Source organism: Streptopelia decaocto, assembly GCF_964273445.1.
Source record: "Streptopelia decaocto genome assembly, chromosome: 3".
Lineage (NCBI taxonomy): Eukaryota > Metazoa > Chordata > Aves > Columbiformes > Columbidae > Streptopelia > Streptopelia decaocto.
This window is the reverse complement of record NC_138656.1, coordinates 16,257,110-16,317,117: the sequence shown is the minus strand read 5'-3', so window position 1 is coordinate 16,317,117 and position 60,008 is coordinate 16,257,110. Positions and strand designations below refer to the sequence as shown.

Genomic DNA, 60,008 nt, shown 5'->3' with positions numbered 1-60,008 from the left:
ATTTATTTGGAAATAAATTTGGGTGTCCCTTTCACCAATCAGCAGTAAACATGCTCAGGAAGAGGCAATTCTGATCACTCAAACTGCCTTCAGGTTTTCAAGGAAATGTTTTCAAGTAATTTCCAGGCAATTGTAAGCCATCAATACATTAAAATAGAATCTTGAAAAAAAATTAAACCCGTATTTTGGATACTGTTCTAGTAACATTGTGAAGGGGCAAAGTATGTTCCATCTAACTCAGTGGCATTAGAAACTGGAACAAGTGGAAAGGCCCAACCAGCTTGTGCTTAATCTGCTAACCAGGTGGTTCTGAATCAGTTTCTGAATATTTCAAGTGCTCTTAAATATCTAAACTTACTGAGCAGTGCTACACTACAAAAAAGCTGAAAGCTGTCTTCAACATTGCAGTGAAGAATTCATCTTTTAGACAAAGTCTTCCAGAAGGAAGAATTTGAACTACTTTGTCTATATGAAGTGTTTTCTGCAGACTAATATGGAATGCACAAAATCTGTGCAAAGAAATTGTACTGTTTCTGGAATTATTGTTTGAAAATTCACAGTGTGGATGCTCGACTTAGTTGATTAATCAGGATGCTAATGGCAAACTGTAAGTTAGGAAAATCTTCAGAACAATAGAGTGTAAAACCAGGATTAAAGAAAAATCGTAATGCTAGTTACTTTTTTTAATGGGCAGTTCTTTCTGACACACAAGTTTTTAAAGTGTTTTTAGAGGGTTTCATTCATTTCTCCATAATGCTGGGCACCTCATGAATAATCTCATCCTGATCAATAACTGATCAATTCAGATAACAGCACTATTTGCTATTAATGGTGTTAATAACTGGGTCTTCAAAAATTCTTTCTGAACTTTGCTTTAAACCCATCCTAAGGCTTTCAGAGATTGCAAAATGTTTAGCTATCCTAGATTTCTGAAGCTACATCTCCAGTAACCATTTTGTGTCTTCGAAATAAATATTTGCTATAACCAAGAATGAATTTAACTTCAAGACTCTTAGGAACTACTGCTGCATGAGTTTTGAAAGTACCGAAGAAGCATCAAAGATCTTGACTATTTTAAAAAGCCTTAAGGTCTTATAGGTCAGAGGTTTCCCTGCCTGAAATATTAACTTTCTAAACAGGAGTCATGGGCTCACATTGTCATAAGCTGCACAAGGATGTTATCTCATTGCTGTTTAAAAAATGTGATTATTTTAAATTGTTACATACATAACTGTACAACTGTGATTTAAATACTGATCATTGACTTAAAAATGGTGGTGTTTGTGATGTCTTTTGCTAATTCCTTTGGATTAAATCTTAACTGGCTCAACATTTCAGCATCAAAGCAGCATCAGTATCAAGCTGAAACACTTTGCTTTCCCATCTTTGTTGAAATGCATTGGCTATTTATACAGGGTATTTTCCCTTTTTACCAAGCCAGCTTCATTTCTAACTTGTAATCCTGTTGCCCTTTCTATTTTACCTTCCATCACTGACAGATGAGTTGAATTTTTGGTGGGAAAGGCCTTTGGCACAGCCTCTTTACTCGATGCTGACCCTGTCACTTCAACAGTGCTCACTACAACCCCAAAGAACAGATTTGCTCAGACTTGGCATCAGTTGCAAACAGGAAAGGAAATAAACTTTTTATCCACATATCATTAGACTGGAGAAGTTATTTACTGGCTTGGGTGAGCAATGTGAATGGTTTTTTAAAAAATATAAATCCAGCGTTATATTAAACTTTGGAGAACAAATTGGCCCTATAAACTGGGCAAACCTGTTGTTCTTACATACATACTGTATTAAAGGTAATTTGAGAGCACTGTCTTAGCAACAGTGGGGCCATAATAAAAATAAAGCTTAGTGCAGTAAAAAATGGTAATTGCTACCAGAGGTCTGATTACTTGCTCCCACAAAGGCTAGATGCCACTCTATTAAGGATGTTTGTTCTGTCTTATTCTGCATTTTCTGCTTCTGTTACTACTTCCAGCATTACTCAGCAGTGAATTAAAAACATGTTTGTTTAGAAGGGGCCATGTTTGCCCTAATTCCTGAATGTTTCCTTTAATCAGAGAGTTAGGAACTTGCTTTGTTGTGTCTGCAGAACTGCTGACTTGGTTACAGATGTGGGCAGAAGAGCTTTTGGGGACCTTTATAAACCAAGGCCTGACTGGGGCCATGAAATCCACTCCATGGAAACTTGCCTGGGGGCAGCTCTCATTGTCTGGCTCCACTGTTTGCTTCGGCAGCTTCGACATGTCAGTGCTAATTCAGAATCGCTTGACTTCTTACGGAAGCTTCCAGTGCAAACGCTTGTATCGCTGCGGTACCCAGGTTGCGCAGCTGAGCCGCAAAATAAGAAGCGCATGATTCCCGTTGGGCTTAATTTGCACGGCAAGCGACTGTGCTAAGAGCCCTGTAAGGATTCTACTTTCAGACTTTTTATGCATGAAGCTGTAGAGACAACAGTAGAAATCGTACCTTTTCTGTACTGATTTTAATTCTAATTTCGAACTCTGAAACTTTATAAACCAATGAGGTCTTAACTAATGAAGTAGCCTTTGAAATGCAAGCCTGGTGTGAAAATTATATTTATGGTCTCCCGTAAGCAACACAGCTTGGTCCTGAGAAGAGTTAAAACCACAGAATTACAGAGTCCAGGCAGGTAATTTCCAGTCACTTTCAGCACTATGGATTTTTGATGAGTTGACTTGGAAGGTAGTCTGTGGTGGCACGTAGCTTCTTGCAGACCTTCTCTGTATAAAGTTCATTGCTTCCAAAATGAGTATGAGTGGACCTTAAATCTCTGCATACCCTCCTACCTGCTACAGAAAAAGTCTTCATCCTTGTCTGCCTTCCCACTAAAGCTTCCAGTTTCCTTCCCCTCGGACTTGGAAGGCCTCAACATGTGCTTGAATAGTAAATGCAGAACACTTTATTCAAGAAAGATTATTTTAATTAAGTTATAAGCTTGAAAAAGCCTGAACTGATAACTTCAGTGCAGTTTCCTTAAATGCAGCCTCTGGCCTAAGGAGCTGTAATACTGGAATTGGTGCTGCACCCCTTAGGTGCCTTCTGCTTACTGACTCTCAAATGGCATTTAGCATATGTGATGCTGGACACAGCAAATGTTGGCCTTGGGACAGGGGCAGTCAATTTTGCCAAAAGCTGCTTTTGACATGTGGAAAGTCTGGTTTATTTGCAGTCCAAACAAGCTGACAAGGACAAGTTTCTTCTAGAGTACCAATCTAGCCCAGGAGGTCAAGACAATTTGAAGCCAGCAAGCACTCAATCTCTCACAAAAAGAGCATGAGTGTGCTAAATTTCTATAATCAGTTTATATGTGGTGAATGTACAGTACTTAAATAGCGAATATACTTAATTTGTGAGGGTTTTTTTTTTGTTAACGGTGATAGTACTGAGTGCAAAAATGAATTTACTAAATGAGAGGGAGAGAAGAATTTGACTCTTGCATTTGGGTTTGAATTCTCAGTTAAGACTGACTTTTGCAGAAATTTTTCGCTAAAATAAAAGGTAAAGTAGTAAAGAGTTAAAATAGTTCTGAAAATGAGTGCTCCTCTGTCTCCAATGAAGAATATTTGTTTATAGTGAGATATGAACTGACAAGTTTAACTTTTGACAAAATACTCATAAACAGTCAACATTTTATAAGAAGGGTAATATACTGCAAATCATATTGAGATCAGCATAGTCAGCAATGTAAACTGACTTTGTTAGCATTGTAATATGTTGAATGAGCTTAATAATTGCCTGTAGCAATAAATAATACTGTATGTAAAATATTCTTCAAACTGTATTTACAGTAGAAATAATTTTAATAGTTCTAATTTGTCCTGCATATCCTATTCATTAAAGTCAAATTATATTAAGGGCTTTTAAATTTCAGTATCACCTTTTCAATCTTTTTTCTCTGCTGCTAGAGTTTCTATTGCACTGAATTATTTTGGAGGAAAAGTATAGCAGAGTTTACTGGAGAAGAAGAGTCTTCTTTTGAAAATGTATATACATTTGTCTCAGCAAAGGAAAAATCTGATCGAGTTTTAGACAAACGCTGACCTTGATAAGGAGAGAAATTAATACCTCTCCCACTTGAAAACCATTAGACAGGGCTAATGTGGAAGCTAACAGGGAAAAGACTTGTGGAATGTTGTGCAGGAGTACATCAGAGTCTGAAGGACTCATTTTGGAGTATATAGAAAATATTAGAAATTGGAAAGTATTTCTAATTTCCTGGTATTTTGACAAAACAGAAGGTATTGATCCTCTGGCCCCCTCTGCTAAGCGGTTGAGTGTGTCCTGGGAGAAGGCACAGGACTCCCTAGGATGGAATTCCAGAGGGAAGAGGTTGGGATCAGGTTCTGGTACCTCATGGAGCTCCCGACCCCCCTGCTGCCAGTGCTGTGGCTCGGCCATCCCGGCCTGCAGGCCTCAGGGTGGCAGTACTGAAGAAACACATTTAAAGAAAGAAAAATGGAAATTTAACGATTCACTGGCTTGAAAGTTACAGAATAAATGATGGTGACAAAATTCTGGGCTATCAGAAGAAAAGGCTGCTATCCTTTCTTTCCCCTTTCCTGCCTGTGTAGGAGATCCACAGATCCTTCATGTGTGAGCTGTTGCTGTCCCTTATGTCACATTGAAAAGGAAATGTGAACAACAGCAGCATTCTGTCAGAAGCTGGTAGGTAGCCCTCAGGTTAAATGTGTTATCAATGTAAAATTCATTGGGAGCATAATTTAAACAATCAGTATCTTGCCTGGTTTGAAATGATAAACACTCATGAACAAAGACCTGGATAAGTATATTAGGCACTGGATTTTTTCTTTTAATTAAGATGATACAAATTGAATCGTTTAAACTAAGAATTACTATTTTTTTTTCCTAGTGCAATTCTTATAATGGCATTAAGCTTACAGAGGAATTTATTTCTGGGAAACCTCTACTTAACATTTCTATTGCAAATGCAGACAGACATAGCCTGAATAATATTTCCCATGCATAGGGCAAAGAAGCAGGATTGCTTCATTTTCAGAGAAAAGGTGAGAAAACATTTCAGAGATGATAAGTAGGACAAAAGAAAGCAATTTATGAAAGCACATCCCTTCTTATGCTCTTTAAAATACCAGGGAAAGTTCAACATCACAGAAAAGCAGTGGAGCTAAAATGGACCGGGTGCTTTATGAAGGATTTTGGAGGTGTTAGACAAGAAATGGGAGCTCACCACTCAAAGTGAGCTGTCACCACTATCAATTGCTTCTCATACGGGTAACTAGAGTATCTACAGTCCCTGGTGGCTCTGGTTCATGCCCCTGGGAACACTCTGGAGGGTCTGGTAGGTGGTTTTGCCCTCTTCATCCTACCCATACCATCTGCGTGTTCTGTCCTTTCGGGAGCAGACTTTGTGCGTGGTCCTTACCGCCTCTTGGAGGTGCACTCTAGTGTAACAGATAAGAAGGAATTTCTGTTACTTAAGATAATGTGACTGTGTTGTCCTGTTGGTAATTAAGCCATTTCCCAAGCCTTGTGCTGTATTTATTTTAAGGAAATCCTCTCGCCAGAGGAACTCTGAGGCAGGAGATAACCTGTCCTGTCTTGGAGCTGGGAGGTGTTTGCTCTGAGAGGGCTCTGCAGAGGGTGAACAGAGGGTGAGACCTGACCTGGACTTGGTCATCTCACATTGCAGCTTGGTCTGTCCATAGATCTGCTGTTTTTTTTAGGAAGCCTTGGCGATTTTGATGGCCTACCTTGAAGAAAAATAAGTGATGCTTTAAAGAGATCTGTAGGGTGTTGTTGGAAATGCTGTTCTTCAGCGCTGACAGAAATCTTTGCTGTCTTGTGCTTTTCAGGGCCACTGCTGATCCCACCTTACACCACTGAATTTGCTGGAGCCTGCCTCTACTCAATTTCCAGAAAAGCCTGTCTGCTTTGTCATGACTTTCTGACAGCATAAGAACTTGTAAAACAGTCTCATCAGCTTCTCACCCCGTAAAAAATCAGCCTTGGCTCACCTTGGTCATGTGGCAGTGTCTTGTATCCTCACTGGAGGATGCCCACATGCTTCTTCCAAGCGTGTTACCCAAGAGGTCCCCATCTCCACTAAACAGTGGTGGTTTGCCTATAGGTGTCCTAGTCCTTCAGTAGGTTGCCCTTCTTCACCCCTCTGTGCCTGCACTTCATATTCTCTTACTCTTGAGGACAACAGTAACAGATTTTTCTGGCTGGTCTTCTACCCATAGACTTCTTTCCCAGGGGCTGAGTCTCATCTTCATTAAGGCATGGGTACTTTTTTTTTCTTTGAAATGTCCCTTTCCTGGCTTAAGATTTTCAAAGAAAACAGCAGCTTTATATGTCTGATATAAACTAAATGGCTGTGAAGCTCTACTCAGGCTTTCCAGTCAGCACAGTGCTACCAGAGAGACACCTAGGAAGGGTGCACAACTGAAGAGAGATGTTGGAGTCCTTGTCCTCATTAGAGTTGTGAGGCTTCTCCAGAGGAAACTTTTGAAGGAGGAGTCAGCTTAGGAAGGAATGAACTGAAGTTTTTCCCAGGAAGAGTTGTCCTTTGAGCTCTGTGCCCATCTGTCATTGTCAATTGCTGCTTTTGTCCATGCTGGTTTGTTCAGCCCGGAGAAGAGGAGCCTAAGAGGAGACCTCATGGTGGCTACAGCTTCCTCATGAGGGGAGGAGGAGGGGCAGGCACTGATCTCTTCTGTTTAGTGACCAATGACAGAACCCAAGGGAATGTCAGGAAGATGTGCCAGGGGAGGTTCAGGTTGGACATCAGGAAAAGGTTCTTCACCCAGAGGTGCTGGAGCACTGGAACAGGCTCCCCAGGGAGGTGTCACGGCCCCAAGCCTGACAGTGTTCAAGAAGAGACTGGACAACACCCTCAGACACATGGTGTGAACTGTGGGGTTGTCATATGTGGGGACAGGAGCTGGACTCGACGATCCTTGTGGGTCCCTGCCAACCCACGACATTCTATGATTTTTGTTTCCGCACCTCTTGGCTGGTTGAGGGATGAGCTCTGCCCTTTCCTGACCTGTGGAAGGGCAGGACAGGCCTGTTGGTTCCCTATGGTCCTAGTTACAACCACATTCACACACAAAGCAGCCTTAACTCTAAGTACGAGTAAGAAGCTCTGCTGCTGTAGCTCCCGTTACCGCCACATGAAATCCACCCCTTTGCCGCCTGGATGCCACAGCGGCACGGCAGGGGGCGGGGCTTAATTCCCACCCCGGCAGCGCCCCCTGGCGGGCCGGCGGCGGGCGGTGCTGATGGCGGCGCCGCGGCGGTGACTCGCCGGTAAGGAGCGGCCCGGGAGGGTCCGGGCCGGGCGGGGGGCGGCGGGCCGGGCCGGCTGTGCCCCGGGGGAGGCCGCTCCCGGGGTCCGGAGCGGTGAGCGGGTCCCCGGGGCGCGGGGGGGGCTCGGTCAAAAGTGGAATTTTCCCGGTAGTTGGGGCGCAGACAGAAGTCCGGGAGTGAAATGGGCCGGTGGATGGGGCTGCTTTGTTTTGATTAAGAAAGGGTTTCTAAAAAATATATATTTAGCTCTTTTTTTTTTTCCTGTTTTTTTTTTTTCCTCTTTCCCCCTTTCCCCTTCTTGCTCCTCTTGTACTTTTTTTTTTTCTTCTTTTTTTAATAATTAAATTTGAAGTAGAAGTGGTGAAAAGGGATGGTTTTGCATGGGATACCCGGAGCTCTGAACCGCTGTGGAAACCGGTGGGGTCTGGGTGCCGGGCATCCCGCAGGATCCAGCTCCCCGGTCTTTTGCCTTGTTAGGGAGGAGACCGAGGCGAGCGAGAAGTTTTTGCATTTAGTACTTGAAGTGAAATGAATTCCTGGAGCCTTTCTCATATTTTCTAGTGGTTCAGCTTATGTTAAAGTGTGTGTGTAGGCTCACGGTGTTTGCAACGATCGCTGCAGAAATCCCTCCTGTACATACAGCGGGGCGCAGGGCTTTGGGAAAACAACTGGAGCGGATGCAGAAGGATGTGCTGAAATGATTAGATCACACTTAACCACATATACCCTTAGCGCAAACTCTAGAGATGTTTTTGTCAAGCATACTGTAGGCAAGAAAGAATGCCAAAAGTTTTCACTTTCTGGTTTTCAGTGTCTGGTTTTAAGCAAGTACTCATTGAAGGAATGACTTTCCGTGAGTGTGGTGTGTGTGGGATTTTTTTTTAAGGTGTAGGTGTTTTGGTATTTCTGGCAAATAAGAGCACTGCTGAAATGCGCCTGGAAAAATGCTGACCAGGGTGTTTTGTAGGAATCCAGCAAAATTCAAGTTGCAGAAGTCTACACTTACCTTCCCCAGCAGGGATGTTTTTCCTCCGAGGTGGAGCACACCAGAAACTCTCGCTGATTTCTCTGCAAACTGGACATGGCTTTTTTTGGGCGAGTGCTAATGACTGTCTCGGGAGGAGGGAACAGAAGTTTCAGAGCCTGAGGCTTTTAATTACGAACTATTCATTTTGCTGTTAACTCACTTTTCCCTGTGTGGAAGCTGAGGCTTTTCTATGTGTGTAAAAGAAGAGGAAAATAAGGTAGCTGAAGACAAAACATTGCTCTGCGTGGCTTAGTGTTACGAGGAAAGATGAGCTGCCTTCCTGGGGATGTGTGTGAGCAGAGGAGAGCTCAGCACTGCTCTGTAACAAGGGGTAGCTGAGCACCAATGAAGTTTGTGCCACAGAGAGTGTGGCTGGAGGCCAGAGCTGTAGATCACACCACTGGGAAATGCTGCCCGAAGGCAGGTACGAGGTCCTTGTTTCACGCTCAGATTTCATTATTCTCCTTCTCCCCATCTCCTCCTGCACAAAGAAAGTTATTTTCCCTCACTTTAAAAATTATTGGGATTTGTAACCTTAATGGCCCAGCTTTTTGATATCGCTGCCCAAATCCAGATCTCTAAATAGCAAATGACTTTTAAGATTTTCTGTGTGTGAATGTTAACTCCAACATGAAATGTACCCAACTACATTAATAGTGATGCAGTATCATAGACAGTGTCGTACTTCATGTTTTGGTAAACAAAGTTCCTCTAGTCCAGCACTCCTTATGTTTTTGATTGGTGTAAATATGAGCTGGAGTGTCTTGCTTCAGAAAGCCAGGCTGCCCACATGTTTGTCTTAAAAAGCCTTTGGAGAAGAACTCAAGTGAGGCTTTTTTTGGGCATTATGAGTTATACTTTCTGATGCAACTGTTGTCAGTTGCTATTAAAAATACCTCACTACAAATAAACAAGGAGGATGAATAGTGACCCTCCTTCTCTTTAGTGCTGGTATTCTTATAAGGCTTTAAGGCAGGGAGAAGGGGAGTATCTGCAGTTGAGACAGTTGGTCTGTCAGAAAACATTGCTAATAGCTGTCAGGCAGACTTCACATGTTCAGAAGAGCTTTGCAAATTTTACATTGCGTGTTAGTCTCCGGGAAGGTACTAGTGATGTTTACTGGGCACTGAGGCATGAGACGGATTTAAATGAGGATTTAAAAACCGTTTCCGAACAACAAAAAAAGTGTATTGTGTTGTGCAGTGAAAATTCTAAAGATCCTGTTTCCATTAGCTTCCCTACTTTTTATTATTCACTCCTGAGATTCGTGGCAAGAGTTTCTGAAATGTACTTTTGCGTTGTGTGTTCTTTGTGGCATTTCATCCATCGTTCTCCTTGGACACTGCAAGCACACGCAGAGGACCAGGTTTAAATTCATTTCTGACCATGACCGGTGTAGTATTTTGGCATGATCCGTGTTCCAAAACCATCAGGCCTTTTTTCTTTTCTTTTTTTTTTTTTTTTTTTTTTATCCAGAGGGCTGCTTAATCAAAAAAAACAATAAAAAGGCTGTTGATTTGTACAGAGGTGGAACAGCCACCCGTAACTGCATTTCTGCTGCTTGGTGGCATAAATCTCTGCCTCTGCTCAGGGGGAGGGGAGAAGGAGGGGGTTGGGATGTTAAACTCCTTGCCAGAGCCCTCTGCAGCGCTGCTGCGACCAGAGGACTTTTGTGGGATGTTTGTGCATTCCTAATAATAACATGTTTCCTAAACATAGTTTAAAGTTGATTCAGTAGATGCACTAACGTTCCATTAACTTAGTGACCTGCAGAAGTACTTTAAATAAAAATAGATTTATTTTCCTGTCTCTTCCAGGCCAAAGCACTATGCTGAGGGCTTGTTGTTTGGTTTTTGTTTTGTTTTGTTTGTTTTAATTAAAAAAAAAACCCCAAACCTTCTGTACAGTAAAATGCCAGCTAGTGTCAATAGTTTACACGCGACTCTTCTGTGACTGTGCATTGGGTCTCCGAAACCTGCCTGCAGACCATGAGTTATGCAGTCACTATGGTGATGCTGAAGAGGAGCGCGGCTCGGGATAAAGCGGGACTGGCCGAGCGAACTGAATGGCACCAGGAGCAGAAGCACATTTCGGGGTGCACCCATGCTGTTCCCCACAGCAACCTCCTCGTCGCCCGTCCATCTGCTGACTGGGGGTTTCATTTGCAGGAGAAGGGCCTCTGGAGAGGTGTGTTGTTTGCATGAGAGAAACACGCATATGCATGGAGAAGTGAATTAAAAATGATTTCTACAAACCATTGAAGGATCGCAAGCTTGCAACCAGCACTTTGTAACATCCAAAAAAAAAAAGAAAAATATTTTCCCAATCCACAGCTACATGTAACTATTTTGTTTTGAGAAGATGAAATCACATCTTGCACACAAGTGGTGTGTCTGAAAAGGCACTGTGATATCCAGGAAGACAGAAAACAAAATACCACATAGTTAATATTGATTTGATAATGTTTTTTATTATTTCTTCCAAGCAAAGCGCGTTTACTTCTGTTAAAGGTGTTCGGTATAACATTTTGTGGTTTAATTTGAGCTAGTAGAAATGCTTGTACTGCCTCTGACAGCAGATTCAGTGCTCTCAAGGTTTTTCCTGACCATACCATGTGCCAGCAAATAGAGCACAATGATGGGTACAGCCCGTCCTGCGGGCTCAGTCACCAGCCCGGCATCCAGAGGTGCGCAGGAGCACGTGCTACCAGACATACGTTACTTAGACCTGGCACAGCCTGTCACCTTCCAAGACAGAAAATCCACCTGTGGACAGGAAAATGCTGGACATCTGAGATGAGACTCTTCCAGAGGAACTGACTGAGGAGTTAGAATTGATGGATGCAAGAAACATGGTTAGACTTGTGTTGAGTACTGGTGTTTGCCATTCTTGTGGTTAGGCCTGGTGATATACCAGAGATAAGCACATTTTGTTGTCACTTTTGTTACATTTAAAAACAAAAAAAACCACCCCAACCATAACAGGTTATAAGTGTACCTGTTTCTGGTACCAGCATAATTATCTAGAGTTGGTGATGTGATTGCATCTTCTTGAAACAAAACAGTTACATGTAGCTGTGGATTGGGAAAACTTTATATATATATATATTAGAAAGTGTGCATTTCAAGCCTGTGATCCTTAGATGGTTTGTAGCTGGAGACTGGCTTTTGATTGACTTCTCCGTGCTGTTGCCCTCATTGATTCATGTGCTTTGTAATGTGCCTGCATAGTGACTATGTCACAGCAAGTACTATAGGAATTGCTGCAAGTAACTTTATAATTCCCCTCAGGTGAGCAAGGTGGCCTCAGGGTAAGAAGACTACTATTGTTTTTTGCAGCTCAGTGCTCGGCTGTGTGCACTGATGGAGAGACTCTTAAATAACTTTCAAGAGCAGCTTCTTGTCTCCATTCCAGTATCTTTCCCAACGACACTTAAATTAGCTGTCTATATGCTTATTTCATCTCATTCTGAAAGTTCCATTTATGATAATGATCTCTGCAAAAAAGCCTGGAAAGGAGTGGTGTTGCAGATCCCAGGTGACTGTGTTGCAGTGATTTATGAAAATCTCTTAGTTCCCGTAGAAAGCATCTTTGGCGTGTCCCTGTAAGATCCTACAGGCACTTCCAGTAAAATGTTGTCACTAGGCTTTACTGCCTTGATTTCTGTTCCCAGCTAAGAAAACACTGAAGGAGCAGGCTGGACTGACTCACCCGTGGTGCTGTGAATGCTGGAGCAGGGCGAGGGAGGGTGTGGGAATGAGGGCTTGCAGTACATGGGGAGATGGGTTGAAGCTGATTGTGTTACACACAAGACCGGTCATGCATGCAGTTTTGTTGTCTTTTTGAGGCAGCTTTGAAATGACCTCACATCTGAGTAACGTTGGGGAAGGTCTCCTAGAAAGGATCTAGACATGAAAAGGAGTTTAATTACAGTGCATAGCAGCTGAGGTTTGGGTGATTATTCCATGGCAAAAATGGGAATTTTTTTGAAAAGCCATGCTAAATTTTCATATAAATTGGAAGGTGCTCACTGTCTAACCTCCTTCTGTTGTGAATAAGGAGACGAGCTACTTCTTTGGAGAATACCCACTTCAACCACAGCCCAGCAGGCTAGAATAGTCATCAGAGATGTGAATCTGGCAGCACTGCTGCTTTTATTTTCTTTTGAGACCTTCCTGTAGGTTTTTCCTCCTGTGTGAATCTCCCATCTGCTGCAGCCTTTAAAGCATGAGAAGTGTCTCTGAGAGGCAGAGGAGCTGGCGTTTCTTCAGACCTCCTTGGTCAGGCGCCTCTGTGTAGCATCCTTCTGGTGCTGCGTGCTGAGAGCACCGCTGCTGTGGCCCTGTGGTTGGGAGTCCCCACGTCCCAAACTGTGTGACACCATCCTCTCCAGAGGCTCTTTCAGCTGTTTCAGCTTCTGCCGTATCCTTTTCCCCAGAGAGGAAAGGAAACGCTTCCTCTGCTTGGGAACATATTGTGAAGTGTTTTGTTGGTGCCCTTAAAAGTGTTAGTTTTTTTCATGCTTGTGCATGCAAGTACCAACCAGCTTATTTGTAAACTCCCCTTTGATTCAAGGCAGACTCGAGTAATAGCGAGAGGTGTTTGCATGAGTTACGTCTGCCTTTGCTCTGGGGACGTGCATGCTGTCAAAAGCTCAGAGCTTTTAATTCCTCCAGCTCTTGGGGCCAGAAGTAAGGAATTCCAAATTAAACAGATCAGCTGCGAGCTCTGAACTTCTCCCAGCTGTGCCTATGTCCCAGAGAGCATGCAATGTAAATATAAGTTCACGTTACACTTTGAAGTCAGTGTATATTTTTGACTGTTACACCAGTTCCTTATTTTCTAAAAGTAATGAAATGAGTAATGCAGTGGGAGAATTAATCTCTGTATATATCCCCAATAAAAGCGAAAGCCAAGAAATTCCTGTTTCCTGACAGTTGTGCCTTTTGCTTGTGTTTATTTCAAGGGTATAGGTTGGAGAACATTATTTTTTGGTCTAGGAGACATCAAGTAGAGTTAAACAAAAGTGCAGCCATATGTAGTCTTAAAATAAAATTTGAGGCAAATCAACATAAATCAAGCAGTATTTTACGTATAAGGTATTCTTCAAGTTTTTGCGTAGTTAAGTAATAAAAAAAGAATATGGCTGTTAAATACAGAGATAAATCTACCATATTTTACTTGGATATCTCAAGGGCTCACAAATGTTTAGAGTATTTTATATACCATATGTGCTTTATTGCTTAAACTGTAGAGAATTTGTGCTTTCCTGTGAGACTGTTGCACTTTATGGCAAAATGCTTCAAGAACTGTCTACATAGTTGTACAAGAAACAGTAATAACTCATATGGTATAGTTAGAGGACAGCTTCACTGCAACATTTATGCACGGTTTTGCGTTAAATTTCTGTTTAGCCTATGCACAATGGTTGACGTTGTTCCTGGAAATACAATGTGCAGTTGCATATGGGGTGCATAGACATTCTGGAAGGGTGGAAATAGAACATCCAGGTGTTGTCCACAAATGGAGTAGCTTGTGTGAAGAGCTCAGCGTATTTTGAAGGGATTATTTAACTGTTTTGTCACAAAACTGTTTTATGTGTAGGTAAACCTGCTTTTTTTTTGAGCTGGAAACAATTTGTGAGGTTGATATTTGCCCAGTAGGACCTCACCATGGAAGTGGCACATGTAAGATATGTGCTCAAGTGTTAGGAAGAGAATTTATTCAGAGGACATATAGCTTAGTAGGTTTGAAGCCACAATGGCCGCTGTAGTTAGATAGCCAATAAGGAGTGTGTTTATAAAATTATGCTTTTCTGTGTATTCTGGAATGTGAGTACTGTGCATTAATCATTACATTCACTTGCTTCATGCTTTGTGGAAGGGAGGTCTTTCCCTGTTACTCCCCGCGAACCGACCCCATGCTCCTCCAGTGTTTAAAAAAAGGACCTTTGTGTTTAAATCCACAAGGATGTGCTGGAGGGCTTAGCTGGTGCCAAATGTCAGGGAAGATCCTGGTAGTGGGATGCTCGGGGGTTCACTGACACACTGAGGTGGTTCAGATGCTGCTGCTTCCCTTTGTGGAGGAGGCAACACAAAGCCATGCTGTCAGGGACATTGCTGGGTGACAACTCAGCATCCTCAGCTAGCTGACAAACAGGCTGTATCTGGATAAAAGTACCAAAGTCAATACCTTGAATTGCACCTTGGAGCAAGTAGGAAGTTATTACGACTGTTTGACCATAGGCAGAGATAACAATATTCCCCAGCAAGGCACAAAAGTTGAGCAGTATTTTCGCTGCAGATTAGATCTGGGATTTTCAAAGCAACAAAGGACCCAGTAATAGCTACAGCCTATAAAATCTCTCAACAATAGGATAGGATTTCTCTTGCTTATATCCTCAAGGTATTAAAATGAAGAAATTAAGCTGCAACTACCGTTCATTAGATGCTGAGGGACTGAGTTAATCTGATAAATGGGAAGAGTGTTTTCAGGCAGAAGAAGATGAATTGAGATGAGCTGCAGCTTTTGGGTTCACTGGAATAGATGGATTTAGGATCAACTGGTATTTCAGCCAGCCTTTTTGTTTGCAGTTTCCGTATTCTAAAAATGGTATTTCCTGTCGTATATCTGAACAAGATATCACACATGCTTGTAATTTAAATGTTACGGGCTGTGTAATGTATGTGACGTTATGTGCATAACGTAGAGAGCCTCTTACCCAAAACATTTGGGTTACATTTACATGGGTCCCCTGGGAGCTTTTTGGAGTCAAAACACATCCATCCTAAAGTCTGAGGTTACTGCCATTTCAAGGAAGAATGTCCTAATTCTTGAAGAGGAATTTGGGAGCACTTTTTAGAGCAAAAAAGAACTTGAGACAAAAGATTAATTTATGGTGTTGTGCAGACGTAAAAGCATCAGAGAACAAACTACATAAAGTAGCATAAGACTGTTTTTTTTTCTTTGATACTAGAGTAATGGTGCTGTCCATAATACATGAGTGGGTGCATTTCCTTTTATTAGCATGACATTATAAAAACCACTTTTAAACATCCATTTGGATTTTTTCCCTCCATTCCTAGCAGTCTGTTTGGGGGATCAGTGAGCAATAATGGGAACTGCTCTTTGTTTCAACACTAACTTCTTGCATGTGTGTTTTTGTTAGCATCAGCATCATAAAAAACAAACAAAAAACAAAACAAAACCAAAAAAACCCTCAAAAAAAGCAAAACTACACACACAAAAAAACAAACCAACTAACCAAACAAAACCCAAACACGTTTCTGGAAAAGCAATGAAAGGTGAAAGCTACAGCCTCTGACAGGTATGCAAAGGGTATTGTAACTGCAGATGAGAGCTCCATCTGCCAAAGTGGTTTGCTTTATAGACATTTATTGGCTGAAGTTAAATATTTGGCAGGTGAATTTCAAACATCTTTTTGTTTTGTAATGGGAAAAAAAAGCTGGCACATAACCTGTAACATCACGTTTTAAAAAGTGAATAGCAACAGACTTTGGGGGGGGAGGGTGGGGACGGGAAATCAACATCTGGAAATAATACAGGATGCTGAAAAACTTCATTTTTAGCAAGAAAGGGAAACAGTCTGTGGAATGTGTTCTTTACTGTGAGCAACATTTGTGTTTACTTACATTCCCATTTAATGTTTTCTTTTTCACTGGCACGTCTCGATGTTTTGTGATTCGCCCCTCCGGCCTAGCTGTGGTTGTATCGATTGCAGAGCCGCACGCTGAACCCCTGCGTGGCCCCGGAGCCCCTCTGGGGACAAAGGCGCCCTGTCCCCTGGCTCTGCACGGTTTTCTCTCTCGCTGGTGGTCCCTTCCCTCTTGCAAATGCCGGAGGAGTTTTCAGTCGCAGCCTTTGAGGCCGCTTCCTACTGCTCTCTATTTGCAGAGTGCCCCGCAGCCCTGGCTGTTAGAGAAAAAGCCGCGCTCCGCGTTCGTGTTGCATAAGCTGTTGTTAACGCACGGGGCTTGTTAAGATGAAGCAAGATCTGACAACTTTGAAGCTTCCCGATGTAGAAATAATCAATATATACTGCTGAAGGAGCACTGCCAGCAACCAGAGGGAAAGGATGAGAAGGGTGTGGAATGGGAGGAAAAAATGATACCCAAGTTAGAGACCAGAGAGCTGTGATTTTTTCTTGCATTGCTACACTTTATTTTGATGAAGTGATTGTGCGGGTGAAGGATACACTGGTAGTTGTGTGTGTCTGAGCTATGGTAGTCGTAACTTGTTTGCTCCTTTTCTCTCTTTGTATAAGCGGAGAGGAGAGTGCTTATAAAATAACTAGCATAGTGCAAATATTTTCACTGAACAAAAAGGTCGAGGGTTCAAAAAATAATGAAGGACCAGAGTCCTTCTGAATGCGAGCTCTTGTTTGCTCAGCCACAGAGTGTGCGGGCTGTGCCAGGTTTATGGTACTTTCTTAACAGCTATAAACTGTCCAAGAAATAATGGGGAAATACTAAAAATAATGACTCGTAGCATAAGATTTCCCCTGGCTGAACTTCAGCATCTCTAGAAACAAACCGTTCTCTAAACACTACAGATAAAGAGGGGCTTTTGTGGTTATGCTATTATATGCTATAGTGCCATGCAATTAATAAACAGCCAAACTATGGCTGTCTGTGCCTGAAGGGGAATGGCTTTAAGACATTGTTGCCTCACCTTAATTAACGGAATAATGTATATGCAGGTGGTTTTGTCTGCATGAACTCTGCCTGCCTTGTGCTTTCAGGCAAATGTGAATATGTTCTGACATAACAAGAATAACCTTTTTCAAATGAACGATGTTTATCTGTGCCCTGTGGTGCTTCATTGCACTCAATTCCTCCTCCGTCATTAGCAATTTACTGCTTTCTTCCTCATCAGTCAGGAGCAGTGGGGAGGAATAACTTCAGGGATGACATATCCTACATGAGGATACAGTCAGCGTTTACATATCAGTGCATGATTTAAAACCACAAAGGCACGATCAATTATTTACTGTTTGCAAGGCCTGCTTAGAGGCCATCTAGCCAAGCCCTTTACCAAAGATACTTTATTTGATGAAGTGTAGTTTATTAATTTGTTTAAAGTCCTGTACTTTTTCCAGGCCACCAGCCAGTTCAGTGCTTAGCAGATGTGTTTTTTGTTACTTGGCCTTGGCTTGAGTTTCACCAGTGTTTTATCTCTGGTGTTCGCTTGTAGACTATACCCTTCAATGGGGATGTATCACTCCTTAGGGCTAACTCTTTCTTGTTTATAAATAAAGTCTAATGCTTTTCCAGCCCCTCTCTGACTTTACTCTGAGGTGTCTGGTCCCTAAAAGCGTAGGCCAGGGTTGAAGGAACTGACATGAAGTGATTCCTGCCCAGGTCTGGAAAGCAGCTGGGACTGATCTGCACATCCTGCTGCTGGCAGAAGGCACCTCAGCTGGCAGCATGGAGCAGGTTACAAGTTGTGAGCAAGTTCTGGTGGCTACAATACACTCCTTGCTGCCTTTCACCTGGGGATGCCCATGCAACTGCCCCATCGCCTGTGCCCATCGCAGGAGGGGAGCGTCTGCCTTGGATAGACCTCAGGAACTGGCCCCTCAGTGACATGTTATCTCTCTGCGCTGGTGCTGCCCTGATGGCTGTAGCATGTGTACCTTTGCTGTCAGCACTGAGTGGCTACAGATTGTCAACAACAACAACAAAATCCCCCCTCATCCTCCTAATTTTGCTCTTGGAAACAGCTGCAGCTGTGCCTTGTGGTGCTTCATTGTACTCAATTCCTCCTCCGTCATTAGCAATTTACTGCTTTCTTCCTCATCAGTCAGGAGCAGTGGGGAGGAATAACTTCAGGGATGACATATCTTACATGAGGATACCGTCAGCGTTTACATATCAGTGCATACATTCATAGTAAAACACTGTTATGTTTAATGGCGGGGTGGAGGGGAAACCTCACCTGGAGCAGAGGCCTAGTACAGAAAAGCTCTCTATATTTCAGCTACAGATAAGCATTATAGTAGAAAGTATTAAACAAGCGGTCCTGTACTGCTGGGGGACTTTCTGCTCTCTCTGATCCAGAGGCTTCAAACATCAGGTGCTCTGAATAGCCCACAAAGCTTAGATCTCCCTTGGATCCACAACTCAGGACAGCAGCAGGGATGCATGGGCCGTTTCTGTTCTTTCTACATGGCTGTCTGAGATTATAGATGTAAAATACAAAGTACTCTGGATTTCTGAACTGCATGCATGTTTTAAACTTTTTGTGGTTTAAGGGTTGGGTTTCTTTTTTTTGTCTTTCAAGAAAATTTAATTTGACTGTCTGTTGTTTCTTCATAGATAATTTGCGGGTGATACATGTGCAAGTGCCTCATGTTTCTCCTACAAGATGTGTTCCACAAATCCGGCAAACTGGGTCACCTTTGATGATGAGCCACTCTTCCAGTCGCCTCAGAAATCGGTTGATAATCAGAGTAGCTGTAAAGCCAATGGCCTTAAACTCAATCTCTCTAGCATGCATGAGTCTTCAAGTAGATCATCTTCTACAGGCAGCACTCCGCTCTCATCTCCTGTAGTTGACTTCTACCTAAGCCCTGGACCCCCAAGCAACTCTCCACTTACTACACCTACCAGAGAATACCCACCAAGTCCATGCATCCCAAAACCTGGGATTCACATCCTTTATCCCATCCCTGAATGGCCACCAAACGTTAACCTTCTTCCATCACCCATGACTTGCTCATCCCTAACCTCACAGAAACCCAGCGGCGTTCCTTTGAACACCTCACCTAATGACCATCCAGGTAAGACTTTGGTTTCCAAATCAACGGATGAAGGAAGCCCTAACCCACCAGGAAGCTGTGAGGAATTAGAAGAGTTGACCTCAGCACACGGGGGCTTCCCCTACTTCCAGAGTGACTGTGCTTTTTCCAGTCCTTTTTGGAAGGAAGGAGGCTCGCTCAGCACATCACCAGCTAATGTTAGCATGCACAGGAAGGACAAATCACTCGACAAGAGCATCTGCTACCCTAAAGACAAAGAAACTTGCCACGATCAGAAAAGCCTTAACCAGGGCTCCTTCAGCTACATCTGCGAGAGGCTTGAACACCTGCAAGCTGACAGCTGTGATGCCATGGGAAGCCCACCTGAACCCAGCGCCCATGCGTGGCACAAGCTCTCCCCAGCTGTCCCACACAGCCTCTTCAGGAGCCAGAGGGCGGATGGGTGGCCGTTTATGCTGAGGATTCCCGAAAAGAAGAACATGATGTCGTCTCGGCAATGGGGCCCTATTTACCTTAGTGTCCTAGCTGGAGGTGTGTTGCAGATGTATTATGAAAAGGGCCTGGAGAAACCTTTCAAGGAATTCCAGCTGCAGCCACACTGCAAGCTGTCCGAACCCAAATTAGAGAGCTATAATGTCTCAGGAAAAATCCATACAGTGAAGATTGAGTGCGTGTCTTACACAGAGAAAAGGAGGTATCATCCCAAAGTAGAAGTGACCCATGAACCAGAGGTTGAGCAGATGTTAAAGCTGGGTACCACAGATTATAATGACTTCATTGATTTCCTCGTAACGGTTGAGGAAGAGCTGATGAAACTTCCTTCCATTTCTAGACAAAAGAGGAATTATGAGGAGCAGGAAATGACTCTGGAGATAGTGGATAACTTTTGGGGGAAAGTCACTAAGGTGGATGGAAAACTCGTAGAAAGTGCCGTCATCACACACATTTACTGCTTGTGTTTCGTGAATGGAAATGCCGACTGCTTTCTAACCCTGAATGACCTGGAGCTCCAGAAAAGGGATGAGCGTTACTTTGAGAAGGAGGAAGAGAAGAAATGGATCGATATTCTTGATTGCCATTTCCATAACTGTGTCAAAGTGCAGGAATTCGACCAATCGCGAATTATTAAGTTTACGCCCCCGGATGCCTGTAGGCTGGAACTGATGCGTTTCAGGACACGGTATAATGGGCAAGACCTTCCCTTTTCTGTGAAGGCTTTGGTAGTTGTTCAGGGGGCATGTGTTGAACTTCAGGCTTTTATAAACATGTCTTCAACTGCTCTGATTCCAACATGTTTGCCCACTGTGAAATACTGTGAAAATGTTATGATACGCTTTCCCGTTCCCACACAGTGGGTCAAAGCACTTTGGACCATGAACCTCCAACGGCAGAAGTCCTTAAAAGCAAAAATGAATAGGAGAGCATGCCTTGGCTCCTTACATGAGATTGAATCTGATCCTGTAATACAAGTCTCGGTTGGAACAGCAAAATACGAGAGTGCCTACAGGGCTGTTGTATGGAAGATAGACAGGCTTCCAGATAAAAACTCAAGTAAATAATTTGCGCTATAAAATGATGGGCTTGGGTGCATGTCTTCACTGTTTTTATGGTTGTGTAACTCCATCAGCTTCCATAGTTTGGATTATTATCTGGGTGGTAGTACTGGTAGAAGCTGGAGTAACTTGTTGGGAAAAAGAAAGTATAGCTTTATTTATTTATTTTAAAGCACATTTTCCTAACTTACTTGATGGAGGCAGATGTATTATTTTCAGTAATTGTAAGGGTACGGTATCATGGAAGTAGATCTCCTCATTCAAAGTAAACCTCAAATCCACGGTAAGGAAGAGGGAAGGGTTTATGTTTCATATGTACCAGCTGGATAACGGTGGGATGAGAAGCAAATGGCAGTAGCCGCCCAATGTCACACAGTTAATAGAAACGGTGGTATTGTAACTGCTGCGTCTTGGCTTTCCAGCATTTCTTAAGAAACAGTAGGTACGATACATAACTAGATACGTAACTAGAAGGTGTTGTGGTCAAACTCCCTGTAGCAAGTTGAGTGTGCTTTGCAAAGGTTGTTATCGATTACCTCCTTTATGAGTTTGTGCGTTGAGATTGGACGTTTACAGCAATAACTACACTGACTAAAAATGCTTCTTTGCCTCTGATGGTGGTACCTCACTGAAAACCTGCAGCAATAAAACTACCTAAGTTCATAGTAGTACAAGTGGGAGTTAATTTCTCACTAAGTAGTTAATTTGCCTTAATTTAATGGAGAAAATATGATTTTTTTGGGGAAAGAAAATGTAAATATATGGTTTTAAAGTTCCAGTTTTCATTCACGAAACCAAATTAATATCCCTATGTAGTACTTTTTAAAGGTATAAAAGTTCTTGAGGAATATATTGTTCTGCTTCAGGTTCTGTAGAGTGAAGGCATTTGGATATGCATTATCTGTGTTTGAGGCTTTGGGGATTTGTGTAAGACAAGGGCATCTATTAAAGCGTTTTGCCTAAAATATCCATAAAATCTGTACTTTTAAGAAGGGACTAAGTGTGCAGTATTAACAAATGGATTGGCCTAGTCTTGTAGTGTACTAGAAGTCTGGACTAACTACCTCTTTAAAATGTACAGAAAAGATATAAGCTTCTTGAGTCCTGGTTTCAGATATGGTAGCACTCTATTGCCATATCCACTCACTGGTTCTGATAGCTAGATGTGTGTCCATGCAAAAATTCTCTATCAAAACTATTAAAAACAACAGTAAAGGCAAAAAAACTCCTGAGGATATTTTTTTCTTATTTTTATCTAATTGTGAATTTTAATTTATCTGATCTGTGGTTTAGGTCATTATGACTGGTGTGTTTTTACAGTTTGATATTTGAATATTTCTCACTGATATTTCAGTGACAGAAGTAACAGGTCAACAGAAAAACTGAGGCAGGAGCAAATGAAAAGGGAGTATTATCCTGAGCCTAAATATGAATGACATTGGTTTTGGTATTAAAAGAGCATTTGGAAGCATCCTCATCAACATGCTAATGTGGCAGTTCTGAGAGAATCGATTATTGCATGGCTCCTGGTATTTTTATTAATGATGTTGTATGGAAATGCTGGTGGCTTTTGCATGTAGACTGGGTCTTGCTTGAGCCATGAGGTCTCTCAAACCTTGAGCAATTTTGCCTTTTCAATTTCTATCGATGCGCGCCGCAGGAGGAACAGCACAAATGCCGCTACAGTCAGGTTCAGAAATGACGTCATGTTAATGCCATCTCATTTTTTCCCCTTCATTTGTTTTGGAAGAAGCTGTGATTGGCTTGGACCTGTGGCTAATGCCATCTGGTTGCTCCTGAGCTGGCTGAGCCCCACGTCGTGCTCGCTGCCCAGGTATCTCACGCTCTGCTGGGACAGGACACTGGTGGCTGCCAAGTGATGGGCAGCGGGAGAGCGGAGGAGATGCAGCATCGGCCAACACAGGGCAGGCAGCCAAGCCAGAAAGAATGATGGGGGGAGGGAGATGACAGAAAGAGGGGAGATAAGGGGAGGCAGTAAGAGAGGGGTTGAGGAGACTGGAAAATGCACAGGGAGGGCAGAGGAGCTGATGGGTAGATGTAGGAGAACCAGTGGACTGAAGAAGATTCTTCAGGTCTTCAAAATCTGTAGGTATGTGGTAAGGCTGGGGGAGCTGGGTCTCTTTAGCTTGGAGAAGTGGAGACTGAGGGGTGACATCATTAATGTTTATGAAGATGTAAAGGGTGAGTGTCAGGAGGATGGAGCCAGGCTCTTCTCGGTGACAACCAATGATAGGACAAGGGGCAACGAGTTCAAACTGGGACACAAGAGGTTCCACTTAAATATGAGAGGAAACTTCTTCACAGTGAGGGTGCCAGAGCACTGGAACAGGCTGCCCAGGGGGGTTGTGGAGTCTCCTTCTCTGGAGACATTCAAAACCCACCTGGACACCTTCCTGTGTAACCTCATCTGGGTGTTCCTGCTCTGGCAGGGGGATTGGACTGGATGATCTTTCGAGGTCCCTTCCAATCCCTAACATTCTGTGATTCTGTGATGTGTGTCTTGCACTCCAGGCTTCAAGAATTTGCACCATGCTGCTGTGGCCCATGTGTCTTCCCAAGGCTTACAGGACTGACTGTTTGGGTAGCTTTTAATATTCTTTGCTATTTAATGTAGGTTTGCTTCGGCAAAATCAAGTCAGCAATTTAGTCAGGCAATTTTAAAGAGGATTATAAGTCTTCCGAAGTCTTTAATTCCCCACGGTTCATTCACCTTAAGATTTGATGCACACAATTAACTTCAGATTTATGTTATTTGAAAGTAAGAACGTTTTTTTTTTTTTTTTTTTTTTTTTTTTGTGGCATTCTACAGCTTTACATTGTTTTCGATCAGTAGCTTAAACTTTTGACATTTGAATAATTCCCCTGGCTGAGATCTGCAAAATCATTTGTATCCTTGAAATGTTCATGCATTTGAAAAAACATTTTTGTAGTAATACTGCCCAGTCAAATTTTAAACCTCGCTATCGCATTTTCTGTATGCAGTTAAGAGTTTAAAAATAGAGTTGTCCCAAGGCATGCCAAAAATCTGGAGACACTCAAAACTCATAGAAATATGTAAACTTTCATAATACATTTATTACAGGGAGAAAAATATGCTGACACTTTTGCTTTCAAAAAGCCTTTGTCCAATGCTTTAAAAAAAAAAAAAGAGAGAGGAAAGGAAAGGAAAGGAAAGGAAAGGAAAGGAAAGGAAAGGAAAGGAAAGGAAAGGAAAGGAAAGGAAAGGAAAGGAAAGGAAAGGAAAGGAAAGGAAAGGAAAGGAAAGGAAAGGAAAGGAAAGGAAAGGAAAGGAAAGGAAAGGAAGGGAAAGGTTGCCTATGGTTACATTTTGACTCATTTATAGACATCAAACTATGTTAGTATCCACTAGATTGTACTAAAGTGCTTCCTTGGAAGAGTGTTGATCAAGTGAAGTTGATGTGAGCTGCAAGATAGCCCAGATTTTTAAAAGCTGCCTGTGCTTATTCAGATACATAAATGGAGAGATTGGAGCCAGAGTGTTAGCATTATTAAAAAAAAAAAAAAAAAAAAAAAAAAAGTTAAAAAGCCATAGCCTTTGAAGAGTTGAAATTTCCACAAATTGAATCTACGTTTGTGAAATCAGGGCATCATATAAGGAAATGTAGACCATGTTACGATTTCAGCACAGTTACTGGGGCCATGGGGCCAGTCTTTGCACTGGATAAACTGTATGTATGGTTGTTGTGTAAAGCAACAGCTCTTCAGCTGATTATCTCTCCTTTTCTTCTGCATGATGGAGCTACAGTGAGGAAGCCATGATTAAGCAACACAGGGAAATGGAGCCAGGGGAGCTGGTGGCTGCTGGCAGCCTCCAGCATCAGAGCGTGGACTCAAGTGTGGGTTGTGATCTGGCTCCCAGTAACCTTCAGCTGCTGCTTTTCTTGTTTGCTAAACTGCCTGGGTGGAAACTCCAAGCCATGACTTTGTTATGTGGGCTCCATCCCTGCCCAGCACCTCCTTCTGGCATCAGCACCACAGCAAACTGCTCCTTGGCTGTGGTACCCTCCCACTCCCCAATTTCTTATGGATTTCTCCCAGACAGCTGGATCAATGCACCCCTTGTTAACTTCTAACAATGTAAATTCATTCTTAGCAATTGTTGATGTTTTCATGTTCAAAGTAAGACTTAGAACTGAACCTATTTCGGCAAAAATAGAATTACTACTTAATAACTAGCACTTTATTTTTGCCTAAATTGCTTGGCTTAATGAGCATTTCTCAGATCAAGGTTGCTTGAATGCTACTCATACAGGTGAATAAAGGATAAATAGTGTGAGTAAATGCAGCAAGCTTAGATTATAAATTGTTTGTAAAGTGCAACCTGCTAAATGACAGTTTGAATCTAGTTTCATAGTTTTACTGATTTGTTTGTTTTGGCTTGGATCACTTTTAGGAAATAAGAGCTAAATTTTCAAGTCTTAACAAGCTGCCTAGACACCTAAAGCCCAGGGCTTCTGTGTCCTGAGTTAGCTAGTAAAAGCTCAGTTATCTTCCCAGATTATCTGATTGCCTTTCAGGAGTGATTTCATTCCATCAGGCCAGGTGGTCATGTCACCATGATGCCTGATGGGCCACATTTTGGATAGCTGGGCTTGCATCTGAATATGTTGTCTTAGCTTCCACTGGGCAACTGTACAGACTTTAGACCATGCCTGCTTCATTCACTGTGTATTTCCACAGCACAACCTTTCCTCTTTTCTGGCTTATTCAGCATTACAGGTTTATTTTGTTTTTTTGTTTTTTTTGCAAAAGGATCTTGTACACGCAGCCGTTCTTCCTTCTTCTAACCTCAGTGTAATACAAGGTTTGGGAAACAGCAGTTTAACAGAGCAGAGATTACAATGACTGGCCTTAGTTTTTAGGTGAAAACTAAGGCAATGTTCACTGTCTTCCGAAGTGTTGGTTGATCACTTTATTGTCTGACATCTGATGGGAAGAAGTTGCTCCACACTCCTACCACAGCCCAGCAGTGGGCAGAGGAACTTCTCAGTTGAAGTGGTGAGTACCTCCTTCTGACATCGACGTTGATATAGGAGACAGATGGGTGGGAGGAACCCTGTGTTTTGGGAGTAGGCAAAAGGGTCCAGTGGAGGCTGTTCCAGAGGACCCAGGGCAGTAGCCTTACCCAGATCCTCAAACTATCATCTCTGCCTTTGCAGGTTACCACCTAGGGGAAAGAAAGGACGCCAGAACTCATCAGATCCTAACACCAAGACCACCTCATGGGTGTGGATTAGCTGGAATACAAGCCCAGAGATGCTATATGGAACTGAACCACATCTGTATCGTGTCTAACACAAGAGCCTTTAGCAGCAGGCCAAAAGGAATGGCCCATTTATGCCTGGGCTCAAGTGGACATCTGCCAGCCAACATTTACTGTCAGATACCTGTCCAGGAAAATTCCAAGCAGTGGTTATTTCTGGATTCCTTTTCTCAGAAGACAAAACAATTCTCCAGACAATTACCATTGCTACTTGTTTCTACATGGACCTCCCCCACAACAGGAAGATGCTGAACTTGATCCCCAAAAGTCCTTAGCTCTGTACCCTGTTCCTACTACCACAAATGGACTCCAAAGAAGATGCTGCTGCTCTTTGACAAATCCTTTCTCCTCAGATCCTTGGTCAACCATAGCCCCAGAGGCAGAGCATGCCACTTTACAGGGCATTGCAACTTCTGCTATGAAGGACCCTTCACTTGTTGCTGCACATCCCAACCCAACAAACCGGACAAAGACCAGGTCAAGTAAGTGTGTTGCCAGGCTGCATCCCAGCACCACCACTGAAGAGTGGAGCAGGTCCTGGGATCCAAGAGGACCACAGCTTGACAGGTTTGTGGTACCACAAAGGGGATGATGTCTCACAGTTTGGCTGTGGAATGAAGTGCTGCTTTTGGTCACCATTATCCTGGTGGTGCTGTCACCACAGCTGTTGCTGGGATGGTGGCAGATTCAAGGATGGAGAGGCCCACCCCCACAAAGGGCTCATTCCACCGTGTCCAAGAAGTCTGGAAGAGGGACTGTGGACCAAGAGAGTGCTAGTGCAAGAGCAGTGGGCTTGGGCACAGGAAGACATGGCCAGCAGCAGATTGTGGACAAGGCTTATGTCACAGAGGTATACAGATCTGCCTGTCGCTGTGTACATGAGTGACGAAGTGCCATCTCCTCCTCACACTTGTTCTGTCCTCCTCCAACTTCTTTTTCTAGGACCTGGCAGGTGTTTGTAATGTTTGTTTCTGACCTTGTTCCCTCCTCTATTTCAGTAATAAACTCCTTAATGTTATGGTTTCACCTGTCTCTGTGTATTGTGTTATTGTCCTGAGAACTTTAGCCAAATGCCACGTACCCCTGGCATTGCATGCCTTTGGCTAAGACCTTCACGAGGTTGCAAGCTTGGGTATCTTTGTGCTTTAGTGCCTTGAAGGACTCTGTCCTGTAGTGTGCTCTGAGGTGTGAGTAATGTCTCACACACACTGGGAGCATGGTGTTAGCACAAATCACAGCCAGTACCTCCTACTCCACCCCCATAGCAGCCTTGCCATATATCTGTGTGGCTGACTCTGAGCCCGATTCATGTGCAAGTGAACTAAGCCATAGGCTTTTACATAAAAAGGAGGTGACAGTACTGCTACTTTTGGTCATAGGCCGTAGTTTGGGTGGTGGTCGTCATTTATTTAACTGTGCGTGGGTTGTAAAGCATTGTGATTTGGCTGGTGCGGCAGGTAGGTTGCAAAGTCTGCAAGGAGGGGTAAGGTTTTCTATCTGATCTTTCCAGCTGTCTGGCTTGGTTAGTTTTCCTTCCTTCAGTGCTGGCCATTGCTGGGCACCTACTTCTCCCCAATCACCTTAAAGGCACTATTGTACTGGGCATATTTAGGGGAGTTTCATTCCCAAAACTCAGGATCTGCGTATTTTTTTGTTGTTGTTGTATTGATCCTTACCAGTCTCTTTTATAGATTTGCCCTTGCATTTATAAGTGCAAGCTGTATTACCTATTCCTACGATTTCTGTAACCAGTTCCTGATGAGTATGTATTAGAGCTGTGCTTTGCTAGAAAGAAGCAGCTAGTCCCATGTGGGGAATGGCTGCTGGCTCTCCATGTGATAAACGTTTTTTTAAAGACGTCTGGGAGATTTGGTGGCCAGAGACTGATACTCCACCATGGTGCAGGACTCTAGCTGGTGTGTATATAGCATCATTTTCTGAAATCCAGTTCAGGTCATCTTTGAACGTCACAAGTAGTTATGTAAAGAAGCAGCATTTCGGATAAGGAAGGAATGCAATGTACTGCTGGAAGCAAGCCTGCAGGGGATGCTTGTAAATCCGCCACTTAGGGAATCCAGCTGGTGGAGGAATGCACTTGGCCAGTGACATGGTGACATGCCCCTTGTCCAACACAGTGGCTGTAAACGCTGCTGTGTTTCTGTGTGCGTGCCTTTGGGGTCAACCAAACAGACTGAGGAACACTTGCAGTCAGCAAACAGCTTTTTAAGCTACTGGTTGTTGTTGTTAGTAAACATGGAAAAAAGAAAAGCTGAGAAAAGAGTTGGAGACCTCCCACATCTGAACTTCAAGGACTGATAATCTGAAGGACGCTTCCTTTCAACTCTCCCTCAGCCTCTTTGCCTTGATTTTTGGGGACCCGTTAACTTTATGCTGGAATTGGGATGAAATCTGGAGGTCAGTTTGTTGAATTTGACTTTGTTCTGGTGAAGTCGGAGACATGTGTGTTTGATAGAACTCTGCCCGTCAAACTGCTTGAATGCAAATTATCTCCTAAAATGAGAACTGGCTTGGGCAGACTGTGAGGCAGGTTGCAGGGAAAACATGTGGCACAGACCAGAGGGTGCACCCAGCCCAAGGCTCCCAGGAGCAATGGATATGTAGCTTTTTAAATTTATCTTTGCCTTGTGAAATGCCTGTGGGCCTGTGGAAGTGGAATGTTATAATGATTTTTATCCCACGAGATGGATAAAACTTGGTGTATGTTAACTCCATCTTCAGTATTTTCTTCGTTCCGATATGCAATTGATTCCTGCGACTGGAGAAAGTGAGTGTGTAAAGAACGGGACATTTTTGCCTGAACTTTGAGATGCTGTTAGTATAATGGATGAAAACTAAATATACATTGCCAGGCTTGCCTGTGACAAAATATGGCCAATCCTTTCTCTGAATTTTTCCTGCCTGCAGCCAAGTGGTAGCTAGCTGTTTATGCTGATGCTTAAAATCCTGGAGAGGAGGGGAAGCAGAATTACTGTTTTTTGCCTTGAAGAATTTGAAGAGGCAGCTGTGACATAAATGATTCTTTTCATTATGTTATGCTGCTTTGATGCACATAGTGAGCCTGCGGACCTCAGTTTCTTTGGAAAACAGGCTTTCCACCCCAGTGTTCCTGTATGCCAGGAGGAGTAGAAATGCTTTCCCTTACCATTGCCACATAAAAAAATGTTAAAGCAAATGATCCCTAGAATCTAAGGCTGGATTAGAGTAATTTAGGATATGCTGCAGTACATGGGCAGTCCTTCAGGACTCTGCTTTATAGCATGACAGTTACTTTAGTAATACTTTTGTTTGGAAGAAATGGAGTATGTTCTTTTCCCATCAAGCTAGAAAGGGAGTCCAGGTATCCCTTATCCTGGCAGTTGGGAGGTGTTTTGTTTGAGCAGCACTCTGACCTGCACCTTTGTCTTCCTGCCGTAGACACACTATAATAAATGATGATACACAAGATAGCTGTAGTGCTTGAAATAAACACTCCAGTAAAATTCCTACAGCAGAGAGGTCTGGAAAGGGTGGTTGTTGGACCCAGGGAGGCATCTCTGCCTTGGCTAAGTTGGGGCCGTCCAGTTTTTGTTTTCCTACAAGAGTAAGCAATGTATTTTGAAGTGAAAACTGAGATTCTTCCCTAATAGTCTGAATTTAGCAACCAATCCCAAAGTTTGTAATACTTTTCTCTTAATCAGAAGCTGTGAGGATCTGGTAAATCTTGTGCGAATTAATTTGTAAAACTGCAATGATTGTGAAAAGTGTGCTGAAGCAGAGAAAAAATGAGTAAGGGGCCACCTTATGCCCAAATAGTAAAAGATTACAGATAGAATAATCTTGTGTCATAATAACAGCTTTGTATTAATAAAAGATAAAGCTGTGCTCTCTTGCTAGCAGCTTAACCTTGCACTGTAAACAAAGAAGATAACTGACTCATGATGCTTATTTTTCTTTATTTTCCAAGGTTCAGATCATCCACACAGCCTGTCTTACAAACTAGAACTCGGATCAGACCAGGAAATCCCATCTGACTGGTATCCATTTGCTACTGTCCAGTTTGTCGTTCATGATACCTGTGCCTCAGGAACAGAAGTCAAGTCCCTGGGGATAGAGAGTGACGTGCAGCCCCAGAAACACGTGGTTCAGAAAGCTTTTTACAATTGCCAGGTATTTTCAGTGCTATGTTTTTTGTGTGTTCCTCCTCTTCTTCTTCCCCACTCCTCCATACAGTATTTGCAAAGCAAATGTGCTTTGTATTCTAACCATATCTTACATGCAGTTGTGATAATGACTTTGAGCAAAAGAATCATTAAAAAATAATTCCTTGTCAGATCAAAGATGATGCTGAAAAACAGAACTGCAAATGCAACATTGTTTTTCCTCAGTTGAGCTGTTTTTGGGAGTAGTGGTTTTGAAGTCTGTTGGGTCTGGAAATGTTTTGATTCTGTGTCAAAGCTTTTATTCCTGCAGTTGCTTCAGTTCACACTTTCAGTGCCCAATTATTTGCTAATTCTACCTGTTTTTTTGTTTTCTGACTACAGGTGGAAATTGAAAAGAAGTGGATTAGGCTTGATGGAGAAGATCCAGATAAGGCTGGCAACTGCCTAATGCAGTAATGGAGGACAGGAGGCATGGTCACAGAATATGAGTAGGAATCAATTTACATAGGAAATTCTATTGTTAGAAGAAGTACAGTGACCTAGTTTAGGATAAACATGGTCATAGAATTTTTCTGGGTTTTTTTTATGCTTTTGGGTTTGATTCTGCAAACTGGTACTGGTTTGACTGGCCTGCGTTCAAGTAAACTTCCTGTCATGGGAATAGTGGTATGAGTAAGGTCTCCTTGTAAAGAGTTGCAAGATGTGAGCGCTTAATTGACTGATTGTAATATATTATTTTCCTCTTGCATATCTATGACTTAGGAATGATCTCATACTCCATATTGAAACCTAATGGTACTACTCAAAGACTTCATGTCACTTGGACATATAATATTCAGCAATAAAAACTGCCAGAATGCTTATGTGCAGACCAGCATCTGTCCAGCAGGAACAATTAGATTTTTTAGTGGTGGTTGAAAACTGAAGTCCCCCGTGTTTCTGCTCCCCTCGATATTTATGAATGGAACAAGTTGTAATATTATTGTCTACAAGAGCCTCAGTTAATGATTTGGAAACTGAGTGATTTCATTGGTAAAATGGGAAAAGTCTCTCCGCAATAATATTCTTCATTGTTCTGTGGCTGCAAGCGTTTCCTTCCCAGCACTTTATAGGTTCACTCAAAGTAATCTCTTGGGAAAAAAAACATATGGCAGATATGATTGAAGTTTCTGTGCCAGCATTAGACAAATCTTTTCTCACTACTGCAGCAAGTGAGGCAAAGTGGCAAATCACCAGCAAGTGTAAATCAGTCCAGGCCCATTTCATTTGATGAAGCTTTGAGAGTTTGCACCAGCGGCAGGTTTTCCCCACAAATCGAAGAAATGGCTGGTTGCTGCCATTTGCTGTGGGTCTCCCTTCAGGATGTAAGTTCCAGATGTTGGTTTGGAAGCTGCAGGAGCTGTTGCTTTGAGTTGCTTTTAAGATAGAGGTCAAGTCTTTCCATGGGGAAACAAAGCAGGGATAGACTATCGCAAGGGAAGGGAAGCTGTGATGCTTCAACAGGCAGCTTGAGCTGTTCCCCCCATATCAATCTGTTAACTGTGTTTTCCACAAATTATTGGCATTTAGGGAAAAGTTTTTTCCCCTCAGCCACTATCCCCTTTGTCATTTTCTGCGGGCTGTAATCCAGGTCTGAAAAAATCTGATAAATTAAAAAAATGCTCCTGATACTTTTTTTTTCCCTGCTGCAGTTTTCCTAAAATTATCCTTACTTCAAACTGAAATTAGTGGAGAACAAAAATATAGTAATGCACTAAAGCTCACTTTATATTTTGTCACAGCTTGTAACTGTTTATGTGAACACTGTGTAAAAATACAGATAAATGTTATTCCCCAAAAGTAGAAATATGTGGGATATGCGCTGAGAAAATTACCAGTCTGAGGAAACAGAAGGCCATAATATGAACCTAGTTCATCACAATAAACTTTTCCCCCCATTTGGAAGCTGAGAATGAAATGGGTAATAGATCCTATAGTAAGTCCTGAGGGCAGGTTTTTTATGGGTATTGCATTGCCAAAGCCCCAAATAGACTATTATGGTATTTTGGCTTCTCTATATATCCCTTTTTATTAGCACATTATATTATTATAAATCTAAGCAAGTGTTTGAGTGTAGTAGTGATCCAAATATGTCTCAGCTGTTGTATCCTCCATCCATGTTTTGACTTCAGAAGCCATTAGCACCTTCAAGTCATGTTTGGTTTGTTTTATTCATATTTAATTTTGGTTTATGTACTTCTCAGCTGAACTAAGGGGCACAGTGTGTGCTAGGGCGAAGTGTTTATACTTACCATCACAGCAGAGCTCTGCAGCTCGCTGAAGTCCATGGTTATACGAGAGCTACGCTATCTATTAACCTCTTTGCTTGGTAAGGAAGAGGAAGCAAAATAGGTGTTGCAGATACCTGCGCTAACCTTTGTCTGAGGTTGACTTGTTTTGATTGACATTAACACAGCTAATTCAGTAACTCTGTTAGCAGGGGTTATTGTCCAAAGCCTGCCTTGCCCAGCTGGCCCCTGTTTTTCTGTTGTGAAGAAGGAGGGGCAGCCAGGCTGTTCTGTGACCCTTTCAGCTGAGGGTCCCTGTTGGTAGCACCCATCTCCTGGGCATCGCGTGGTGTTACAGGTCCCGCAGAAACAACGGCTGCTTTTCTTGTCAGGTGTCTGCTGTGCCTTGGGATGTGTTCAAGAGCCCATGTAGCGCTGACCCCTCAAGATATGAGCTGTTATTCTGAACGGCTTAAGTGATGAAAAGCCCCATTACATGCTTCCTGCTAGTGAGTCTGTATTATATCTGGTGTCGTACAAATGATCATTCAGCCTTACTGAACTTGTTAACTTAAAAAGGTCAAGCTACAGCTTTATCTATGTTGCACACTCTTGGATTTCTATCAAAGGCCTGCAAGACTCACCGTTAACTTTAATCGGAATTGGATCAGAATCACAGGGAATTGATTCCACAGAAATATTGCCACACTGAAAGAAAGTGACTCTGTTTCATGCATGACTTTCAGTTTAAACCTGACAATTAGTGCAGCCTAAGGCTGAATAATTACCCTGTTCAGTCTCAAACTGATGTTTATATGCCTTGCTGTCAGAGTATTTTTAAATAGGCTGCAGTTTAATTAAAGAAAGTTTGGGTTGTCTGACCTTTTTTTTTTTCCCTCATCAACTTCTAACTTCCTATTCTATTGCAACATGCCAACGTAGAAACACCGTGGCTTGCTTTTTCTTCTGCATTGTCGGATGTCCTTGGGTGTGACCTACTGAACAAAAATTCTGAATGTTTAAGACTCATTTGCTAGCATTTTCTACAAACGCTACAGCAGGTGACAGGGAGTAAACATGCTGGCTTTGACTCTTTAGATATCTGGGCTATAGGGAGTCTATCGGAATTTTGGGAGGGGAATGGAGAAGAGGAACATTTGCTATGAGCTGTTGTGATGCTCAGTGTCCGGCCATCAGAAGGACTGGAGCTTTTCACACCTGCCATCACTGAAATGCTGCCAACTCTTTGGGTTGCTTACGATACTGACACTTGGCTGACATTTACTACAGGGCAGTATTTCAATATTACCTGCGTTTCCTTCACAGCGGACCAGCAGGGTTTGGGATATTAGAAATTAATGAGAACAGCTATTTTTGTAGTGTGTTTGCCTTATTTACAAAGTGTTTTACTTGCTGAAACTGACAAAATTTATCTTTGCCTTCATCTTTGTCATACTAATTGTATTACTGTAGGTAAATGGTACTTGATGTAATTTTAGATTCAAACACCCATTGAAGTCAATGGAAGTCTTTTAACTGACAAAATGGGATCTGCATCAAAGTCTCTAAGAAAAAAGGAGAGGCAAAAAAAAAAAAAGAAGAAAGGAATAGTGGTAATGGGCAGAATAAAAAAATAAAAACCCCAACACCAATGCTAGTATGTAAGCAAGCTGCTATGCTTGCTTATTCCAACCAGAAAAGAGCACAAAAGAGAGGAAAAGAGTTGCTACTGGGTGCCAAAACTGAAGCTTTGCAGTGATTGGGAATGATGGTCTTGCTGCTCCTTTGTAGCAGCTCCCAAGAAGTGAGGATGATGCTTCATTCCATTGAACATCGTGCCAAGCTGCTGTCATCCTTTTGCTCCTTGCCTTATTTTTTTTTTCTCTAGATTCCATATTAATTGTCCAAAAGTACTTTACATCTGAAAATGTGTTTTCACGTGTTGCTTTCAGTTGCATATGTTTTATTTGATGGACTTCTTCACTGCAGTGTTGGTGTCCACACCTCTATTTTACTTTATTTGTCTTTTTTTTTTTGACTCAAGGCAGTAACTAACTGCTGCAGTTAGTAGTTCTTAGCCATAATTTTGATAACTCTGAAACAGTGCTGTTATTCTTAATGGAAAATATAATTTTATTCGGGTCTTTTGTCAGTGTAAGTATAAACAGATCATGCTGATAATCTTGTAATAACATTTTGTAGATTGCATATTGATTAAAAAAAATAAAGTTGTATTTCAAACTAGCAGTTTCTTGTCCCCTCATTAGAAATTTATCAAGCTTGTTTTACCTTTACTATAATTAACTGTTTGATCTCGTATCATCAGGTATTGCAGTTTATTAGAGCAGTTCTGCTCTATGTGGGGAACACAGCGCTCCTCGTCTTAGATAAAGCTAGTTGTAGAAAGCTGAACGGTGCACTATATTCCATTAATGATCATTTATGGCAGGCCCTTTCCCTGCTCTTTTTGTATAACAATAGTAATCCAAAAAATAACTGTTTTTTTTTCCTATTGAATATTTCCTCCAATCTCTCTGGAATATTTGAATATAATGTAGTGAAAACTGTTTAAGACTCTGACAAATTTCAAAGTCTGATCCTGAAATGAGCTGTTACTAGGGAAACAGTGAAACATCTGTAGGGAAATATGGGAATAAGGCAAAGGTTTATGGGGCAGCATCCAGAGAATGGGCTTCAAGTATAAAATAACTATGCCACTTGTGCTATGCTGCTGTCTTTGTGGCAAACCAGTCAGCTATTCTGGGAGACAATGGGAAATACAGTTAACATTCATTTTCACTTCATTGCTGTTCTTTCCTTCATTGAGCACCTGCAAATGGAAGGCAGGTGTCAAGAAAAAGTATAGTCCCCTTCCACAGATTAAACATTCTGCAATGTTTAAAAGTATCCGTGAACAATATGATTCAAGTATGTGAAAAAGTGAGATGGTATATTGCTAGAACACAAGCAAAATAATGAAAACTTATTTTGGGGACAGTTTCCTAGTATGTGCTACTTTATAGCCCTGTTCTTTCCTTAGTAAAAACAACCTGTAATTTTTTACAATAACAATCATAACATGTTGTAAGTGATGTTGACACTCCCTGCTCAGTCCTTACTGACAGAAATAAAAGAAACAGCATTGGCTCAAATTCTGCTTTGCTGTCCCACAAAACCCAGTGTGATTAGATATTTCTGGCTGTAGGTAGGTACAGTCTAGCATTACGTTGCATTGTGGTGGCCTTTTCGGTTTGATAGAATAACTTTCACTTCCATTTCCATATTCAACAATAAAAGTCTGAGGGGAAAAGTCAAAAGTGGGGACATGTTGGGAGTGTAAAGGACCCATGCCTGAGTGACAGCTGGCAGGGGTAAGAGGGGGGTGGCAAGGAGTAAACGGGGGTTGGCAGAAGGAACAGACACCGGGCAGCGCTTGTTTGCAAGGGCTAAGGAGAACTGCAGCCTCTCTAAGCCAAGGGGAAAAGTTTACCTGTAAAGGGGATTGGAATATTATAGATAAGTGGTGAGGAACCCATGCAGAGAAGGGCCTTCAAGGGAAGCTATTGAAGTTGAAAGTAGCTGCAGGGGGGGGAATGAACTGAATGTTCTGAGATGGGGAAGAAGAGAAGTTGGGAGCAGCTGAAGAAGAGGGGACATGGGCAGAGCCACCAGAGGCAAGTTGTGGGACTGATGTGTCATGGTGAGATGTGCCCTACCTGAACACACTGAGCTGGTGCCTGCTCATGGCATCCCACAGGGCAGCACGACTCGCTCAATCTGTCGTTAGCATCCCTGCCTCACATCTGTACAGCTGTTAGTAATGATAACCTACCTTTCTGGACAGGAAGATCTTGCTCATGCAAGGAACCAATGACACAGTTGTGCTATAGGAGATTCAATGAAAATATCAAATAAAACTCAGCAGTGGGACACAGAGGGTTTACAGGAAGAATTTTGGCGTTAGCCTGACGATACCCAGAGGTAAGCTACTGTTATAACCTTGTTGGATTGCTCTCTAGGGAAGGACCTTCAACTGCCAAGTCATCTGCAATGCTGAGTAGATTTTACTGTCAAAGTACTGACACCAAGATTTAGATGACTGCTCATCTGAGATGCAAAGAGCCATCCACTGCATGAGGAGAAAAGATGAAAGGCTGTTTTAGTTCCCTTTATGGAAAGCTACAGTATGCAGGTGGAAAGTGTTTCCACCCCGCCATGGGAATGAGCTACTGAATAGTTTTGCTGCTAATTGTATGGTTAATATTGGCAAAAAGGGTGTGTAGTAGATCCTCTCTGAAGTAGAGTTGGGAGGGGGGGGAAGAGTAAACAGGTGTGTACAGTCCAGTATCAGGACAGGCTGAGCCCCATCACATTTGCTCAGAAAGTGAAGCTCAGGAAGATGAGCTCGAGCAAATATTGGGATCCTCACATAAATGCTTCCAAGACCCAATACGGCAATGCAGCTTAGTTTCCATACGTCTGAGTTATTCTTTAGAAGAGTTAAACTGGTATCAATTAGGCAGTAAAAGGGAGAACCTGACTGCTAAGCTGTGCTTGAACCTGTCTCTTAGTCACTTGCTGGATGATTTCAGCCATGTGGCTGGTGCTACAAAACCTACTGCTGGTGAAAGGGGCTGCTGTGGTTGCTCAGCTTTACTCCTCTCCAAATTATCCAATGCAAAGTTAGAGCAAATTGGCCTTAACCAAACCATGCTGCTCTGCCCTTATTTAACTTGACATTAAAGCTGCTGGACTTCAGCAAACGTCTGCTCGACCATGAGCTTCCAGCAGCTAATTCAGTTGAGGAGGAATATATTTCTGGCATTTACCCTCCTGCTGCACCCTGGCTCTGTGTGGTTCTGTGGACCCCTGCAGCCAGTCCCTCCGCACTGGAGCCCAGGAGCAGGTAAGTGGCAATTACAGACAGGCGACAAAGGGACAGATTTCAGGCACTGATGAAGGGGGGTGTGTCTTGGGGGCACAGGGCGGAGGTTGGGGTCTTTGGGGAAAGAAGGTGCTGTAAGCATCCGTATGTCACATGCAAGGAAATGCAGACAGCAAAGGAGGCGAGGGGACAGGAGAGGAGCGCTGAGCTGGGCACCAGCAGGAGTGTGAAGAAAGCAGCGATGAGAGTAAGGACAGTGAAGTGGCTGGAGGCTGCTAGTTCCCTTTGAGGCTTTCTCTCCACATAAGGCACCTGTATCAGGGTGTGTATTTAGGAGAGGCAAGGCTTATTTAATCCTTAATTAGACTTACTCATACCATGCAAGTCTCTGGGTTTATCGAGGAGCTGAGATACACAGTACCGTTCAGTGTATTCAATCCATCAGGTCTTGCCATTTTTATATAGCACTTTGTACAGGTCAGAGCCCTTCTTATGCCAGTCTGTCCTGAAAATTCATCATTAAACTGAATTAAGGGGCAATTCTTTCTACAGTTCCTCTGACAAAGTGGTTTAAATCAGGTAAAAAACGAAAGGCCCTTGAAAAAACAGGAGTTACACATGATAAATGAAAGAGGAATAAATCACAGGTCCCAGTGTTATCTGTCTCAGAACTCTGATGGAAATGATTGAGCTTATAACAAAATCATGCTGTTAATAAAATTGGTTATGAGACTAGATCGCCATATATCTGTGAGTCAACAGCTGGAAACAAAGGGAGCATGTTAGAGAATATCTTTAATATTAAATTACAGTTCTGCCCATGTCAAGGCATCTCCATGAGGAATGCCTGGATTCTGCAACCACTTCCTCCTAAGGATTATTTTACTTGGAAGGAAGGGGAAGATGGTATTTGTAAAATGTGCCTTGAGAAAGAATTCTGCAGTCCTGCGGTTGAGTAGCTGTGTTCCTCTACAGCAGCAACGCTGGGTTTAAACAGAAGAGGGCATTCATTACCAAGCAAATGAGTTTGCTGAGGGCTCTCCATTTCTTGAGGAAAGGCATTGAAAAACGTTTTTTTGTTTGTTTGTTGTTGTTGTTTTTTGTTTGCCTGTGTTTTTTTTAATGATTAATAAAGGTTCATAATCCAAAAAATCTCTAGACATCATGTACCAAGAGAAGTATAAATTATTAGAAATTAAAACCTGCCCAGTAAACCAATGTTTGAGATGCCCTTAAGCAGCACTATCCCAAATACTGACAAAACCCTGAAAAATCAGGAGGGTTCAAACAGCATACTAATCTTTTCAGCAGCCTGACTTCTAATACTTTTGTGTGCTGTTAAAGAGACCGCAATGGGGAGAGCTGGATCAGAAGCTGAACCAAGACTGACAAAACCTAGATGCTGTTCCTGACTGCCATTTGTGAGCCTGGGCAAGATATCTGGTGTGTCTGTGCTTCAGTTTCTTCTCTTAAAATTAGGCTTAAATGTTAACAAATCCCTAAGCGTGAAAAATATGGCAGGTTTGCACTTTATATTGCTGGACACTGATACTAGGTTAAGATCACCAATATCAAAGCTAGTCTGTCAGTATGAGTAATGTTATTCACAGATATTTTCTTTTTTTTTTTTCTTGTTCAGAGAAGGCTGAATTTTTTCATTGCATACCCGGCTTTATCATGCTGTTCAGCTGACACTGCTTGCAGTGCCTGGATGAAAAGACACATTCTCTAGGAATTTTTGAAATAAACTATTATATAAATTATGTTGCTAGACCTCAGATTAATGTGTAAGTGCCCTGGTTAGTAGAAAGTGCCCTCTGCAACCACCCTGTGCAGTGTGGAAAGCTGTATTTCCATTCCCAGTCTCTGCTTTCTCCCCAGCAATACCTGTGCTACAGGAGGCTCTGTCTGCTGTCCCTGGCATGAAGGAAACTGACATGTTGACCTTGCCTTGGTATTCACTGGCAATACACAGGGTATAATTTACAACACAAGGGGGACACCCACAGTGCCTTATGCTGGTGGGATGTGCTACATATGGGCACACCCAGGCACACGCTGTCAACTTGCAGCACAGGTGAAGACCATTTACTTTGGCCTGCATAGCACTATCTGAGACAGCTGAGAAATTCTTTGGTATCAAGCTCCCCAGCCTCCCTCTCTTTTTGAAGTTAGGCATACAAATTGTTCCAATTTCAAGGCACATTATAATCCCTAGATGAACAAATGTTTGTAGAAAGGAGGGGGCTACTTTGTAAATGTTCTTTTTGCACTTTCACCTTTCTAAAACTGTTGTACAGTACGCTGGCAGATAGATGGCTCTGCATTAGGTTTATCTGTCTCATGAATGAGTCACAGCCAGCTGCAGGATCACCATCCGCAACCTTCAGGGCCTGGTGAGATGCTAAAGGCTGCACCTTCTTCCTGCTATCTCTGCTAACATGACAAGACTAACAGACAGGAGAAGAATAATGATGTTCTTGGTATGCACTATTCCTGACAGTTTCAAATGAGTACTGTGCTTTAAAAAATATGTTTTATTATTTAAATTATTCTATACACAAAGCAACATGGCTTGCCTTTTCCTCATGATGATGTGGGGCATACAGAACAGCTGAATATGCAATTGTTGTTTAATTCGAGACCCACACAGTGTTATTAAACACATTCCGTTGCAGAGCAAAATTACTTCAATAGCAAATTCCATTTGTCTCGCTTGCAAAAATGCAACTTACGATATTATTATGGATGCTGTTTTTTTTTTCTTTTTGTAGGTGTTGGTTTAGCGATATAATTAAGGGTCTGTCAGTATTTTCATTAAAATCTTTTCATTCTTCACGGTGCGTAAGTCAGCCTTAAAAATTAAAGCTTAATGGGTGAATCTTCCCTTTACAAGCCAAATAGCACTATAACTACATAGCTACCTAAAAATGCAAAAAGAAAGAAGGAAAAAAAAAAAAATGTTTCCAGGTTCTTAGAATGATCAGGGTAGCAACGACCCATATGCAGACAGAAGGTGTATAAAGATCAAAGTATATACTCTCCGGCACACACAAGATTAACAAATATTTTTCCAGATGAGTATCTGCTAAATTGGTAAATCTCTGTATTAACATATGAACAGATTGCTGCAAATATAAGCAATAATTTGAACAGTTGTACCAGATTGCTGCTACTTAACTGGTAGCTTCAAATATCTCCCTGTTTATGAGGTAATAATGACTTCAGGGTTTATTAGAGCAAAATAATATGCTTCTGTAGGCAGCTTTCCTAGGTGTATTTTCACACTCAGGAACAACTATGGTTCTCATTCACTCTGTTCACCAAAGTATCCTGCCCTCCATCACAGAATCACAGAATATCAGGATTGGAAGGGACCTCGAAAGATCATCCAGTCCAATCCCCCCGCCGGAGCAGGAACACCCAGATGAGGTTACATAGGAAGGTGTCCAGGCAGCTTTTGAATGTCTCCAGAGAAGGAGACTCCACAACCTCCCTGGGCAGCCTGTTCCAGTGTCACCCTCACTGAGAAGAAGTTTCTGCTCATATTTAAGTGGAACCTCCTGTGTTCCAGTTTGCACCCATTACCCCTTGTCCTATCACTGGCTGTCACTGAGAAGAGCCTGGCTCCGTCCTCATGACACTCACCCTTTATATATTTATAAACATTAATAAGGTCACCCCTCAGTCCCCTCTTCTCCAAGCTAAAGAGACCCAGCTCCCTCAGCCTCAGGGACAGAAGCTGAAGTTCCAGGCAAGAGCTCAGGATGTGAACTGCAAACCCCGCGCTTCCTGCAGCGACTGCTCCCTCTTTTCAGCCTGAGCAGTTGAAAGAAGAAACCCCAGTTTAGTAACCAGCGCTCAGCTACACCCAAGCGTGCTGCCCTGCGTGGGGTTTTTCATGGTTAGGGAAGAAAAGGCAGAGCAGGACCGGGCGGGGCCGGCGGCGGGCAGCCCGCGTCGCGGTGACAACGGCGCCTTAAGGCGGGAGGGCGGGGTGATGGCGGCGGCCGCCATGGCTCACGCGTATCCTCTGGTGAGGGGCTGCGGCGGCGAGGCGTCTCCTGGCCCCGCGGCTCGTAGCCAGGCTTGGAAGCTGCGAGCGGCCCGGCGGGGTCTGGCTGCCCGCTCCGGGCGGGAGACAAGGACCGGGGCCGTCGCCTCCCTGGGCCCGGCGGGAGGTGGTGCCGCCCCGCGGGGTCCCCAGAGGATACCTGGGACAGCCGGCCGTTCCCCGGCGTGGGGAGCCCGGGGGTGACCCCGCGAGCCGTTATTTTTGGGGGGGGGGGGGGGAGAGTGAGTTAAAGAAGCGTTTTGTGGGCAAAAAGCATCAGGGCAGGGGTTGGTGTGAGGCGCTGGGCAGGCCCAGGGTGGGGAGGGCTCCCGTGGCCGTGCCAGGCGCAGGGCGGCGGCCGCTGTGCCCGCGGGTCCGTCTGCCGCTGCCTCGCCTCATGTGGGACGTAAAACGGTCCTTCGGCTGGCGGCAATCCCAGGGGAGCCTCGGAGGCTTCGCTTTAAGACTTGTTTTTGGCTTTGCTGGAGTGGGGTGTTGATAAGTGGCCCCCCCCGCCCCCCTACCGTGTAACAAATAAAACTGGAGTTCGCTGTTTGGTGGCAGTGGTGGGTCCCAGCGCGGATGGCCTGGTCATCACAAAGGGCTGCCTATGTGTAAAGGGGTAAAACCAGAGTACTGCAGTGTCTGTGCTGTAACCATTTTTCTTTAATTTGAAAACGCATAGCATTTGAGTTTTACAGTTGCTATGTGCGGTTTTTATGTAGCATAATAAATAATTGTACTTACCATAGCTTGGTAATCCTGGGGAGAGTAATAGGCCTGTTGAAAGATTTAAATTTGGTTTCTTTTCTGGATTAGCAATGACGGCAAAGCATTTGACATATAGGCTAGTCAATATCTCCTAGTGTAGCGGTACAAGATTAAATTTTTTTTTCTTCGCATATTCCTAGTATCCTGAAACGTGCTGGGGGAATTCTTGCAGATCTCTACCTCCCATAGGAAATCATACATGAGTATGGTTATTTTAAAGCAGTGCTATGTTGTGCTGACAGCCTTTTGCAAAAAGCCTAACTTGTTACTTTTTAATAACTGCTAGGGTTTTTTTAAACACATTATCATCTACAGTTTAGAAGAACTTTAGAGCAGCAGCATATAATCTGATGTTAAGTTAGAGAAACGTAAATTAATATTGCGCAATCTTAATTTCTAAGGTTCTAAAAATTTCAGCTACATCTTTCACCTTGTTTAGCCTATTCTGCTGGTAATGATAATCAAGATTAATAAGCTTTAAATTGCTAAAAGCTTATTATGTTACATTTGCACCTGAGTGGATGAATCTTGAAGCTCCTGTGTGTCTGTTGTTCAGGTCTTACTGGAGGATTAGGATTTGATCACTGACATGGACAGAAGAAGGAATCAAATGTTGTGTTGGAGTCCTATTGCAATATAGGATGAATTATATGTATTGATAACTGTACTATTAAAATTTCCATAGCTAAACTACTATACAGCATCAGACCACAAATAAAATAAAAAAGTTATTTCTTACTTAAATTTTATATATATTCTGATAGAATTGGCACATCCCATTTTTAGTAGCTTGTATTGTTGGTTGGTCTTTAAGCTAGGAGCAATGACACTATATTGATACTAAGAAGTAAATGTCGGTTTTAAACTGATATTTTTTACATGCTTGTTTGAAAATATAAGCATTTCATAGCCTGCAGAAAGCATAATTTGAGGCTTGAATCCAATTTTTTCCAGGGGTGTCTGTTCCCAGGGATGTCATATTGAAAAGAACGAGTGGACTTGCAGACCTCTGCACTTGACGGAGTATTCAGTTTATTACACTGATCTGTTTATGCTGTTCAGTTTGTAAGAGTAGTTTATGCAGTGAGATTAGACCTTGTGCTATCATTTCAAATGGCTTAATGTTCATCTTAACTTGAAAACATTTATTTATTTATTTATGTAGCCTAAACTATACAAGTCCATTATTGAAGATGTGATTGAAGGTGTGCGGGAGCTCTTTGCAGAAGAGGGTTTAGAGGAACAGGTTCTGAAAGAATTGAAACAGGTTTGTTTGGTTCCCCTGCATTAAGAGAAGTTGTTTACTTTTTTTTTTCTTTTGAGATGATGTACCTGTCCATTTCTTTACCCTCCAAAACATGCAAAATTTTGCCCTAACTTAGAGTTTCAATGTGAATGATGCCTTGGGCTGCTGGAAGCTGAAATTCTGTAGTGATTGTTACCATCTTTATTGGATAGAATCAGTTTACTCTTGTAAAAGCTAGGAATGCCTGATTATAATTTTAAATGTGGTTTATTTTTAAAGCTGGTATCTGTTGATCTTAATAATAATCTTTCTGCAGCTTTGGGAAACCAAGGTGGTGCAGTCTAAAGCAACAGAAGGCCTCTTCAGACATAACCACCATTCTCCACAGTTTGCCCTGCAATTGCCGCACAATTTTCACCGTGTTCTGCAGGCTTCAGCAGGTCAGGTGGTGTTGAACACAACAGATGCAATTCAAGAATAGCTCAGTGATTCAAGAATCTTTTTAGAATACTTGAAGGTGCTGCAATAATCTTGGTTTGGGATACTTACGTATGTATCTAGGATGATAGGGAACAGCAATTATTTGAAAGTGGAATTTGACCAATCAAGGATTCATTAAACTTTGACAAAGTAATGCAGTTATGGCTATGTGCTCTTGATTTACTGCTTAGTTCCAGTAACAAAATGTGTAGAGTTTTATCCGCCTTGTCTGTGGTTCAGAAGTTTTGCTGTTCAATTGCAAATTTACCAGAAGGGGTAAGGTTCTACTCGCGCTTTTAATGTGTGGCATAATGTATACAGAGGTTATATGGCATAATTGTGCCATGCAGCTTGGCTGTCACGTTGGATTTTAACCTGGTTCTGCACTTCTTAAAATGTAATCCCGTTCTCAAACAGCAGAGTGAGAGTTTTTGGTGAGGTTTTTTGTCTTTCAGTTAGTTTTCCTAAAAGCAGCATTCCTGTTTCACTTGACTTTCACAAGACCTGTTCTTCTCAATTAAGTGCAGCTGACCACTGTGGTAATGTTATGGCAGAGCATAATGCTCAGCTGAGGCTTCTCCCAATGTGAGGGGCCATTGGGACCTTTCCCCATTAAGGACAAAAAACATGTGAGATGATTTAATGAAAATCTGTGTAATAGTGCTCTTCGCAGTTGGGCAGGCACTGTTCATCTGGTTTTTTACAGTCTTCATAGTTTAATGGGCTGGTTTTGGAGACAGGTATTTTATTTATTCCATGTGGTTAAAGGGAGTATACTTTCGGGTTTGTTTGCTATTGGAGGCTTTATATTTAATGAGTTTTACCTTATTACTCCTAAATTTTGGAAGGATAGTACTAAGGCAAAACAACCTGTTGAAGCCAGTGATTTTTTTTTTTTTAATGTTAAATGGCATTTGAATTGTCCTGTAGCTAGAGATTTTCAAAGTCGTTAGGGCTACCTAAATTGTTTGCTTGTTGAAGCCTGGGGAAGTTTTCCCTTTGGCTTATCTTCTCTCACTGAAGTCAGTACTTAGTGCTTTTGAAAATCGCACCCTACTGTTCCTTCTATGAGCAACACTGGATTTGCTGTGGTGCAAAAAATAGTTGCATATCTTCCTCATATTGACAAGTTAATTCATTTTACATATATGTTCTTGGTAGCATTGCACATCCGTCCTTCTGGTTGATGTAATAAATAGAAATGGCATGCTTAATTTCTACAGTGCAACTTAAATGGATGAAACAGTTAAACAGAAATATTTTTAAAACAAACAAAACATCTCCAAGACCAGCTTTTAGCAAAATGTAAGTTTTACAAATTTGGGTGTAACCTCTCCCTGCTGAGTACAGCATAAGCTTGAAGCAACATAAAGGGAAGTATATTCAATGGCCTCATCTAGATGTGCTCACTTGTTTGTTGATCTGAGTATGAACTGAAGGTAGATTGCTTTAGTTTTAGTTTTAGCTGTGTTTGCTGTAGATTATGGTAAGATCAACTATGTCCAAGAAAGTAATGTTTTTTGTAAAGTGTCTTTTTTTTTTTTTTTAATAGCTTCTTTAGTCATCCCAACTGGCAGAGGTTTTCAGCATTTGACAGCCGGAGATATGGTATGTAGCTGTAGTGATATCTATTTCAATTTTGATTATTCTGAATTCTAAATAATTATGTTTGTCAGTTGTTAGTAGGCTTAACAGCAAGCAAGTATTAAATATTTTCCATGTATAGATGCTTTAGGACAGCATTTAGGGACTGAAAAAGGAGCCCTTCCCATGACAGTTTTAACTGTCCAATATGGTATAGTAGGTAGGGGAGCATGAGTCCTGCCGAGAGAGAATCAACAACTGAAGAAACTCAGTGTTGTTACTTCTAGCCCTATTATTTTGTTTTATATTTTTAATGAAAACTATACAAAAATTAAGAGTCTGCAGAGGGAGAGCTGTAACTCTGCTGCTTCTGTTTGAGCAGTGAAAAAGGATGGGGATCTACCAGTTGGTTTTACAAGCAGTGCAGCCAGAAGCGTGTTGGAGAACCCAGCTGTATTTAGCCCATGAGATGGAAGTCTAGTAGAAATGCACATCTACAGATCACCCAGATTTCCCCACACACCTTTTTTTTTTTTTTGGTTACTGGATATGAAATTAATGCATGGCTAGGAAATGCTAGCAGTAGTGAAGCTGGGAGGAGCATTAGCTGCAAGGCATAGAAATCATCCAGAAGAAAATTAGTGTTTTAAGAGTTGACAGATTCTGAACTCTGGGCATGTCAAAATTTGTTTGGAGTGGGGCTATTAATTGTCAGAACTTGATGAATTTGAGTTCCTCCTAAGCATCAAGGTAACTAGCTTGCCAAGCTGAAGTATAATATGGGGAAGGTGTTTGTATAACGTGCAAGTTTCCTGATTGAAAGTTTGGATTTCTCTGGAACAGCTAGTTCAAAAGGGAGCTGTATATCCAACTCTTTGCTTTTCAGAAGAAAAAGAGAATGTGAAGTGACTTCATAGACCCAGGCAAGGAGTCTGTGCTGTGTGGAGTAATGCATAAGCTTAGGTAGAAGTGGCTCTGAGTGGAAAAACACCTTTCTGAATGGCGTGCATGTTGAGGGGGTACAGAAAAGTGTTCTGTTAATGAAAAGGGGATAACTGGAAAATAGGAAATAGGGCAAGTGATTATCGTGTCACTACAGAATACTGTTTATCTGTCTAAATCCCAAAAGTCTGAAGCAACTCCTCAGTAGAGATCATCACAAAAAGACCCTCGTTCATGTTTGTCTGGATATGTTAGCGTGACGTGCTGGGGCCTAGGAGATAAAGTATGCACTGTTTCTTACTAAAGCTCTTGTGTATCTAGGGTGTTCCACAAGCGGGTGCAACTCTTACTGTCCCTACGGGTATTGCTTATCCTATACATGTGCCAACTGGAGTGACGCTACAGACAGTATCTGGTAAGATTAAAGAGGAGATGTAAAATGTTACAGTGCATTGACTGTATGTGGATATTGAAAGATGGTTCCAAGTACAGTAGATGAAACAAATGTGAAGTTAAAGCATAGGGGGGTAGAGCCATTTATGCTCCTCTTCCTTTGTAGTTTGTGTTTGTAATTGCTGCGTGGGGGAAGTAATTACATTGATTAGTTAGTGTGTCAGTTGTGTACACTTGCAAGATCAGTAAACATGGGCTGCCAGGTGATGCCATTTTTTTTGTTTTACAACTGCTTACAAATGTGTTCTTTTGTCAGTTCAGACATAGGTATATCCTTCTCCTATATGAGGAGTATCTTCCATGTTTTAAAAAGGTAAAGACATTCTGGTGCTTCAGAATTGAATTGACTTCTCATTCAAATAAAATCCAATCATCCATAAACCTTTTTGCTCCCACTCTTTGCTGACAAAACTGCCTGTACTGCTTGTACAAAAATGTGCTAGTACTGCTTTGAATGTGATGAGTGGAAGGCTTATTTCAGTCACTGATTGACTTTTTCTTCAAACAGCTGTTCTTTGAGAACTAATGTCACTAGATATCTATTTCAGGTATAATTCCTAAGGTTTTTGAGACCTATGGGCTAGTATCAGTGACTCTGTGTCTGCAAGCTTGTGTGTGGGGTAAAGAATAATTAAATGACATTGTGAGCTTAGCTCTGGCTCAGCTTTTAACACTGATAATAATAATAAAAACTTTAAGGATTCAGTATTTGGAGTGGTTTTCAAACAATGAGAGGACAGATAAACTAGGACGTGCGTTTTTTTTTTTTTGCATTTGTTTGTTTTTAAGCTAGAGTTTTTTAGAAGGGATACTTAAAGGTCCTTAGAAGAGTGAACTGCCCATGTGGATATGCAATACTTTACCATTTTATCTTGTATTCCTTAGTTTCTGAAATGATAGGGAAACAAATGCAAAACAGGATTATTTTTTATTGTTGTGTGGTGTGTTTTTTATTTTATTTTTTTAATCCAGCATGTAATTAAGTTCTTGAACTGACTGCCACAAGGTATTGTGAAGGTCAAAACCAGAAAGGGGTATTAAACATGATGGTCTGGATGGAAGCTCTGACTGAAGTAGCCTCTGAACACTTAATTTTCAAAGGCTGCAGTTGTGCTTAGAGAAAGTCCTGCTTTGTAAACGTCCTGTTTCTCATAGTTTGCCTGAGTATTTGCTGTTGGTTATTAGTGGTAACAAGAGAGTGGCCAGGATAAACCCTGTAAGTTTAACCTGATGAAGAACTTTTAAACTCATCTCTTTGTAGGGCAGCTTTACAAGGTAAATGTGCCTGTGATGGTTACACAGGCCCCAGGAGATGCAAGTATTTTCCATCACCCTGTTCAGCAGATGTTTCAGCCCCTTGAGCAACCTTCAATTCTGCAAGCCAACATTGCTGGTGTTGCACAGGTGAATGAATCTTCTGCTCAGGCAGCTGCTGAAATGTTACAACCCCAGGAGACTGCTGTCCAACAGACCACGGTATTTCCACCAAATGTTGTGGAAGAAAATCACCTAGAGAACTCTGCCAATAGTGCATTGGTCCAGCAGCCTTCTCTGAGTCAGCAGCCACTTGCATCTAATGCAGTGTTGAATCAGTGTGCAGACTCAACAGAAAAATCCCAGCACGACAGTCTTCACACAGCTGTGTTTACTCCAGAAGCCCCTGAAGGGTTTTCTCCCACAGAGTCCTTGGCAAACAACTCCAGCAGTGTCCTGCTGGATGTGGCAGGGCAGTTTGACACTGAGCCTCAGCAGTCAGTCCAACAGCAGGTGCCTGATATCATTGACCTGATTATCATGGGCAAAAGTTTGGATGATAATGCTGTTCTGAAAGATCATGACACCATTGCTTCCTCTGACAAGGTAAGGCCTTTTATTTCTTAGCTGGTGAAAATACATCTGTTGGAGGTAGTTGTTTGGAGTATCAGAACAGATGAGATCAAACACATCTGCAAGTGACAAATAGCACCTCTAAATTATAATAAGAAAAATCATTATGATTTTGAAGTTCATTCTTGAGCTTGTTTTGAATAGCAGTAGCTGTCTGCTTAATGTTAAGAATTTCTCACAAATATTGCTGAAATAGTGTTGTTGAAGAGAATGTCAATCTAAAAAAATGCTCAAAGTGTAATGCATAGATATAGTGTATTCTTAGACTTACTGACAAATTTTGGGCATAATACTTTGTGGGTTTTTTTGACTGAACAGACATAAATGACCCTTTGAGAACTTCCATGTCATTGTGACAGTGAATCTGCATGTGGATAATGGCCAGCTGTGGGCAAATTGCTTTTGCAATGTCAGCTGGGGTAGTTTTAACTTGTAATGTGCAAAGAGCATTTAACTTGCCTTGCGAATGCATATTGAGCATGAAAAGTCATATTTGATAAGTGAAAATCTGCTGGAAGGAAATAGATTTCCTTGGTAGAAAATACAGAACAAACTAGAATTCAGCTAGAGCTGTGTGAAAAACTTGAATGATTTTAATTAGGAAGCCACTTTCCTGACCTCATCTAGTTTTTGTTCCAGAAATTATTTGCAGATGTTTTTAAGTTCAGGCTGGCTTGTTGACTTTGAGTTGTGGTGCCTATATGTGATTGAGGCAAATTTACTAAATGCAAATTTAATGACAGTAATGACAAATGACTGTAAATAGAAGGCATGTTATGCTACTCGTGAACTTTTTGATGGCAGGATGTCTTACTACTGTCAGTAGTAATAATGGAAGGTCAAAACAAAGTGTTGTTTTCTTGAACTAGAAAGAGTATGTGGATGTGAATTAAGTGCTACAATAAAGATTTAATGAGAAACTGAAGACGGCTGAAAGCTTAAAGCCCTTTTATGCTTCTATGAACACTCAGTTTAGGAATTTCTAGCACTTTTATGAACAGTAACTTGAAGTACTGAAATAGTTACTGTCTCAGCATTTTAGATGTTGTTGAAACAAAGCATTTCAATTGAATTGAGAGAGAAGGATGAGTTAATCTTGACTAATTTAAAAAATGAAAAATGCTATTTTGGGGGGCAGGGCAGTAGCTTGTTTGCCTTTTTTGGAGTTTTATTTGCAGTAGAAATTCTAAAGGCCCAGTTCACAGATTGAAGTTGGTTGTGTACGATACTGTTTAAAGAAAAGTCTAAGAAAATGTCTCTTTATATTGCTGAGGAATATTTGGAATGGATTCTGTTTAAGGTTAAGTGTTAAGATTTGCAAATCTAGTCAGGGTTTACAAGTAGTCCAGGACTTGAAACTCTCATTTTAGTGCCCCAGTCTTGTTACTTTATTAAACAAAGATCTCAGGCTTTGTACTGGAGAATGAAAGCTTTGCGGTGTTAATTCACAAGCTGTCTCTGGTCTCTTTTTATTCCTGTCAGATGGAACCTACTGAGCAGATGGAATCTAATTTACAATCAGAGAAGGATATCTGCAGTGACATTGAAGGCATAATTCAGCTAGATGGTACTGGTGACGTTTCTCCCAAGGAAGAAATACCACATACAAAATATAGGGAAGAGAATGAATTCATTGCTATTATTGAATCAGAGGATCTAAAAGTTCTCGAAGATGAGGAAGATGATGATGAAGAATGTGACAGTATTACAAGCACTGAGTCTAGCAGCAGTGGTGGTGATAATGAAGAGCCTCAAGTAGATATAGTTGAGGAGGTAATTTACTTTAAAGCCTTGTGAAGCACATTACAATAGTGTACTTATCTTGACTGTTGAATTGTTGGACCCAGAACAATTCCTGACAAGTTTAATGCAGAGAATGCATAGTTAAATTATATACCTCTTGAGACAGGAGGTACTGCTGAGAAATTACTTGAGAGCTCAGTATGAGAAGCCTGGACAAACGAAAGAGATGTTGAGAAGTCATTTGTTTATTGGATGAATTAAAATACTTAATTACCAGAATTAAAGTTCTATGGTAAAACTCTGGCCCTAGTGGAATGGAGTTTTGCTTTTTATTTAAATAAGATCAAGATAAAAGTCTAGGTTTCTTTTCCTTCTGAAGGACTGCAGAGGATTAGACAGAGAACAATGTGATACAAGTGCATATGTTTCCTAGAAACAGGATTTTCTTGAAGAAGTGCAATCTTGTATCCTAGAGATTCACAAGAGAATCAACTCATACCATTTGGACTGCAAATGAATACCAGTTGATTAGTATTCCAGTTACTGGGGTCAGCTTTATCAGTTAGTAGTTCTGCTTTTTGACCTGTGTTTTTGTTTTTGTTTTGTTTTTGAGAATGTAAACATGTGAAGATGCTTATAAATGAGCTTTGTGTAACATGATCTTCATAGCTTCTAGGTCTTGATTTCTGCAGTGGCAGCCTTTTATTGTTCTAGATGTGTTTCACGTCAAGTATTTTCAATGCTATTCTGAAACATTGTGTAAAATACAATTCTGATCTCTAGGACCCCTTAAATTCTGATGATGATGTCAGTGAACAGGACATTCCAGACTTGTTTGACACAGACAATGTGATATTTTGTCAGTATGACAAGGTACAGTATATAGTTTTATCTTTGTTCCTTAATCATTCGAAATAATATGTTCAGCAAATCCATATCTAGTTATCTGTCAGTGCCCTTTAAAGAAAATCTCATGCTGTTATAATTGAGTGTTTAAATTAGGTCTTTAGCTGACAATAGTCTGAAGACTTACCTGCTGTTTTCTGAAATGAGAATAATCAATGGGCTCATAATGGCCTGTTAAAGGAAAAGGAAAGGAGACCAGATTTGTAAAGCTGCTAAAGCTTATGCATTTCCTTAACTTCTAAGTAATATCAACAGCTCCATGGATGTATGTATGAATTTTCAGCCATGAATTAAGATTTTTGAAATGGCTAACAGAAAGAGGAGTATGTGTACTTTCTTTTACACTTTTTGTCTTTTGAAGTGCTTACTGAGTGATTAGCCTACCACAATTCTGCTGTGTCTGAAAAACAGAGCAGTTGTTAAGAGCGATTTGTCCTCCTTGTTTTGAATGTTTAAAATTCAACCTTATTTTGAACTCTTGAAGATCAAATTAAGTATTTCTAACTCTGGTATGGATTTGGACACGTCAATAGTTTAAGAGCTGAACATAACAAAGTTCATATTTTCTTTTGAAACAAATATGGAAAAATGTATCTATAGTTTGTTTAAGAATGTGCCTTGGCTTTTATTTTTGCAGAAGTGACTAGTGATAATTTTGTGTGTGTGTGTGTTCAGTTAGGCCTGCCTTAATGGTGTCTGTGTTTTAGAAATGGTGGGCTGCTAAGAAAATTGTCTTTACTAAAGTGTAACAGGTTATGTGTTTCTGAAACGAGTTATTTTGGAAAATGTGTCCAGAAAATGTATCTGAAATTAAGCCACAGTATCTGTGTTGTATTGAAAAAGTACATTAAGTGTGATGTTACAGAGGCTATAGGTAGTGTATATTGTTATCTGCTGCAAGTTTTGTCTGTAATAAGCTGAAAAACTGGTTGAAAATGTTTAAAAAGTGATCAGAACTGCAGTATTGGACATATCTTATAGGAAATTTAAGATCGGATGTTATTAAAAATCAAAAGTTACAGAAGTTGGGGGAAGATGTTGGTAGCTTTCCCCTTTCCGATATAGATTTCATAAAACAGGCCTAGTAGAAAGTAGATTCAAACAGCTATCTATTAAATTACCTTGTTACCTGTAAAAGAAAGCTGTTCGCAAAATTACTATTCCATTTCTTTTGCTTTTTCCTTCTTTTTTCTTTCTAGATTTGAAAATGGACTGATGCTTAAAATCCAAGGAATTTTCCAGAGATGTTTGAAATTCATTCTTATAGTATTAAAAACCAAAACCAAACAACAAACAGAAACCCCAGCTTTCTACAGTATAGATAATTTTGCAGGCCTTTAAAGAGAAGCAGAATATGCAGATTATTTTTTTTTTTGTATGGCAGAATTTGTTTTTAAGCAAAGTTTTCATGTTTTTAGCCTTATCCTAAAGCCTCTGTGCACGCAGTATTGCTTTGCAATGTGTATGGGAGAAGGAAATGGCTGCATTTCAGTGGTTAAGCCATACTTGTTTGCAAGGTGCGGTATATTTTTGGGACTGATATGCTTATGAAGCTGTTCTGTTATTGAGATTCAGAAGGTTGTTCTCTTGAAGAGGGCAGGGAGTTCATTATAAACAACTGAAATCTACTGTCTCCGTTGAATACTTGAGGTGTGCCCAGTGGCAGTGTGTCACATGTTCTGGGCTAACAGGATTTTAAAAGAATAATGAGGTTTGTAAACCAAGTTGTGCTTAAGAAACCTTTCCTTTTAAATGGATGGTCTAACATATTTTTTGGGGTTGTGGAACATTGATTTTATTTATTTATTTATTTATTTTTTTAATTCATCAGATACATCGAAGTAAGAACAAATGGAAGTTCTACTTAAAAGATGGAGTGATGTCCTTTGAGGGTAAAGACCATGTTTTTGCAAAAGCTGTTGGTGATGCAGAGTGGTGAAACCTCACTGAAGTATGTACTTTAAGACTGTGGCATTATTCTCTTATAAACCTTCTGTGAAACAACTAGACTTTCTATTGTTTTGCCATTAAAAAAAACAGACTGACAGAACAACAAATCAGTGACAAAAATATGTAAAATCAGTTTTGTTAATCCATGCAAACTAAACCACTGTTTTGTTAGCTACTCAGCTTTCTTTGCTGTTTTCTGATTATTTAATTGCTTTTCTACCTGAGAAATGTTGTTGGCATGAAGAGCTTTAAAGACTGAAATACTGAATCTGTTAGTAGTTCAAGAAAGTAATGGAACATTAAGTGACTATATTGAAGTAAATTTCAGTTCTGTTGGTTTTCTTTCAATTTTTTAAAATAAGAACTGAAGTATGACTTGAAATATAAAACTATATAATTGTTGGTGATACTATATATTTCTTTCCAAAGGGGAAAAAAAAAGGAAAAAAACGACGACGACAACAACAACAAACCCACCAACATCTGTGCAAGTCTGAGATTTGTGACTTTCTCGCCTTTCCTTCCTCTGGTGCTTTTTTGTTGTTGCTTTGTGCGTTTTTGTTGAGCTTAAAGGCAGGCACTTTAGATGTACATCAGGAAATGTGGGTGGAAGACCCTTGAGCTCTCAATATGTGACAACTATTGTTTATTCTATACCCTATGTGCCTACTGAGATGCAATGACTAGTGTGATTTAATATTAAAATGTGATTTATTTTCACTGTCAATGGAAAGTCATTTAAGTTTGCTTCTGTACATACCCACTATATTCTAGGACTACAGACCAGTAAGCTGTGAATGATACAAATTGTGCATAATAATAAAATGTCATCTCATATACCTTTCTAGCACAGTTGGTTTTGTTCCCTAAATATAAACTTTGCTTACAAAAATGCATACAAACCATGCATGTGACAGTTGTTCAGCCTGCCATGAGAACTGCATTCCCAGCAGTCCTCAATATTATCTTTTTGTTTGTTCCTCTAGCAAAAGAGGTCAAAAAGAAGGTCTGTGCCCATAGGTCTGGGCCCTGGCCCTTCAGAGCTGCAGCTTGCCCCTGGCTAGCTCCTGTTCCTTTTAGGGCAGTCTTGGCAACTAAGTGGTTAAGGCCACAGCCAGGCTGACTCAGAAGAGGCTGATCCTGCTGGAAGAGCAGTGTTACACCTAAGGGTATTGGCACCCCCTCCCTCGTGGCTGCTGCTTTTAGGTCTTCTGAAAGATGACATGGTGAGACATTTTGTTATCTGTGCTCCCTGGGAGGACACAGAGGCCTTGAAAAGGGAAATAAAGGGGGGTTAGAAAGAATATAGAGAAGAAATGGGGGGGAAAAACCAGCTCTTGTTCGTAAAGGTACAAACCCGTGTGCTGATGGCATGAACAATAGAGGTGCTTCCCTCAGGAGGCAGGTTTTTAACAACTATCGAGTTCCTTGCATGCTTTTTTTTCCACATATCTGCTGCTGTCCAGTATCAAAGACAGGACACTGAAGGAGAAGAGCTGACCTGAGTGTGGCATTTATTTTGTCTTTTATAGTTACTGTTTCTGGGATGTGGAGAACTGTGTATTCAGCAACAGTTAAAATATTACAGTGTATGATTTCTTTTTCCTCATTCAGCTGACTTGTAGCTGCACTGATGCCACACTTCAGACCCGTAAGTGCACAAGAAATGCAGCTCTTACCAAATGACAGATGCTTTTAGATTTCAGCCCTCTCTCACAGGCTCTGAGGTGTTCATGCTCCATAAATGTGTACATTAGGAACTATGGGACCATCTTCAACTTGGGCAGCAGAGCAATGCTTCAGAAAAGACTGGAAGCAGAGGTGGTGTGGCACAGGAATCCAAGGGACATGTCTGGGTATGCACCATTCACTAAGCACCGCACTGTGTTTGACTGTGCTTCTGAGAACAGGATCTGCTTTCACTAGTCACTATAAAATGAAGTGGCTAAAGAGTACCTAATTTTAGCTAGTTTTAAAGATAAGTAGCTTTTTCCCCTATGTTCCTTGTACATGAAGGTGAGGAGTCAGAGCTCTGAGCATTCTTATGACTGCCCAGCTCCTCTCCCTGTCTCTTCTCAGACCTTGTTCCTCTGACTGGCTGCCCAGATGCGTGAGATAAAAGTAGGAATTCCCATCTCTTGTCAGCTTTACCAATTAATACTTTTTGCATACTTCTGCCTGTTAGCCTCGTCTACCTGTTTATTTCATCCTTAAAAGACTTCTGTTTAATGTTTTGCAAGTTAATTTTTATGACAGCTTGCTATGACCTCTGTGCAGCTCAAGTAGGATATTGATGATATAGGCTGCCCATCTGAAGTATTTTTTAACACTGACTTCTTCTCAAAATTCTTGCAAGACTTATGGGTTGGGCATTTGTGCCATTTTAAATTCTCTCTGGCTTTTCACAAAATCACATGCACTACCAGCAATTAAAATCTCAAAGCACTGTTTGCCGTCTTTCCTCCTGAAACTTTGCTGACAGTCTACATAGTGGCTGTTACTCCTGGTCAAAGCTGATCTGCATAAAAAGGGATGCTGAAGATGGCTTAGCTATACCATCAAGTATACCCTGGGTTTTCATTTAGTTGCATTTCCTAACCCAGCACCTTCTTGATATGAAGGAAGCTTAATGTGAGCTCCATCCAGTGTCTTGCTGAGCTACCAATATAGAAGCTTTAGGGATTAGAGTTTTGCTTTCACTATCTCAGTCCCTCCTGTACTGGGGAAAATGGCTACCAAATTAATAATGCTGCAGATCTTCTGGTTCCCTCCAAACTACACTGCACATACTCCCTGGGAGTGCTTGCAGTGGATATTTGGACTCCTGCAGTAGGACTTTCATTTGCTTCTGTCTAAGCATACAAGAATTGCCCTACATTTTGCTTACACCATTCTTGAAGGAACATTGGCAAAGACTTATAGCTTTGAATAAGACATTTACAACTAAAAATATCTGAACTCAGGAATTTTTATACTGGGGGAAAAAAAGTTTATTAAAATGCAAGCCCAGCTAGCTAATTGCCGTAGCCTATGACTTGAGCAGTAATCGGATCAGAATGTTTTTGATCTGAGTAGTTTACTGTACTAATGCCTTTGATTGCTGCTACCTACATGTTGCTCCAGATGTGATGGGAAGAGGTGTGCAGTACCAGTTATGGCCATTGAAGATACTTCAGTAAATGGCTGTTTAAAACTCTACACCAGAAAGAAGGCAAGTTTACCAAAAATAATGAGATAGAATAGAAAGTGTAACTTGTATGAGAAGCTCTAGCATGAATCTAAGTCTTTAATAAAGTGTTACTTTTACTTATTTGCTCACTTTTGTGTGTAGAAAATATTGAAGTATATAAATTATGTTGTTTGTGCGTTATTTTTTTCTTTAAGAAAACCCAAAAAAGGGACCTGGGGGTACTAATTGACAGGATGCTCAACATGAGCCATCAGTGTGCCCAGGTGGCCAAGAAGGCCAATGGTATCCTGTCCTGTATCAAAAATAGCGTGGTCAGCAGGACAAGGGAAGTGATCCTTCCCCTGTACTCTGCATTGGGGAGGCCACACCTGCAGTATTGTGTTCAGTTCTGGGCCCCTCAGTTCAGGAAAGACATTGAAGTGCTGGAGCGGGTCCAGAGAAGAGCAACACGACTGGTGAAGGGACTTGAACATAAGACCTATGGGGAGAGGCTGAGGGAGCTGGGGTTGTTTAGTCTGGAGAAGAGGAGGCTTAGAGGTGACCTCATCACTCTCTATAACTACCTGAAGGGAAGTTACAGCCAGGTGGGGATTGGTCTCTTCTCCCAGGCAGTCAGCAATAGGATGAGGGGGCATGGGCTTAAACTCTGCCAGGGGAAATTTAGGCTGGATATTAGAAAGAAATTCTTTACAGAGAGAGTGGTCAGGCATTGGAATGGCCTGCCCAGGGAGGTGGTGGACTCGCCGTCCCTGGAGGTTTTTAAACTGAGATTGGACATGGCACTTAGTGCCATGATCTAGTAAACGGACTAGAGTTGGACCAAGGGTTGGACTCGATGATCTCTGAGGTCTTTTCCAACCCAGTCGATTCTGTGATTCTGTGAAATGAACAAAACCCAACAGAAATTATTTTCTAAACGGTTGATTTTACGCAACTTACAGTAGGTACAAAAAAGTGCCCCACAGCTCCTATTTCTTTGCTGTTACCTAAGCAACATTGTAAGGCAGGCAATTTTCAGTTGTCACTATTTCAAACTCATTTCTCTTGCATGTAGTTTCCTGATAATGTTATGCAGTAGGTGGACAGGAAAGGTGTGCTTTCAGGCTCTTGTCCTGTTGAAACATAATGTAAGCAAATAAATTATTGCCCACTCGAGACATTGTTTTGCTGTGTCCTAAATTGTGTGCAGGACTCTTCCATGGGCTGTCTGAAGAAACGAGTCTCAAAAAATCAGTTTTGAGGTAGGTGACAGAGAAGCCTTAGAGCAGGTAGTTTTTTTCCCACTGGTGTCTTTAGTTCCTATTTGTCCTGGTTTTGCTAAAAACAAGTTTCTCTTTCAGTGAATTTTGCCTGTCAGCTAAAGCCTTCATATTAACTGCATTTTCCTGGAGAACCAGACCCATGTTTTGGTAAACCTAGCAATGGAATGCAAACATATTGATAAGCATGGATGGACATCTCACGAGAGGGGCGATGAGAAACAAGTGACCAAGAAACTGACCAACTGTGTATAACATTCCATTCACGTGAATACTTCATATAAAAGTGGGAGATCACAAGGATCTCGTCCCTTCTGCTTATGGCCGACCTTAGGAGAGGATCTGGCTGGTCGTCCCTGAGAACTGAGGCCTAGTGAGAGACTGAATCCAGCTCCGGTTGGCTGCAGAGTCTAATCCAGGACTTCGGTGGCTGGCTCTGCAGTTGCTGAGACTTTCAAGATTGGTTTTGTATATTTTGTATTATTTTCTCTATTCTTATTAGTAGCATTAGTAAAACATCTTTAATTTTTCCAACTCTCTTCTCTCTGTTCTTCTTTCCCTCCCGATCGCCTGTCCTGAGTAGGAAGGGGGGAGAGGGAGGGGCAAAAGGGAGAAGTGGGGGGGAGAGGGGGTTAACAATACATCTGCCAGGGTTTTATTGTCACCCCGCAATCTTAACCCTCGACACTATTACAGTTAAATATCCTATAGCAGTCCCATTTGCTCATCTACTAAGCTCAGGAGCTGGTGTGTATAAAGAGGTGCATCATATGGAATTTTTACTGATTGCTAAACTGTAGAATTTTAACAGTTTCCTCTGTTGTCAGTCCTGCTTTGTTCCCCACGTGTGCAAACTGCTCATGAGTACAGGTATGCTTGTGTACAGAGGTTTTATACTGATTGAAATCACGGCATTAAGCTGAAGGTAAGCGAGGGTCAGAGATGTTATTTCTAATTAACACAATTATGATAAACCAGTCACTAGTACAAAGAATCACTTGTTAACGTGAAGCAAATTTAATTTGCAATGCAGTGTTTTGGCAACAAGAGGTGTGCTTTGGAATGCAGATTTTTACTCTGCTGCTGTCGCAGACTTGAAAGAAAAGGACTCAGTTGAGAAGGAAAATGTAAGAAGTTTAAAGAGATTGCAGTAATACCATTTTCTTATGTATCAGAGCCTGCACTTTCGGTGGCCGGCAAGAACTGTTAGGCTGTGACTCTTCTGGAGTAAGCACGATCTTACACAGCTGCACAGCTCTGCTGAGTGCAGGGCAGGTTTGTATTATACCAGATGAGGATCTGGCTTCAGATAACTTACCATCTACAGAATGGGATCGAAGATGCTAAAACTTTGGCTACAAGCTCAAAGAAAATGTATTTGCTTTTATTTTTTTATCCTCTGTGGACCATAAACTGCCAAGTGTAGGTCTCATGCTACCATATTGGTTTGAAATGTAAGCGCTCGTGTGTTCCTCCCATCAGAGGCAATGTAACCAACCTGCCAAGAATAAGCCACCTAAGAGGCTTGATCTGCAGTCTGCAGCTTTTACATCTCCTTTTGCCCACAGGACTGTGAAATTTCCAATAACTAAGCCTCTCATTTTCAGAAGACCAGGCAGTACAGAGCGTGGCCTCCTCAAGATGTGCCTGGGGCAGACCCCCACAGGGCATTCAGTGCAACCTGCAGCTTGGCTCTCAGGACGGATTGTTTGACCCGTATGATGCAGGTAAGAGCTCACACATCTGAACCTCCAGCTTCAGCACAGCGTCATGTTGGTTCACGGCAAGTGAACCACATAAGTGTGACAGCTTATTTGCCGTGGACAGAGCAAGTATGCTGCAATAATGGAGGAATACTCCATTCTTACTTAAATTAGGAATGTGGCCACAGATCTGAATCTCCTTAGCATCAGGCAATGCATAGTGAAAGAAAAGATAGATTTTTATGGGAAAACAGAGTCACTAAAAAGTAACTACTGTGCTTCATCAGCTGGGAATGGAGTCAGACTGTGAGTGCTGAGGAGTCCTCAGTGCATCCTGAATGCCACTGGCAGTGACGATGCTGGAGAGCAGGCAGCTGAAAATAATTCATGGGACTGTCCCTGAAGAGAAAACAAGGCAGTGCTTATTCACCTGTGCAGGCAGCAGCTTTCCTGCTGCTCAGAGGGAGCCTTTACAGCTTCTGTGATTTATGCATGCACGCTGTGATACACAAATACAGTCATGTGCGCAGCAGG

General features: G+C 41.7%; 1 protein-coding gene across 2 annotated transcripts; it reads left to right on the top strand.

The window, feature by feature from the left end:
* Positions 1–7,279: 7,279 nt before the first annotated feature.
* On the top strand, positions 7,280–53,324 carry STON1 (stonin 1). 2 transcript variants are annotated; one of them, XM_082048608.1, is made up of 11 exons: positions 7,280–7,329; positions 18,694–20,687; positions 29,959–30,161; positions 43,297–43,398; positions 43,694–43,817; positions 45,410–45,465; positions 46,705–46,798; positions 48,098–48,696; positions 50,206–50,496; positions 51,250–51,339; positions 53,204–53,324. In XM_082048608.1, the coding sequence occupies exons 2-11, from the start codon at positions 18,743–18,745 to the stop codon at positions 53,309–53,311; spliced, it is 3,612 nt and encodes a 1,203-aa protein (XP_081904734.1). In that variant the 5' UTR covers positions 7,280–7,329; positions 18,694–18,742; the 3' UTR covers positions 53,312–53,324. The 2 variants fall into 2 exon arrangements, with proteins under 2 accessions (XP_081904734.1, XP_081904733.1); XM_082048607.1 differs by lacking the exons at positions 43,297–43,398; positions 43,694–43,817; positions 45,410–45,465; ... (3 more) ...; positions 51,250–51,339; positions 53,204–53,324 and adding an exon at positions 30,536–34,665.
* The last annotated feature ends 6,684 nt before the right edge of the window (positions 53,325–60,008 follow it).

What these genes read in the sequence shown, in the direction of transcription:
- STON1 (XM_082048608.1), top strand. Translation starts at nt 18,743, where the DNA reads ATGTGTTCCACAAATCCGGCAAACTGGGTCACCTTTGATGATGAGCCA. An exon ending in AAGTAGATATAGTTGAGGAG is followed by an intron (nt 50,497 to 51,249) that starts GTAATTTACTTT and finishes TCTGATCTCTAG; the next exon opens with GACCCCTTAAATTCTGATGA. An exon ending in TATTTTGTCAGTATGACAAG is followed by an intron (nt 51,340 to 53,203) that starts GTACAGTATATA and finishes TTAATTCATCAG; the next exon opens with ATACATCGAAGTAAGAACAA.